This window comes from Lactuca saligna, chromosome 9, assembly GCF_052625555.1.
Source record: "Lactuca saligna cultivar CGN05327 chromosome 9, ASM5262555v1, whole genome shotgun sequence".
Taxonomy (NCBI): domain Eukaryota; kingdom Viridiplantae; phylum Streptophyta; class Magnoliopsida; order Asterales; family Asteraceae; genus Lactuca; species Lactuca saligna.
Window position 1 is genome coordinate 151,431,993 of NC_136425.1, and position 72,089 is coordinate 151,504,081.

At 34.1% G+C, this 72,089-nt stretch overlaps 3 protein-coding genes and 1 long non-coding RNA gene across 4 annotated transcripts; 2 read left to right on the top strand and 2 right to left on the bottom strand.

Annotated features, from left to right (window-relative positions):
- Nucleotides 1–38,824: 38,824 nt before the first annotated feature.
- Nucleotides 38,825–39,976, top strand: LOC145014772 (uncharacterized). Its single transcript, XR_013665610.1, has 3 exons — nucleotides 38,825–38,958; nucleotides 39,160–39,228; nucleotides 39,935–39,976. It is a non-coding gene; the product is annotated as an uncharacterized LOC145014772 (long non-coding RNA).
- A 2,550-nt stretch (nucleotides 39,977–42,526) lies between these two features.
- LOC145017257 (putative galacturonosyltransferase 12) lies at nucleotides 42,527–47,980 on the top strand. Its single transcript, XM_078975316.1, has 6 exons — nucleotides 42,527–42,914; nucleotides 44,585–44,631; nucleotides 45,538–45,702; nucleotides 45,794–46,384; nucleotides 47,036–47,338; nucleotides 47,595–47,980. The coding sequence occupies exons 1-6, from the start codon at nucleotides 42,698–42,700 to the stop codon at nucleotides 47,877–47,879; spliced, it is 1,608 nt and encodes a 535-aa protein (XP_078831442.1). The 5' UTR covers nucleotides 42,527–42,697; the 3' UTR covers nucleotides 47,880–47,980.
- LOC145017258 (plant/protein (DUF1995)) lies at nucleotides 47,945–49,117 on the bottom strand. Its single transcript, XM_078975317.1, has one exon. The coding sequence runs from the start codon at nucleotides 49,100–49,102 to the stop codon at nucleotides 48,083–48,085; it is 1,020 nt and encodes a 339-aa protein (XP_078831443.1). The 5' UTR covers nucleotides 49,103–49,117; the 3' UTR covers nucleotides 47,945–48,082.
- A 57-nt stretch (nucleotides 49,118–49,174) lies between these two features.
- On the bottom strand, nucleotides 49,175–53,675 carry LOC145017256 (kinesin-like protein KIN-14N). Its single transcript, XM_078975315.1, has 13 exons — nucleotides 53,343–53,675; nucleotides 53,126–53,270; nucleotides 52,928–53,037; nucleotides 52,738–52,857; nucleotides 52,444–52,647; nucleotides 51,277–51,708; nucleotides 51,065–51,203; nucleotides 50,775–50,884; nucleotides 50,527–50,688; nucleotides 50,252–50,445; nucleotides 49,974–50,055; nucleotides 49,675–49,884; nucleotides 49,175–49,600 (listed from the first exon to the last, which is right to left on the bottom strand). The coding sequence occupies exons 1-13, from the start codon at nucleotides 53,538–53,540 to the stop codon at nucleotides 49,421–49,423; spliced, it is 2,286 nt and encodes a 761-aa protein (XP_078831441.1). The 5' UTR covers nucleotides 53,541–53,675; the 3' UTR covers nucleotides 49,175–49,420.
- Nucleotides 53,676–72,089: the final 18,414 nt, after the last annotated feature.

Genomic DNA, 72,089 nt, shown 5'->3' on the forward strand with positions numbered 1-72,089 from the left:
CCCCTTTCACAAGAACCAGTGAAGGGTGATTTTGTCATTTTTCCAAGTAAGCATGATTCACAACTATCATTTGACTTTAGGTCAAATGATTCCAAAACTCCATCCTTTTTCGAGTTGGCCTATGAGTTTCTTGCTTATATGTCCAAGACGACAATGCCATAATGATGTTTTATCCAAGTTATTATCATTAGTAGAATCAATACACAACACATTATTTCCTAAATTATCTGCAACAGACACAGCTTCATACACACCATCACAAGGTAATGCTTTAAAATAAAACACATTATTAAAGAAAGCATTTATTCCACCAATTTCATTATCAAAAGAAAAGGTAAAACATTGTTTATACAAAGCTCGAAAGAAAATAACATTTCTTGCCATTTCTGGCGAATAACAACATTTATGCAAATCTAAAGTAAATCCACTACTAAGCAACAAAGTATAAACTCCAATCTTGGTGATAGGCATGGTTACAGAAATTGGGATTAATCAGCGATTAATCATGGATTAATTGTTTGACGTTCTCCAACCGTTGAGGATTAGGCCATTAATCGGAAATTTAGGATTAATCGGGTTTGGTGAGATTAATCGGCCTTGGCGGGATTAATCGGTCAACAAGAGTCAAAAAAGTCAAAAAAGTAAAAAAAAAAAAAAAAAAAAAAAAAAAAGTCAAGAAAAGTTCAAAAAATTTAAAAAAAAAATTCAAAAAACCAACTTTCTTTTTTTACTCCAAAATTTTCAAATTTTCAAATTTTCAAATATTATACCAAAATGTTCATATTTTCGTATTTTCAATTTTCCAAATTACAATTTTTCTTATTTTTTAATTTTGAAGTACTTAGTTTTCTTAAGATATATTAATATTTAATTAATTTTAATATTTTATTAATAATCTATGGTCCCCGATTAATCCTCGATTAATCCCCGTCAAGATCAATTAATCCCTTAACACCAGTCGACCGTTGAGCTACCGTCAAGCGATTTTTACAACCATGGTGACAAGTGAAACTTTCCTATTCTCCATGATCAACTTTATCTTTCCATGCTCCACATTCTCACTTCTTCTTAATCCCTGCAATTCATAACAAATATGAATACCGCAACCGGTATCAAGGACCCAAGAGTTAGAATAGAGTGAATTATTAGATGAGATAGTGTAAATACCTGCATGGTTGGGTTTAACTTTCCCATCCTTCAAATCTTGTTGGTACTTTGGACAGTTACACTTCCAGTGCGCCTTTTCGTGGCAGGAGAAGCATTCAGCCTCTTTGGGATCAGAAGAAGGTGTAACGAAACCTTTCTTGGTTCCGCTAGAAGAGGAGCCATCAAGGGTCTTACCCTTGGTACCCTTCGAAGGGTTCTTTCTCTTCTTCCATCTACCTTTCCCGATTTCCAGGACAGGTGCTGAGTTTGGAGTAGTAGTAGGAGTGGTCACAACCGACTTACCTTTAAGACCTGATTATGCGGTCTTTAGGAGTCCCTGAAGTTTGCTAAGTGTAACTTCCTCCTTATTCATGTGGTATGTCATGCGGAATTGATCATAACATGAAGGTAAGGAGTGCAAAATAATATTTATTGCTAACTCCTCAGGGAAGTTCATATTCAACTTCATCAATCGATCCACTTACCTTTGCATTTTCTGCATGTGGCTTGTGATGGGTTCACCATCTTTCATTTGGTTTGTGATCATAGAGGAGATGATTTCATATCGCTCTTGACGAGCACTCTGATGGTAGCAGTCCATCAAATCCTGGTGCATTTCAAAAGGATAGTAGTCCTCATAGGACTTTTGGAGTTCGGCTGTCATGGTGGCCATCATGATGCATGCCACTTTGGTAGCATCTCTATCATGAACCTCATATTCAGCAAGCTCCTCAGGAGTAGCAGTTAGCTCAGGCACCTTGAGCTCCTTGTTAAGAACATACTCCTTGTTCTCGTAACGAGTGACGATCCTGATGTTTCTGATCCAATCAGTAAAGTTGGATCCATCAAAGATGACTCTCCCACAAAGGTTCATGAGAGAGAAGGAGCCAGTAGGGTTTGAGCCAGGAGTAGCGTTGTTGGAAGACATCTGAAAGGAAGAAAGTAAGTTTAGTTTAGATATAGGGATAATCCTTAATAAAACACCAAAATGTAATATTAAGGCTAGGATCCAATCACAATATATTATAACCTAGAAGAGGAATGTCGTAATCCAAGTTATAACATATTTGAAAGGTAAGTGAATGACGATTCACCAATTTCCACCATTGAAAACGAAACATAAATTATTAGGTTTTATTTGGCTTATAGAAATTCCTAGATTCTTTGAGATTCATTGAACTTTTCAATGGCATGTTTCAATCTCGAGTGTGCCCTTCATGTTTTGTGACTGGGATACCGAGGATCACAAAACAAGGTGTGAAGTAACCATGCAAATTACTTGGTACCCTTAATGTTTTTCACTTAATCGTAGTGTCGGTAAACCACATGCGCTCCTTCCGACCTCATGAAAAACCTTAAGTCACCCTTTGCCTTCCTTGTTAAGTCCAAGTTAGTGTGCCGGTTAACCACACATGCTCCACCAACGACTTAAACAAGGTGCAAAGTGTAATTTCATGGATTAGCACCTTATTCATATTTTTCCTAAAGTAACTAAGATTGGGAATTTATAAAATATTTAGTTACTTTATAATAATCATTATACTTTTAATGAGAATTTTTAAGTCATTGTCCTACCCGTTCGGCTAACGACCCTCCACCAGTCAAGCAAGCGGTGGGTGAGAGTGGACACCCACTAAGTTGCCATTTCATAGGCAACAACCTTATACCCACCTTATAGACTGGCTTCGTGAATGAGGTGTACTAGCGGTAAGACGACTTTGATCTTATACATACATACATACATACATACATATATATATATATATATATATATATATATATATATATATATATATATATTAACTTATAATATTATAAGTATAAGGGTTGAATTTTAACTTTTTATTACTCTAAGGGTTGAAACTAAAGATTTAACAAAGACTTTACTTGTTCCAAAACTTGAGGGCAAGTTTTGTAAACTTTCAAAACTTTTCATTTCTTGTAACTTATGAGTTAATAGAGTATTAAAAATGAAGACTCTTCATTTTTATAACTCATTTGTTATTTTAATGGTTTTTAACAAAGTGACTTTTGGTTTTCCATAACTTGAGGACAAGTTATGGACTCCATTAAAACACATAATGATCATGAATTAATCTACCACATAGATTACAAACAATTCCTATGATCATCTAAACATCATAAGAACAAGAACATGAATATGAACACTTTCATGAATCAAAAATTACATTTAAAACTTGTAATTTTTTATAATTGTCATTGTAAATGGATTAGCATAAACATTACACCATCTAAAACATGTTTACAAAAACCAAAACAATTTAGGGTAATGTTTCTAGTCCATTTCCAGCAACTAAAATCGAAATTCTGAAAACTGAAGCTTCTACTCGTCGAGTGCAGGAACAAACTCGACGAGTATCTTGCATTTGGTCATGGACTCGGCGAGTTCATACGAGCAGAAAACAGAAAAAACGATTTTTTTTTTCAACAGTTTGCACAAATAATCAACAAACAAGCCTAGGCTCTGATACCACTGATGAGTTTTGCGCATTCTAACACTTCCTAAGTGTACATGCAACCCGAATAACCTTGGATCTATGTTTGTCTAATTATCATGCAAAGTTGATTTCCAAGGTTATGATCCTATCTAGCATACATGGGGAACAATTTTAACTTGAATAAAAGATAGAACTACGTACCTTGTTGTTGATTTTGATCCTTGAAACCTTATGAGCCTAGCACCCCAAGTGTGATACCTCAAATGCTTCACAAAACACCAAATGTTATGGAGTAAACTTGGAGAGAAAGTATAACACTCTAAAAATTCGCTCTAGCCCTCAAGTATGCATGCATAACCGATTTTGGGAGAAACATGAACTTTGTATAGTGTTGACACATCTAGGGTTACACCATGTAAACCCTAATGTGTCATGACTCTTCATTTCCATGACCCATGGGTTTGTAACTCCCATGGAGCCTCCATAGATCATCCAATGGGTTTAACCCAACTTGATTATCCATGGAGCCTCTTAGCCCACTATACAAGATATGCATGATTTACATAATCAACCCATATGTTTAATTAGTTATCTTTTGATCACTTAATTAATTCTAAATTAATTCATGATCAAACTAATTAAATAATATTATTAATATATTAGAACTTATAATATATTAATAACCACAAGTGTTATTTCTCTCATTTAGTCTATCCAATTGCATGCTGCCATGCAACCCAAATGGACCATGCCGGGTCGGGTCAAGTACATACAAGAAATAGTTATGGACTTAGATACCTTATCCAACAGGCAGATCTAGACACATTCATAGAAAATATCACTTTATCAGACATTGAATAGAAGAAGGACTCCTCATGGCAAAGAGGGTATCATCGGATGAGAACCCAACAGATCCACTCACGAAGGGACTGAGTAGGGTTAAGCATCTTCAGCATGCGAGGCGCATAGGGCTAAAGGATAATATTAGTTTTGGAAATTAGATACCTTTGAAATTTGTAAAGTGTAATTGACATTTGATGATAAATAAAAGATGTTGTTTATTTATAAGTATAAGTGTTGCTATCTTTTGTCAATCATTTACTATCATTTCAATTTGCATGTTTTGACTTCCAGAAAAATTATGTTATGGTATATCATATTATTCAAATTCTCCATAGTCAGTCATATGTTGGAAGTAGATATGAATCAAGACTGTCATAAAGTTGGCTTGTAGATGTCCAAGGTACTAGACATAGCAAGAGTTGATACAACACTCATGAGTGCTCACAAGTTATGGGTATTGGATTTAACCCACGCTCGCTTGTATCACTTCATGGAATTTATCTCGAGTGGTCGTGAGACGGTAATATCATATAATTCTTCAAACCTAGAGATATGAGTTGTTGACTATGAGGTGGTTATACGTTGATTGTACGAAAACGCATTGGTAACTCAATGTTATAAAACATGCCTTTATGTATGATTCTACAAGTAGTAGAAAAAGCAAATGAGTCGAAGTTTATTTGTTCCTTCTTGGATTAGAAGCGATATCTAGGGCCCTCGATGATTTTGTGTTTACCCATGTACCAGGCCCGGTCAAAACTAAATTGATGTGTTCAATTAAGTTCTATCTCAAACAAATCAGAAATCGGGAAACAAACTGCTAGACAGTATCTAAGACATGTTGCATGTGTTTGTCCGGCTGATATCTAGAACAGAGGACTATATGATCCCTTATCTAAAATGGCGCTTCATAGTTCAACAGATTTTAAGAGCTACGATTGCCAGTCAGTTCCTTAAGTCATAATTGAAACTATAGTTATTAGACTTATCCAGGTGGGAGACTGTTGGATAAGGTGTCTGATTCCATAACTATGTTTGAGATGTACTTGACCCGACCTGGCATGGTCCATTTGGGTTGCATTTTACCCGAACAATTTATATGGATAATCTTTGGAAAATAGTATAAGTTATGATTTATTAATATATTATAAGTTCTAATAGATTAATATGAAATCATATTATTTAATTAGTCTTGATCTAAAATTAATTTAGTGATCAAAAGTGTGACTAATTAAATATGGACTCTTGTATTTATATAGTGTGGGTTAATGCTTATTTATAATGGACTAGGCATGCATGGTAAGTCCATGGAGCTTTAACCCATGGATCTCATGGAAATGAAATGTCATGGGTATTAGGGTTTACATGGATGTAACCCAAATCCACTACACTATATAAAGGAGTCCTTGGCACTTGAAATGACACTAGTTGTGTGTGTGAGCAAAGGTGGCTGATTTCTACAAGTGTTCATACTCTCTCTAAAGGTTTCCAAGGTTTGTGGTGATTTGTGACTTCCATTTGAGGTGTCCACATTATTGGTGCTAGGCTCTCAAACTCCAAGCAATCAACCACTATTAACAAGAATGTAACTCTACTAGCTTTTTATGTTTCAAAGTTCCCCATGACATGCTAGTTAGGTTAAGAACCTTGGAAAAGAAAATTTGCATGTATCTTACTAAAACATAGATCCAATGTTTCTAGGGTTGCATGTACACCTTAGGACTGTTAGAATGCTCAAAACCCATCAGCTACATGCATATTTATAAATAATATTTTACATTGATTGTGTGATTAAAAAAGACTGGATACAAACCGACTAAGTTTTAGTATATTACAAAGTGTTATATTTATTACATAACTACCCATGATATTATAGTTTTATACATGCGTAAACCCAAGTACAAAAGTAATAGTATAAACTATTCTAAATCTTCCAACAGTATATGACTATACTAGATTCTCATTTCCTACAATTGCTAAACACTGAGAGGGGTAAGCGGTGACGCTTAGTGAGTTCAATAATAGATACAGTATAACGTTATGTTGTACATATACTTAAATATGGCAGAAGCAAAGGGAACAAGGAACAACAAAGGCATATTGACAAGCTTTCCATATCAATCAATGAGACATAATAATTTCAATACTTGATATACATCAATAAAGCTTCGGCTAGATTGGCACAGAAGACATATACTTTCTGATTAAACATTTTGGTAGATTTCAGGCTTTTAGCCGTTTTGATCCTTCTGCCAATGCCATAGAATAGAAGTCATTCTCTTATGAGACATGCTCTATATGGATAGAGGCTACATACCAGTACCACCGTGAATCTAATTTATTTCACTGATCATATGGTCAAAGGTATAAATTTACTACCATAATAGCGAAAATAATAACACAAGATGATAACATAGAAAAGCACATAGCACATATAACACATAACATACAATTGTTCCTATTTATTGAACTCACCGTGAAATAGTTGGGGATAAAGTATTAATTTGGGCAGCACTTCGACTTTAAATATGACTTTCTGTGACGAAACCGGGGATTTTGTTGAAAACCGGCCTTACTCGGGCAGAGTTTCGACTTGAAAATATAATTTTGGGAACTTCGGGGTGTCGGGACTTGCTTCGGGTGTCGGGGATGATACCGGGACTTCAGGGGGTGTTTGGGTAAATTTAGAGAGAGTATAAGGTGTGAAAAAGTGAAATTTGTAAACAAAATACGGCTGCCTTCGCATCCCTTTTATAGGGTCTGAAGCTGCTGACTACGTTAGGCGTACTGCGAGGCGGCTCTGTACGCTGAGCGTACCCCTCGTACGCGGGGCGTACCTGCGAGGTTTCATCTGATCGGAACCCGGGCTCGTACGTGGCTGGTTCGTGGCTTGCATACGAAGACCGGTGACATGGCTGATCCGAGACCCTGCAAGGCGTACACTAGGCGTACGAAGTGAAGTACGCTGAGCGTACACCTTTAGATAAGTCTTGAATTTTCATTTATTTTTATTTAAAAACTTCAAGATTTCATATCTTTTGCATACAAGTTTCGTTTTTTACCTTCTTTATATCCACACGTAGGTGATATTATACTCTACAACTTTTGTTTAGACTCCGTCGACTAATTTTGACTTCAATTTTAATATTATATTTTTAATGGGCCGGGACAGGAAAAGTCCGTTAAAAATTCATAACTTCTTCATCTAATGTCCGTTTTTGTCTGTCTTTTTACCGTTTTACTAATATTGACGAGACCTTTGATTCTTGTTTAGGTTGCTTCGGCTAAAAATCACTCGATCTTTATTTCGAGTTTTTAGTTGTCTACTGCTATACTGAATCTTAGAAAAATCATAACTTCCTCATACGAAGTCAGATTTTGACGCTCTTTTTATGAAAGTTTTCGGTTTAACGAATACTAACACTTTCACTTAGATCATAAAGGATACAAAGTAATTTATTGAAAACTCACTTTTTACGTCATACGGTGTCGTGTCGGTTCTGTCGCGAAACTTGAATAAGTCATAACTTCTTCGTTATAACTCAAATCTCGATGAGGTTTTCGCCTAAACGTTTCTAACGAGATTCTTTACAACTTTCAATAATATAATTTTACTTACTTTCAACTTTATATTTTCATTAATTTTTAATATTTGACTTTTGATTGAAATCTCATAAGCATTCCAATATTTTCTGAGTGATTCTAAACACAGTTTTACTTCATTTCTAGTAAAAAAAAACTATAAGTTAGAACTCAAGCTCAAAATCATATAATATTTCATAATATTATTTATTTTTAAAATTACATAACACGATAACCAAACGTGTATGTTACAAATATCGTCCCAGTCTCGGCCCCACCGGTTCCATCAGGTTCCGGTACCAGTTCCGGTGCCGGTCGGTTCCACAGTTTGTATACTTATCCCTACATATATTATATCAAATAAGTAAACAATGGTAACACATAACCAAATAGACCTTTCTTAGCTATTAGTGAGAATGTTTCCTTATAAACAATTTCTTGAGTCTCAGCGAAACAGCTTACCACCATACTAGATTTGAATGTATGTACATTCCTATCCATGTTAGTATTCACATTGAAGATCTAATTGCAACCCACTATCATAAGACTAGTTTTAGGATCAAACAAGTTCAAACTTGGTTATCCTTTATGGACAGAATTTCACTATCCTTAGACTCTTCTCATGGAAATCTATGGGCCTATAATTTCTTTCTGGTAGCTATTAGGCTTATCCAACTTGATCAATGTTTTATCACTGATCAACATATCACCTTCCACAGTTAGATGATACTCATAAAAATTAGGAGGTGCTTTAGCTCTACTATATCTTGAAAAGAGTTAAGGAAATGTCATTTAACTCAACTGGTATATCAACCTCAAGTTGAGAGCTAGTGCCAACTATAATTTCTTCATCGGTCATATGTCGAATTTCTTCAATTTCAGTATGCTCCCATTGACTTCTTGATATCTATATGTTCTTTGTCTAAAGGAACATTCTTTTTGAGCTACAAGCACCACAAATATCAAAAGTGAAACATCCCAAAAATAAGCTTCAAAAATTTCTTTTTAAATCATTGATAAAAAACACAGTCATCAAACTTCATATAAAAATCATAAGTCGCGTATCTTAAAATATCATAACATCTGTCAATATATATATATATATATATATATATATATATATATATATATATATATATATATATATATATATATATATATATATATATATATATATGAGTACAAACATCCCATGCTAAACAAATGGTGTGTGCACTGCAATCATCCCGAGCTCTTCCCCTTGCTACCGGAAGTACCTGAAACCAAAACTAAAAACATTAAGCACAAAACTTAGTATGTCTCCCCAAAATACAATATACCATACACATAATCACATGATAACATTACATTGGGCCTTGCCCACTACATCGGGCCCTGCCCGACATATGACAAGTCCAGCATCGGGCCCCGCCCGGCATCAGACCGAAATTTGGTATATATAAACATATCAACAATACATAGAACATAAACACATAACATAAACATATAAACATTCCGGGCCCCGCCCGACATCGGACCGAAATCCGGAAACATATAACATAACTTATAAGCATTCCTCGGGCTTACCCCGACATCGGACCGAAGCCCGAAACATAAACAAGCACATGCAAGAATCACAAAGACATCAAGCATACAAACATTCCTCGGGCTTTTCCAGGCATCGGATTGTAACCCGGAAAACATATAAACCTACATCGAGCCCCGCCCGACATTGGACCTTAGTCCGAAACATACTAACATACATAAATGGGCTCTTCCCGAACTATCAACATCAAAATAACACCCAATTAATAATCAGGTTCCAACATATAACCATAAGTCCATGCTTGGGGTAAAAGACTACTTTACCCCCCCCCCCCCCAACTTAGCTTGATTCAAGCGCAAGGCCCAATCCAAAGGCCCAACAATGAACCAAAGCCCAACATATGGCCCAATTTTCCAAATTGGGCCCAAACCTTTACATGATCTTACCAGAAGGCCCAACCATTTATTTTAGTCCAAACATTTGGCATTCCAATGGTCCAACATCTCATAATCATCAAGGCCCAGTTATGGCCCATCTGTGGCCTAATTTTCCAAATTGGGGCTAAACCCCTCACATAGGCCTTACCCTAAAGCCCATCCAAATATTCTAGTCCATATACTTTTTCTTGGATGGCCCATCAACTTGAAATCCTTCATCTTCACCTCTTTATCCACCAAGAAACACACTCAATGTGAGTTCATACCCCTCATTTTCATATTCGTCCAAGTCTTAAAGGGGGGGGGGGGGGGAATACAAGTAAACTTGTATAATTCTAGAAGTTGATATACATGCTTACTTTCATGTCGTGTAAAAATGTTATCTACATGAAATAATGTTATTACCTAATATTAAGAACGTTTATGTGTGGTATGTTGTTTAAAATGCAAATCTATGAAAAATGAGTATAAACATGTTATATCTTCTTAAGAAAAATTCATAAAAACAAATCTATAAAAACTAGGATTTTTTTATGAAGATAGTATGACTTTCTAGCAAAAATGGTTTTAACCAAGTTATTACAACATTTTTGTGAGATATAAATCAAAATATGTTATTTTGGGGCATATGTTATGAAACTAGTTATGAATACCAATGATTTGGTTTTACAAATAGAAAATCCTAAAAAGCTATCATTTCATGTAAAAATTAGGGTTTTCAAGCAAAAATGGTCATAACCAGGTTATGGTACCATTTTTGTGGGATTTGACCTAAAATATGTTGTTTTAAACATATAAGATTTGCTTGACTTCAACTTCACAAAAAGATAAAAATAAATTTTACAAAGTTTATAATTCAATATTTATCACATTTATAATAAACTATAATATGTATAGTTTATGGGTCATTAACATTATTATAACATTTTGGGACAAGACGAATAGTTATATAAAAGTATATAATTATTATACACTATATTAATACCATGGAAAAATGATATTTACACTTATAAGGGTTTTTATTAAAAAAAACGTAAACTTGTTGAAATAATTATGTGAGACAAAGTCTTCACCGTACCTACCAAAGTACATACTAAAGCCCTGAATTATAACTAGAATCTTGGTAAAAGAGCATTATACTTGTGTATAGATCTATACGGGACTGATAATCCCGCACCTAAGCTGCTAGCTATAATTAGACCGGCAGGTCTAGGGTGACAAATGTCTAACATTCGGACGCCTGAAGAGCGTCATGGCAACCCAACTTCGGTTTTAGCATAGATGTAATAACTCACATGGGAAATCAACGATACATTTAGTTTACGGGGTAACATGCGTTCAAATGGTTTTATATAAGAATAAAACTACATAATACTATTTTAATTACATAAATACTTAAACATTTTTGGTCTTAGGGTTTTAAGACTACAACTCATTTTAAGAAAATAATTGTGACAACCGTCAAATTTCGGTTAAGTCAAAGTCAACTAAAGTCAGCAGGTCAAACCGTTTGACTCGATTTTCCCATGAGTACTAAAATTCACACTATGAAACTTCTACATAACTTCTATTCTAATGAGAAATCATAAAACAAAAAGTGCGAACATCTATATCTCCTTAACCTAAAACTGTAGTACGTGGCGAGCCAAACCGATAAAACAATGATGCATACTCATCGGGAGTGTGTAAGATCCTTAAACAAGGCTTAACAGGGTTTACGAACCATGCATTGCGATGCCGGACACTCACAATTGTCACACATGGATCCTCTCTCAATCGTTTTCACTCTATCTCTCTCTATGTCAAATCTCTCCCAAATCTCTCCAAGTATGTGAAATCTCTCTCAAATATCTCTCTGTATTAGAAATCTCTCCAAGAATGTCGAATCTCTCCCAAATCCCTCTAAGTATGTGAAATCTCTCTCAAATATCTCTGTGTATGAGAAATCTCTCCAAGAATGTCAAATCTCTCCCAAATCTCTCCAAGTGTGAGAAATCTCTCCCAAATCTCTCTCAAAAGTTTCCCGTAACTTTTTGGAATCATTCGGGTCATTCCGACCCTTAATCGGGTCAAAAACGGCTTAAAACGGGGTAAAAACGAGAAAACGAGACATTAGGAACCGAAACCTCTCGAGAAGAGAGAAGCTTCTTAGGACCCGAAGGTCCTCTTAGGGACTGAGAGCAAGGAGGAGCCGAACCCTCCTGAGCCGAACTCGAACCTCGCCCAGGAGGAACCGAAACCGAACCCTGCTTAAGAGGAACCGAACCCGAACCTCGCCCAGGAGGAACCGAACCCGAGAGCAAGGAACCGAACCCGAGAGCAAGGAACCGAACCCGAACCAGGAGGAACCGAACCTTGCTTAAAAGGAAGAACCGAACCCGAAGGTACTGTTCACTACTGTTCATTCGGTTCATTTCGGGTCTAACTTCTCGCCTTTCATCGCCGGACCGAACCTTCGCCTTCGCCTTCGCCTCTCGCCTCCTCTCACCTCCTCACCCTTTCGCTTCCCTCTGTTCGTTTCCGGCTACAATATTCAGCATGGACCGAGTCTCGGCCTAGGGACCGAACCTCGGCCTAGGACCGAGAGGTCTCGCTGGGAACTCAATTTTTCCCGGTTTTCGCGTAGTTTTGCGTTTAAGGCCCGCTTTTAATTATTTTAACGCGGGATTTTCACCCAAAATCATATTTTAACATAATAAACCCTAAATATTCACAATTTAATCATATTTTCATAAAAATCTTTATTTAAATAATAAAAGCAAGTGGGTAAAGTACAAAGAGGTGGAGTGTTGACTTTGCTTTACCTTATGACACAAGCAACCACTCCCACACCCACTCTATGACCAACCACACCTCCCCACCTTACCTAGGTCACATCAATGTCATTTCCACTCAATTATCACTCTTTCCCACGTTTTTGAGAGCTGAATATTCATCCTCTCTCCTCACTTCTCTCATGTGCTCTCATTTCACAAGAAGATCAAAATCTTTCCTCTCTCACTTTCTCTCTCTAGAAATTCGAGATTCAAGGGTTGATCTTGAGTTTTTCCTCCACATTTGGTAAGCATAATCCATTCTCTTTATGATTATCTCACTTATTTCCACTCAAATCATGGATATCTTACACAAACTCCATTATATTTGTGTTAGAGCTTCGAATCTTCAAGTGATTCTTCAAATATTCTTGGGTTGAACACTTCACTTCTTCAACACTTATCTACTGAAATCACTCAAGGTGAGTTCATACCCCTACATTTTCATGTTTTCTCAAGTTTTCAGGGGGGGAATACAAGTTAAAACATCAAGAACATAACTAAATATTTCTAACAGCCTTCATCAGAAAAGTTCAACTCCATTCACGGACTGTTTTGGGCATCTTAAACATTTTTGTTTTCAAAACTGTACAAGGTGCAAATAGTTCAAGTTTGTAGCTTTAAAATGAATACTTGCACATCTCCATACGATTTTTCTACAATTTATGGTGATTTTTACAAAACTGCCTATCATTTCAAACAACAATCCGGACCAGTCTGTGATTATGGACTTTTTCACCCAAGTTGGAGGTCATTAAAAATCGTGATAAAAATTATGAGTAAACTATACACATTTTTTGAACTCTCAGAATTTACGGATCTAGTTTTCGACTTCGTATGATTTTTCTATGATTTTTCCAAAACAGGGCAGAATGGCTAAATTTAGCCAACAACATGTAAATATCATAACACTTTGTAATATGTTGAGCAAAGTGTATAATCATAAGTTCTAATTATTGAATGTGTTTCTTTGTTAGTTTATCATCATGAACTGAAACTAAGTCATTCATAATAAATATTATTCATTCATTTTAGAACACGTATATTAAACTGTAAAAAGTATAGTTTGATAAATTCATAACACTGATACATTTCCATAAAAGAGTTCATACATATTACATACATTTTAGATAAACTATAATAGGTATAGTTTATGATACATCACTCAACGCACTCGTACAAAAAGGGTACATTCATACAAGAAAGATTTATATTCACACACATTTCACGTAAATTTGATAACCTATAGTTTGATAAATTCATAACACTAATACATTTCCATAAAAGAGTTCATACATATTACATACATTTTAGATAAACTATAATAGGTATAGTTTATGATACATAACTCAACGCACTCGTACAAAAAGGGTACATTCATACAAGAAAGATTTATATTCACACACATTTCACGTAAATTTGATAACCTATAGTTTGATAAATTCATAACACTAATACATTTCCATAAAAGAGTTCATACATATTACATACATTTTAGATAAACTATAATAGGTATAGTTTATGATACATCACTCAACGCACTCGTACAAAAAGGGTACATTCATACAGGAAAGATTTATATTCACACACATTTCACGTAAACTTGTTAACCTATATTGTGAGACTCTCTCTCTCTCCCCGTACGTCCGAGTGCGGGATATAATTCCTGGTAGTTATAATCAGAATCTCCTTGAGGGAGAACGTGATACTTGTATATAGATCTATATTGGGTTTGACACCCCACACCTTGCTGCTAGCTACAGTTGGACCTGCAGGTCTACGGGTGACAAATGTCATTTTATTTTTCGCGACACTGAGAACGTCGTGGCAGGTTCACATAGTCATAGTATGATTATAGCGACTCACATAGGGATATAACAATCCATAAGTTTACGGGATTTTATTTTTAAAACCTAAATGAGTTTTATGTCGATTTAAAATCACCTTTTTATCTCTATGAGTACAGATATTACTGTACACTTTTGGTTTTGGTAGTTACGACTACACATCATTTGAAACCACATTTATACTTTTAAGTATGGTCAATACTTGTTATTTCTCGGTCCTCTAATTTAGGACTACATATATATAAAGTATTAATGAACATGAGAACATACAGAAATTTCATTTAATTCAAACGCGTCCATGTCCATTTAAGTGCATAACATTTTCTATTAATAAGAAAGGTTACTTATACATTTTGGTCTTCAGTCATAAGACTACATTACGCAGATTTTAAAGAAAATATCGGATTTTTTGGATACATATTCTAACGCTTTTACAAGGAAAACGATTTACTTTTCCAACGAAATCTCTTATGAACTCACCAACCTTTGTGTTGACACTTTTCAAAACTACTTGTATTCTCAGGAATTCAGTGAAAACAGGAAATCAACAACGTTTTGAGGATGGGACGATAAATCGTCAAACAGTTCATTTTGTATTATAATGTAATTGATGTGAATCATGTAAACATGTGCTTTGATGTAACGTTTTCAATTATATTTGTGTTGGTTGTATTTACTTTGAGCACTATTATACTCATTGTTGTGATACTCTACATGAAGTCCTCCACCCCAGGACGTTTCCGCCATCCTTGTTTTGGGGGTGTGACAATAATAGATTTTTTGGGAACAAATACTATCATTTTTACACGGAAAGAATTACAAATTTTTATCCATACAAAACTCTTATGAACTCAATAACCTAATTGTTGACACTTTTCAAAACTACTTATATTCTCAGGAAATCGTTAAACAGGTAGTCACAAGGCTTTTGAGGATGAGACGTTATGGTATCGTACTATTCATTTTTATCATCCTAATGTAATTGGTTTTGAAACATACAATACTTGGAAACAATGTAACATTCTCAATTATATTTATGATGGTTGTGTTTGCTTTGATCACTATTGTACATTATTTTGTGATAATGTTCATGAAGTCATCCAGGCCCAAATGTTTCTGCCATCCTAGTTTGGGTGTGTGACATATCCCTGGAAAGCTCTCCACGAGATCTACAACTTTCCTTTAGACACCAATAGCTAACTATTAATTTATTTTTCGTCCATAACTTTATATAATTAAATGATCTTCTAGAATCATATCTCTCTCCTACAAATTCTGTTTTTGGTATTCTTTTCTCTCAAAATTTATATTTTAAAGAGTACTATAATTTTCATTTTGATGACTTTAGCTAAAGGTCAACTATTTTCTTCATAGCTTTATACGTCACACATTCCTTATGCGCGGCTGAACTTTATATCTTATAAAAATTATATATAATTCATACATAGTCATATTTCTATGAAAGTTATATTTTTGGTATCTAGATGACGTGTACTTTCGATATATATATATATATATATATATATATATATATGTGTGTGTGTGTGTGTGTGTGTGTGTGTGTGTGCGCGCGTGTGTATTTTAGTACACTCAATTTTACGATTTACGGATGATTCGGTTAATTTTTTCTATTTTTCTTCCTACAAAACTTACATTATATAGTCTGTAGCGCGCATGACTATAATTTATCTTGTTCAAGGATTTTAATTTTAATAATTATTACTTATTATGTGCAGTCTGAATATGCGATTATGAAATATGTCTAACGTGCCAATTGGGTACGCCCGACCAAGGACCAAAATTGCAAATATTTTATACTTTAAGCCATAATTAAAGGTACCTGGGAACACGAATATTACAGAGATAAAAGTTAGCATAAGTTTTAGTTGTATAGTTTAAATCGGACATGTTTTTATCTACAATGAATGTTTAAGGTCTAAAATATCACAAAAATGACTTAACCTCTCTCTATCTCTTACATAAATGTTAATCGATAGTACAAAAAATAGAGATAGAATAGTATCAAATCTTAAAATACAATTTGTAGATAATATTAGACCCTATTAACTACTACAAGTTAACTATGATCAAGCTATAAAGTAGTAATGAATTTTTGAGATGATAGATTGAAAATTGTGGGTTACCTTGAATGAGAGTAGTCTTTAGTTGAAAAGAGAATTAGATTTCATCTATAAACATCATCCTACAACCATATTAATTTTTATTAGCCTCAAACGATCTAGTAATAAGAAACTAAAACAATATATGCAGATGTTACCCTCAAACTCAAAATCGTGGGTTACCTTTAATGAGAGTGATCTCCTACCCTAAGAGGTCCACATCATTATAATTGGAACATCCCAAAAATCATGACGAAAAATTTCATTTTAATTATTAAACAAAACCATAGTTTTCAAAATCATCTCATCAAAGCATAAGTCATAGTATCTCAAAACATCATGAACGTTATATCAATCAAAAACATATGTTAAATATACCAGAGTAAACATCCCGGACTAAAGAATCATGGTGTCTGCAATGTAGTCATCCTGAGCTCTTCCCTTTGCTACCGGAAGTACCTGAAACCAAAACTGAAAACTGTAAGCACGAAGCTTAGTGAGTCTCCCCAAACTACCACATACCATACACATAATCACATAATCACATATAGACATATCGTGGGCACGACCCCTTCATCGGGCCCCGCCCGACATCAAACAAAGTCCGGCATCGGCCCCCACCCGACATCGTGCAAAGCTCAGTATACAAATAAACATATCAAAAAATACACATAACATAAACATATAAACATTCCTCGGGCCCTTCCCGGCATCAGACTGAAATCTGGAAGCATACAAACATTCCTTGGGCATTTCCCGATATTGGACCGTAATTCGGAACATACAGATACAGACACATGCAAGAATCATGTAGAAATCAAGCATACAAACATTCCTTGGGCACCTCCCAACATCGGATCGAAATCCGAAAAACATATAAACCTACATCGGGCACTGCCCAGCATCAGATCTTAGTCCGGAACATACAAACATAATATACGAGTCAGCATTGGTTCCTTCGACCTGTTCATACAAAAGGAAACTCACCTCGCAAAGCTAAATGTAAAATCTCAAGGTAAGAAATCTCTAGCGGTTACTCTGATGACTCCCCGAGCTATCAGTACAAAATAACACTCAGTCAAAAACCTAATAATCCTTCTTAGGGTAAAATGACCATTTTACCCCTGATCTAATCCAGCCATGACCTAGGCCCAAATCCATAACATTAAAGGCCCAATTCTAGATAGCCTTTCCAAACCCACTAGTGGCCCACCAATGGCCCAATTTTGAAAATTAGGCCCAACTCCTCAAATGGGCCTTTTCTTAAGCCCAAAAATATTCTTAGCCCAAAATAATTGATTTTTGATGGCCTACTATGGCCCAAAATAGCAAAGTCCAAGGAATGGCCTAAACCGAGGCCCAAATGACGCATATCCCAAATCCAGTGAGTATGTCGGGTGTACTCCTATGTACGCTAAGCGTACAGGTTGCATGGCTTTTACATTGTACGTACGGGAATGTACGCCCAACGTACTACCCTGTGAAGCCATAATCTCCAAAAAGGGCTTAACCCCTTAAGACCTTAAGCTCCAAAGAGATATCTGAGTCCAATAAATTGTCTTAACCCATAAAGTCGATTACTTGGTGGCTTGCAAACCCCCAAATGGACCCAAACTTGAATATGGCAACCTACTTCCATAAAAATGACTAACACTCATGCATAGCCACATCAAGACCTTCAAGATGGTAACTTTTCTGTCTTTGGAACTCAAATAGCACTAAGGGTGGCAAACCTAAGCCTAAAAACGGATTTGGAACCATAAAGTTCCATTCTTGGGACCAAAAAGGTCCAAAACCCCATTACAAAAGATCTAAGTTTTCATGAGGCAAGTTTTGAGCTTTTTACCTCAAATGAGTGCTAAATGATGATGATGTCTCAGATCCTTCAGCTGAAGCTACACAAGTTCTTCTTCATCAACTTCCTCTTTCTCCTTACAAGCTCCAAGCTACTAAAATGGACTTCACAAGATAAAGATCACACAAAGATGAACAAGGTTAGGTTTCTAGGGTTTCTGAGTTAAGGAGGCTGGGGTTTGGGACATAATGATGTGTGTGTGTGTATATATATATATATATATATATATATATATATATATATATATATATGGCCTAAACCCTAAAAATTAGGGTTTTGAGTCAGCTTGTGTACGCTGCGTGTACCCTTGGTAAGTTGCACGTACTTGCTTTATCCCTCCGTATCCAATGCTCCCTTTACGCCCCGCGTACGCTAAGCTTACGCCCAGTGTACGACTTCAGTTAGCCCAACACAATAAAGGCCAAACTCAATGATCCGACATTAATCTCATAGTCCAATAATTAATTACAAGATTACACAATTTAGCATTACCTCAAGTCACGAATGTTACAATAATTGTCCTCATGATAGATATAAAAAAATCCCACACCTAGAATTCATCAAACAAACCAGGAGACTTGTGAATAGAATAATCATAAGAGTTAGACAAGATTAAATTATAATGATTATATGAAGCATAAATTGAAATCGTAAATATAAAAAAAAAATAAAAAAAAAAACAAGGAAAAAAACCCACAAATTGATGAAGATTGAAATAGGCGTTTCAGGTCCTCTACCTGAATCAATGAACCAAGATAGGGGTCCGACAACGAAAAAGAAGAAATCGAACATGAAATCTAACAAAATCATATTAAAGAATAAGATAGATAGAGAGGGGAGAGAGAGAGAGAGAGAGAGAGAGAGAGAGAGAGGACCTGAGGACCTAGTGGTGGTGTCAGTGAATCTTAGGCGTTTTTTGTAGGTTCATTCCCAAGTTTTATTTTAAAAGACTTTTTAATCATTGAGTAATCTAGTACCATAATGGTTCCAATAAAGTGAAGGTTGATAAATAAAAACCCATCTAGAAAAAAACAACTCAAACCCCCTTCCCCATACCGCAGTAAGCCTTGGTGGAGAGTAAAAGTAGTGACAATTGCGTTCTTGGCAAAGAGGAAAAAGCAATGGTGGTGCGTGAGTGTTAGTGGAGGTCATCGGTTAGGGAAAAGAGGTGGAAGAGAGTGGTGGTGATGGTTTTGTTAACAGATGATGGAGATCGCATTCATTTTTGGAGAGAAAATATAAGAGAAAGCGTATGGTCATCATTTATGGAATTTAAGGAAATGGGGGCCTAGATTATTGGAATTTAAGGTTCCATGTAACTATAACTCAGATTATGTTATGAATCGGTCATCATTAAATATGATTGAATGAGTCTCCTAATATGAACTAATCTCTTGTACTTTTACCAAAATTTTGGGGAATTCTCATTTGAATGGGTCTTTCGATTTCGTTGACTTTCTTGGTTTTTGGATAGAATATGCTGACTATATAAGATTCCAATGCATAAATTCATTATACATATATCACAATAAGTTTTGTACGATTTAAAATTCAACATTTGACTAAATATACTTTATATATATATATATATATATATATATATATATATATATATATATATATATATATATATATATATATATATATATATATATATATATATATAGTTAAGATCATATATAAACTATAATTATTGTGTAAATGTATGACCAAATATGGTCCAGTCATTTTACAATTGCATTATTAAAATTTGATTAATTAAATTAATTACTATAAATATTAATTACCTATAATTTTGGAAACATAATCAATTCAAAATACACAATTTTAAGGATTAATCTCCAACCACCCGCTATGTGTCTCTATTTCTCTTTAACCTACACAACGATCATCCGAATTCCATTCGGTCTCCATCGATTACCTCTCCAACTTGTCCATATGATTTCATTTCTCAATCCAATGTGATTCAACGTTACGGTGGATTTTTCGATTCATGTGTTGTGGATTCATCCCTAATAGTGGAAATCGGTGATAGTTGTTGATCAATTGTACCAAAGATTTTGCGGCGAAGGCATTTTTTCTGAAGGCATTCTTAAAAATCTATAAAGGTAATCTTTATTGTGTGATTACATGAAAGACCCACACTTTCATACTAAAGACAATTGTTACTCTAAGTTATTTCAAAACATGCTACATGCATATTCATAGATAATTATTTACATTGATAATTTTGTTTACAAATGACTGAATACAAACTGAATATTACAAAATGTTATATATATTACATAACTACCCATGATACTATAGTTTTATACATACAGGAGTACAAAATACAATAGTTTCAAACTATTCAAAATCTTCTATTAGTATATAACTATACTGGATGCTTATTTCCTACAATTGTTAAACATTGAGAGGGTAAGCGATGACGCTTAGTGACTTCAATAATAGATACAATATAACGTTATGTCATTTATATACTTCAATATGGCAGAAGCAAAGAGGAACAAGGAAAAAACAAATGCATATATGAATCATGTGACAAGTGTTCCATATCAATCAATGATTTGATTCAAAGATATACAATCAATGAGACATAACAATTTCCATACTTGATATACATCAATAAAGCTTCGGCCCAAATGGCACAAAAGACATACACTTTCTGATTAAACATTTTGCTATATTTTGGGCTTCCAGCCATGTCTAACCTTCTGCCAATGCTATAGAATAGAATTCATTCTCTTACGAGACATGGTCTACATGGCCAAAGTCTACATACCGGTACCACCGTGAATCTAAGTCCTTTCACTGATCACATGGCCAATGGTACAACTTTGCTATCATAAATAACGGAAATTATAATGGAAAAGCACATAGCACATATAACATATAACATACAATTGTTCCAATATATTGAACTCACCGTGCATTAATCGGGGGTTAAGATAGTAATTTGTTCAGCACTTTGTTACTATAATTAGCTTTCTTCGATGAAAACCGGAAGCTTTCTTAAAAACCGAGCCCTGCATGGGTTGAGCTTCAAACTGAAAAGATAAATTTATCGCGTTCCTCGGGCACTTTGGGGCGTATTTAGAGTGTTGGGATTGATCCTAGGGCTTCGGGGGATTGAAATTGGCTAAAAATAGGATTTAGAGTGAAAAAGTGTGCAAAATTCCAACAAAAGTCGGGAGGGTTCGCACCTCCCTTATATAGTATGCGAGACCGAGGATCGATGGCCGAAAAGAGGACAGGCAGCAGCAGATGCGAGACCCGGCATCGGATGCGAGGCGAGGGCAGGTGGCGGTCTCGGATTGGGTCGCACCTTCGGGTGCGAGGGGTTGCGACACGCATCAACACGCGTCTACTGCTGCTTCAGATGAGTCATCGACATTGGACATGGGGCAGCTCCACGGGCGAGGTGACGTGGCCGAGCTTGAGCCATGCGAAATTCCTCGGTTTTAGCATTTTTCTCGAATTTTGTGTCCCAAACTTCTAAAATTCATAACTTTTGTATACAAGCTCTGTTTTTAACGTTCTTTATATGCACGCGTAGGCGGGAATATACTCTACAACTTTCATTTAGACTCTGTTGGCTAATTTTTGACTTTATTTTTAATATTATTATTTTTAACAAACCGGGATAGGGAAATCCGATAAAAATTCATTGCTTCTTCATCCGATGTTCGTTTTCGTCTGTCTTTTTACCGTTGTACTACTATTGACGAGACCTTCGATTCTCATTTAGGTTGTGTCGGCTAAAAATCACTCGATCTTTATTTCGAGTTTTTAGCTGTCTACTCCTATTCCGAAACTTAGAAAAATCATAACTTACTCATACGAAGTCAGATTTAGACGTTCTTTTTATGAAAATTCTCGGTTTAACAAATACTACAACTTTCATTTAGATCACCAAGGCTAAAAAGTAGTTTATCAAAAACTCACTTTTTACGTCATTCGGCGTCGTGCCAGTTTTGTTGCGGATCTTCGATTGGTCATAACTTCTTCGTTATAACTCGGATTTCGATGAGGTTTTCGCATAAATGTTTCTAACGAGATTCTTTACAAATTTCAATAATAAAATTCCTCCTATTTCAAAATTTATATTCTCGTTAAATTTCAATATTTGTCTTTTGTTCGGAATCTCGTAAGACTTCCAAAACATTCTGAACAATTCTAAACATAGTTTTACTTTAATTCTAGTAAAAACTATCCGTTAGAACTCAATACTCAATATCACATAATATTTCATAATATTATTCACTTTTAAAATTGCATAACATGATAACTGAACGTGAATGTTACAAATACCTCCTCCTTTTGAGGATTTCGTCCCCGAAATCACAACGATTTAGACAAATGAGGATATTTCGCTCTTATGTTGTTCTTATTTTATTTATCCAATTTCACCTCGGATAAGAGGAGCGTTTCATCATATATGCTTAAACCTTTACGCATATAAACTATATGAAACACGTCATGAATATCTATCAAATCTTCAGGCAATTCCAAGCGGTATACTTGCTTACCAATTGTTCTTTATTCCCAAATTGCATAATTCCTTTCGATGGAGATACCTTCAGTATTACAAAATCACCCACTCGGAATTCTACGGGTCGTCTCCTTTTTCTGCTTAGGACTTCTGTCAATCCTAGGTCGCTTTCATTCTTTCTCGTACAATTTGAATTTTATCAGTGGTATCTTGAATCATTTCAGGGACACTAAGGATTTTTTGTCCTATATCACGCCAACATAATGGAGTATGACATTTGTGCCCATATAGTGCTTCATACACCTTCAATATATTTTCTACTATTTGGATTGTTCTCTTCTTCTGACCATCTGTCTGGGAATGATAAGTTGTGCTGAGAGTAACACGAGATCTCAATTCACCTTGCATACTTTCCCATGAATGAAAAGTGAAGCTACTATCACGATCGGAAGTAATCTTTAGCGGCACACCATGTCTCGCAATAGTTTCATCCAAGTATATCGTATGCGTATTTCTCTATTGGTTTTGTTTTCACGCATGGCAAGAAAATGTGCACTCTTAGTCAATCGGTCGACTATTACCCAAATGCTATCATTATGTATAGCAATCTTTGGCAATTGTAGCAGCACTAGACATAAAGCTAGTTTAGAATTTTATTTTCCTATCTGAGGGAAGTCCAAGCAAATCATCGGGGAAAACATCATTTACAGTTTTCTTCTCCTCTTTTGAGATATCAACTGTATAGAACAGATAAATAGAATTCTCCCTTCGATTTATTACGAGTTTTTAGAAAAAAATATTATCTTTAAGATTTTTAAGTCTTTGTTCACCGTAGACATAAATAGGATCCTTCCCTTCGATAGGGATACGTACCATCTTTTCGTAACACCAGAGTTATGTGTGGTTCTTTAACAACCAATCCATGCCGAGAATAATATCAAAGTTTGGGAAAGAATATAGAAATCAGGTTAGCAAGAAAACTATAACCTTCAGTTTCTATGACAAAATCTCTATGTACTTTACCAGCAAGTAATGATACACTTCCTATGGTATCTATGTGAAATGGTTGTGCGAGTGCATAGCAAGAAATTTGAAAATAATGCGCAAATTCATGAGACATTAAAGAATCTAAGGCATAAGAATCTAGAGTTGACGAGAAATGAACTAGTCACAACACTTGTGTCCTTGTGTGCTTCCTCTATGGTAATCTAATTTATACGACCTTTAGCTTTTGGTTTTCCAAAAAAATTTCAAACTCTTCAAACTTCTTAATTGATGGCAGTGTTCATACCTGCACTCGTTCTTCATTGTGTATCGGACTTTTGGTTCTAATCTATGAGTTAAACTCAATTCTCATTGCAGACTTTTGCTCCTTCTTAAATTCGATTTATAGACTCAATCCAAGATAAGGTCTTTACTTTTGCTACAATAACAACTCGAATGGTCATATTCTAATGACCTCTGATTTCATAACACAGAAGATAGACAATGAACCATACTCTTGTTTTTTTTAGTCAAACACTATCATAGAAGAAACCTTCCTTTTATGTTCTCATGTGATATAATATCTTAATAACTAGTATCATTTCTAGCTAATAGTTGATTAATCCCTTAATGAAGGTTGTTATACTTTTATCAACTACCTCGACCATCTCCTTCTTCAATATTCCGACTGAAGTTTCGTCCCTACACAAAACATGGTTCTCTGAACCAATCAACTCACTTCATAGATTTATATTAATCAGACTTTATTCTTTATAACCACTAAGGTCTGAACGAAAATCATCTTCTTAGTCATCACCGAAACGAAGGTAATGAAATACTCGAACAAAAATGGAATCAATTTCTAGCTTCTTGGTAACCTTGTGACTTTCCCTGATGTAAGTGTCATTCATGTGGTTGCAGTAGTATAGGCCTCTACTACTATTCACACCTACTCATACTTGTCCCAATTATTGTCTCGCAGTTCCCAAGTCACCATTCAAAATTTTTCACAAAGCAACTTTTCACACCTGAGTGTGTTCAAACAAGTACATACAACAATTTCTCTTAGACTCAACTCGGGATTTCATTTTTCTATCAAACATATCTTGGATTTCTTATATTCACCTTCTAGAATTCTTTTTACGCATATGCTCGATCTAGCATATCCTAATACTTTTTCGAGGTTGATAGGAATTTCACTTCAAAATTCATCATATAAATTCTTTCTCGGGTACTGTCTACTCTGCAAGACACACTATACCAGAATTTACCCTAGTAGTGTGGAGACAAACGGTCTACAACTATCTGCATCATCTTTTAACTCATACAAGTCACCATGCACATTTATTCATTTCATTATCCTTTCATGACATCGTCATTCCTTTATATGGGAAAAAATTTCTCTCATGTGTGTATCTTTTAAGTCTACTTCATAGGAGTCTCCTAGGAAGTCCTCATTATAGCCGCATCTCATCAAGCTCTAGTAGTTTCAACTTGGTTCTCTGTTATTCCTAACTACAACATCTTTTCTCATACAATACTATAGGTGTATCCCTTCTTTAACTAAGCATTCTACCTTATGTAGGCAAGTAAGTTACTTAGCCTTTTACCACTAAATGACTTAAATCATCATCCTAATCATGTATGTTAAAGTCTACTTAACACATAATGGAACTTTCATAAGGATGTGATAGAAGTAAATTGCCACTCAGTATTATTAAATACTAATTCTCAGCATCCTGCATAGGGTTACATATCAACTCTTATCATACTACTCGAACTGCATACTACATCATAATGTTAGGCAAGGTCTTGGCCTATTGAGTCTGAAAACTTTGTTAGACTTTCCTTTGATCTTCATTGAATTGTTCTAAATCTTGAACAACATCAGTCTCGATATCATCGACGTATTTATCACCATCTTCAGTTCTTCTAACTCTGTAAGCAATCACTACTTTAGTTTGGTCAGCGGTGGAACAACTTCATGGATTACACCAAGACATTCATCTTATCCAAATGTACTTTTAACCCACAACATTCCTCCAAAGGTGTTATTATTTTATCAAACATAGTTTGAATGTACAATACCATTCTACAAGTATTAATACACTATTTACGGCATCACTTGATAGATTTTATTTTATGATATCCTTTGACTATTTATCGATGTTAACTATCGTAAGTCGCCTTTTCGAAAGTTTCATGTCAATTCTAGTATGGAAACTCTTAGAATCTGGAATACATAAAATTTCCTCTTCTAAACCATGGTCGGTAATAGACCTTAAACTTTCTCAAGTGATAGCAATATAAGTAAGCAACCTAAGGCATGCTATATTCATTTATCATTTAGCACATATCAGAATATAAGGCATATCTCCTCTAAGATTCTAGTGCTTGTGTCCATTTAGGTATTCAACCTAAAATATACTAGATACACGTCGTATCATCATCCCTTAGCAATCCATGTTAAGTCTAGAAATTCTCAAAATTCCTAGTTCACTCAAACTAATTCTCTGAATTTTTTTTGAAGTAACTCAATATTTTAGAATACTAGGGTTTATCACTACCTAATACCCCACTTAAATCATTCTTATGGTTTGTATCCATATACCCCTAATGAATCCGTTTATATATTTAACTTCTGACGGTTTAAGTCTAAATACCAATCTGTGGTATTTAGTTCACTTAAACTACTACTCTGATACCATGATTGAAAGACCCACACTTTCATAATAAAGACAATTGCTACTCTAAGTTATTCCAAAACATACTACACGCATATTCACAGATAATACTTATATTGATAATTTGTTTACAAACGACTGGATACAAACCGACTATTACAAAATGTTTTATATATATATATATATATATATATATATATATATATATATATATATATATTCCATATGTACCCAGGATACTATAGTTTTATACATACGGGAGTACAAAATAAAATAGTTTCAAACTATTCAAAATCTTCTATCAGTATATAACTATACTGGATGCATATCTCCTGCAATTCTTAGACATTGAGAGGGTAAGAGGTGACGCTTAGTGAGTTCAATAATATATACAATATAACGTTATGCCATATATATAGTTTAATATGGCAGAAGCAAATAGGAACAAGGAACAACAAAGGCATATGTGAATCGTGTGACAAGCTTTCCATATCAATCAATGATTTGATTCAAAGATATACAATCAATGAGACATAACAATTTCCATACTTGATATACATCAATAAAGCATCGACCCAAATGGCACAAAAGACATACACTTTCTGATTAAACATTTTGGTAGATTTCAGGCTTTCAGCCCTGTCTAACCTTTTGCTAATGCCATAGAATAGAAGTCATTCTCTTACAGGTACCACTGTGAATCTAAGTCCTTTCACTGATCACATGGCCAAAGGTACAACTTTGCTATCATAAATAGCGGAAATAATAACAACAGAAAAGCACATAGCACATATAACACATAACATACAATTGTTCCTATATATTGAACTCATCGTTAATTAATCGGGGGTTAAAATAGTAATTTGTGCAGCATTTTGTTACTATCATTAGCTTTCTTTGATGAAAACTGGGAGCTTTCTTGAAAACTAGGCCTTACGAGGGTTAAGCTTCATACTGAAAAGATAAATTTATCGGGTTCCTCTGGCACCTTGGGGCGTATTTCGAGTGTTGGGAATGATCCCGAGGCTTCGGGGGATTGAAATTGGCTTAAATAGTATTTAGAGTGAAAAAGTATGCAAAATTCCAACAAAACCGGGAGGGTTCGCACCGTCCCTTATATAGTATGTGAGACTGAGGATCGACGGTCGAGAAGAGGACACGCGGCATCAGATGCAAGACCCGGCATCGGATGCGAGGCGAAGGCAGGTAGCGGTCTCGGATTGGGTCGCGCCATCGGGTGCGAGGGGTTGCGACACGTGTCGACTGCTGCTTCGGATGAGTCATCGACATTGGACACGGGGCAGCTCCGCGGGCGAGGTTACATGGCCGAACTTGAGCCATGCGCAATTCCTCGGTTTTAGCATTTTTCTCCAATTTTGTGTCCCAAACTTATAAAATCCATAACTTTCGTATACGAGCTCTATTTTTACGTTCTTTATATGCACGCATTGGGTGAATATACTCTACAACTTTCGTTTAGAATCCGTTGGCTAATTTTTTACTTTAGTTTTAATATTATGATTTTTAACAGATCGGGACAGAAAAATCCGTTAAAAATTCATAGCTTCTTCATCCGATGTTCATTTTCGTCTGTCTTTTTACTGTTGTACTACTATTGACGTGACCTTCGATTCTCGTTTAGGTTGCGTCGGCTAAAAATCACTCGATCTTTATTTCGAGTTTTTAGTTGTTTACTGGTATTCCGAAACTTAGAAAAATCATAACTTCCTCATACGAAGTCAGATTTGGACGTTCTTTTTATGAAAATTCTCGGTTTAACAAATACTACAACTTTCATTTAGATCACCAAGACTAAAAAGTAGTTTATCAAAAACTCACTTTTACGTCATTCGGCGTCATGTCGGTTTTGTTGCGGATCTTCGATTGGTCATAACTTCTTCGTTATAACTCAGAATTCGATGAGTTTTTCATCTAAATGTTTCTAACGAGATTCTTTATAACTTTCAATAATAAAATTCTTCCTATTTCAAAATTTATATTCTCGTTAAATTTCAATATTTGTCTTTTGTTCAGAATATCTTAAGATTTCCAAAACATTCTGAATGATTCTAAACATAGTTTTACTTTAATTCTAGTAAAAACTATTCGTTAGAAATCAATACTTAATATCACATAATATTTCATAATATTATTCACTTTTAAAATTACATAACACGATAATTGAACGTGTATGTTACATTACATAACATTTGTTTAATTGAAAATTTGTTTCTATTATTATTATTTAATATTTGTTATATGCGATTTCCTTTGAGTTGATTATGTAGTTAATGATAATGATTCCACTTTTTGATTTTTTGGTTTTATATTTTGTAATCAATTTACTACTTCCATTCTTGAAGCATGAAGCATGATCCACATCCAACCTATTCATGAATTATTAACTGACTTGTCTTTTGTCTTTCTTATTTAATTTAGACTATTTCATGTTTGCTATAATTTTTCTTGAATTCCTCCAAAAAAAAACATTAGTACCAATTCATCTTGCTGAATTACCGACATGAAATTATCTCCGAACCACATATCTATTGATATAGAATTAATAAGTGAAGGATGCACTCAATTAAGAAATCCAAAAAAATAAATGAATAACTAGTTGATGTTACATGTTGGGTTGTCTGTGTGTAAGTGGTCATCTTCTCATTTAAAGTATTAGGAAAATGGTGTATCCATTGACAAGGATGTTAATGATCAAACTTTTCACTGTTAAATATTCAAACTAAGATCATGTGGTGTGGTCCTTGAGTAAATATCCTATGAAATCCATTTTTTATATCTTATTAGTTCGTGTGGTTTTTAGTTTAACAAAATATTTCTTGTATTTGTATCCAAATGTAATTATTGGGCTGGAAACACATATACTATTTCTATTCCATTCCATTTTGGTTTTGTTATTGGAAATTGGAATAGTGTGTATTTGATTTAAAAAGTAGAACAAATACATACACGAACTTTTTGCTTTTATGGGTGGGATGTTTTCAAGGCTTTTGGGTTGAATTTGAATGAAGATACCATCAAGAAATGGGTTTCTAGAATATGAAAGCCTTTGAGATATTTACAAACAAAGAAGATAGATCATCGAAATCTAATCCCCCTATCAAAAGACTACAAAAATTATTATTCTTTCTTATACATTTTTACTCGTTATCATTCTCAACCATTCTTTTTCATTCTTTTGACTTGTTTTTGAAGTTCATAAACATGGGATAAAACTTGTTATTCGCATAACAGTCATTCTCACATAATTCAATTTCTATGATATTTATTCTCACAGAATGTTATGATCAAGGACTTGAAGGCAAAATAGATAAATGACTCATGAAGAGGGAGTAGATTGATCAACAACCTGGGAGCATGATGATTAACAATCTTAAGGTTGGATGATGGGTTTTCAATAAAGGGCACTAGATAATCTTCTCATCCTACTTCTCTTAATGAACAAGGAAGCAGTCCACATCCTCTAGTTCCTTATCCACCTTTTGGGAAGCAAGAGATACCTATAACACATTCATTGTGGTTGTTAGCTCCTCATTGAGCCATAAAGTTTATGCGACTGTATATTATTTTCATTCTCATGAGAATGTTAGATTTTTAGTTGTAAACTATCTACATCCTTAATGACAATTTTTTATATTTAAATTTTAGGCTCTTCTTTTATTTTTTGGCTTATTCTTCAAGAATGTTCATTTATTATTTTAAGAATGATGAATTATTCTTCAAAAATGTTAGTTATGTATTTTAAATTAAGCATTATTCTTCGAGAATTTTAAACTATTCTTCAAGAATGTTAAAATATTCAAGAATTTTAAACTATTCTTCAAGAATGTTAAAATATTCTTCAAGAATGTTTTTTTATGTTTATCTCCAGAATATCTTATTCTACAAGAGTGTCATATGAGAATATCATTCTTAATCATTCTTATTATCACGTTTAACTTTAAAAAAAATCAATTCTTAACCATTTTCATGATATATATATATATATATATATATATATATATATATATATATATATATATATATATATATATATATATATATAAAAGAAGCTTTATTTTTTATAAAATTTATTGTTGTTATATCAACTATGAGAATTCTTAAAAGATTGCGATTGTTAAACATAAGAATGGCATACAAAATCAAATTGTATAAGTAGTGAAAAAAAACCCAATTCTTAAAGAATGAAATGTATTATGTTCTTTTACTATTACATAAAAAATATGGCATTATGTAAATTTATATTTAATATCCCATAAAAATCTCAAATTCCATATATATATATATATATATATATATATATATATATATATATATATATATATATATATATATATATATATATATATATATATATATATATATATATATATATATATATATAAAACGTACCATTGTTACCATTATGCATTTAAAGTTAATAAAATGCAACTATATTGTACATGCTAGCATATGTTAATAATATGTACTTTCATTTTTTTAATCTAATGGATAAAAGTTATATATTCACACACAATATATATATATATATATATATATATATATATATATATATATATATATAGAGAGAGAGAGAGAGAGAGAGAGAGATTAAATCGTGACAACCCGAAAGGTTGAAAACGCGAGAACACATTACAACCATCCAATTACTTAGATCTACGACTAATATGTAAAGGGTCAATTCTCTCATATTCAAAATTAAATATCTCAACATTTAAATATGAGAATATGTTTAAAATTATAGAAGTAATTCAAAAGGCTTAATTTTCTTAAAAGTATGTTTATTCAAATACGTTAGTACTGATAAATGATAACACAATTGTAACCACCATCACCTTTACGCCAGGCCAAAGACGACCCTTTCCAACTTCTTAACCAGCCACACTCTCATATCATAAGCAACCAATATTGCCTTAACGGGAAAAACCATCGCAGATGACCACCATCCTTGGAATAAAGAAAATATGCACATATACACCAAAAGGAAGGCAAATCATCTGTTCTTGAGCTTTTTATAACAAATAATGAATCGAGAAATGGAGAATAGGGACCTTGAATAATTGTTCAATCGAGAAATAGCTAGGGAAGGGGCAATTCATCAATTTGGTGGGTGATCTACACAGCCGATCACGGCTATCATCATCTAACTCTTCTATTCAGTTATAAAACAATCAAATTGTCTTGAAAACTATTATCTAAATTTTTTTTATTCATTTCAGATTACAACCGTATTTATTTATGATTGGTATTTTCTTCCTATATGATTACAACTATTCTAGTTAAATAATAAGCTTGAAAAATATATTGTGATTTACTCTTTTATGAATAAAAACATGTGAATCAAGTAAAACAAGGAAAAAAATGTTTTTTTATTTTAAAAAAAATGGAAAACAATTACTTTATATTCCATTAATAAATAAATAAATAAATTCGATTACTCCTCTTTTTAGATAATTACATTTATTATGGCTAGACTTTAGAAAATTATGATTTCATTTTAATATGTTGCACGTTAGTGAAAATATAAAATTACTAATTTAACTTTATAAAGTGATTAGACTAAAAATATACTCGCATTCTCAGTTTTTTTTTTCTCAATATAACCTCTTTCTTTTTCTCTCTCTCTCTCTCTCTCTCTCTATATATATATATATATATATATATATATATATATATATATATATATATATATATATATATATATATAGAGAGAGAGAGAGAGAGAGAAAGAGGTTATATTGAGAACAAAAAAAATGAGAATGCGAGTATATTTTTAGTCTAATCACTTTATAGAGAGAGAGAGAGAGGGAGAGCTAAGTTCAAATATTTCTAGCAAGTAGTGTGTGCCTAAATGCACCAATAAGAATTCAAGAAACAATAAATCATTAATTAAATTAAAAAAGGGTATTATGGTAAACTTAGTATATCTAATTATGGTAAAAAATCATTCAATTAATCTCTCCTTAATTACTTAAACCCTAGAAAACCAACATCCCTATATCAGTCGTCGCTCACAAAATTATTTCGCATCCCCACCGCCGTTTCTTCGATTTCGCCATTGTGCAACACCGAGCATCGATATGTATGAAGATTTAGGCCTTATTTTCGCATTCACTTCTTCTTTAACACACAGGTCCCTAGCGAATCTCTCTACTTCTTTTAACGCTAAACCTCTCATGGCGTTTTCTGATCGTCCCGGAAACAGCCAAGGAAATACTAAACAACTCAGCGTTTGTTGATCGTCCGGTGAAAGAGTCGGCGTATGAGCTGTTGTTTCACCGTGCCATGGGTTTCGCTCCCTACGGTGACTACTGGTGTAACCTTCGAATAATCTCGGCGACCCATTTGTTTAGCCCTAAGAGGGTTGCTGGGTTTGGGTCTTTTAGGCAAAAAATCGGGTTAAGGTGTAACGCCCGCAGATCCGGGCTAGTCAATTTAGAGGCAATAGGGGTCAAAAATGACTTTTCGACAAAAGATTATTTAGAATGAATAGTCTTAACCAAGTTTTAGAATATGTCACAAGGTTTCCGTACATATAAAGAACGCCGAAATCCGAGTTATAACGAAGAAGTTATGGCTCGCCGAAGTTTTACGGCAAAACCGGCACGGCACCGGAAGACGTAAATAGTGAATTTACGATAGAAGACTTTTTATCCTTAGCAATCTAAACAAAATTCGTAGAATATGTTAAACTAAGAGCGTCGATAAAAAGAACGCCCAAATCTGACTTCGTATGAGGAAGTTATGATTTTTCTAAGATTCGGCTTAGCAGTGTACAACCCGAAACTCGAATTTTAGTTCGAGCGGTTTTTGGCTTACGTGAAATAAATGAAAGTTGAAGATCTCATTAATAGGAACTCAACGGTAAAAAGACAGACGAAAACGGAGTCCGTATGAAGGAGTTACGAATTCTTCGCGGTCATTTAACAGTCTAAACGCCTCGTACTGTTAAATTTAAGATCGGTCGAGAATTAGCCGACGGAGTCAAAATGAAAGTTGTAGATATTATTTTTACCTACGCGTGGATATAAAGAACGTAAAAAACGGAGGTCGTATGTGAAAGTTACGGATTTTAGAAGTCGGAAGTGTGTTGTGCGAAAATGGGTGATGTGGCACAATCTTGGCCATTGCTTTCTCCCCAAGTCTTGCCACTAGATGGTGACATGTGGCACCAAGTTCAGCCATTTTCACCCTATAAATACCACCTCTCCCACCCTCATTTTCTTCACACCTTTCCCATTCTTTCTTCTCTTTACTCTCTCTCTAGAACCTCTCTCTAGCCCCGAAATCCCCCGAAAAGCCTAGGGAACCTCCCTAGCACGAGGCGGAAGCCCCGGAGTGCTCGACGGCTCCGAGAAGAAGAGCTTTTCGGCTCGGAAACGCTGCTCCAAGCAAATCCTGGTTTTCTATAAAACTCGCTGTAAGTGAGCTACGCCTACGCTATTTTTAATATAGTTTTTTATTTAATTATATTAACGTTATTAAGAACATATAATAAATACTTGGGCTATTATTATGGGTTATATAAGTATTTTTTAACGCTTATATAATAGTAATAATAGCTAGACTATTAATTAGTCTCGGCGAATAATAGACTAAAATCTATTGGTGATAATACTAGGTTTCGTCAAAGGAAATTATTTTAAAGTAAACGAAGCGCTGTCCGAGTACCGAGTCACCACCTTCTCAGGTGAGTGCATAGTCCCTTTCATGAACATGATTTTAATACAAGTATTGATTGAAGTATTAATTATATTTTTATGTGCGAGTTAATTGATGTTGCTTGAAATTCCTGTTAAAGAACATACCTGATTATATTTGATAATTTAGGATAAAGAGTAGACCTAAATTAAATATGAGGAATATTGGGTAGTATATTATTACGAGTACAAGTGAGTTAAACTCAGAGAATAGAAGTTAGTATATGTCACTTATCCGGGAGTATGGATTAGACATAGTCATTGTCCCTAGTCCGAGAATATGGATTAGGCATAATCATTCGTCGTTAATCCGAGAGTATGGATTAGCTATTGTCCCTAGTCCGAGAGTATGGATTAGGCATAATCATTCATCTTTAATCCGAGAGTATGGATTAGTCATTCGTCCCTAGTCCGAGAGTATGGATTTGGTAAATTCGTTCATTTCTGATCCGAGAGTATGGAGGAGGTAAAACGACTAATCTTAGGTCCGAGAGTATGGATAGCCTCGTTGCGAGGATCGACGGGGTGGGATAAGAGTTGTTTATATATATATATATATATATATATATATATATATATATATATATATATATATATATATATATATATATATATATATATATATATATATATATGTATGGTGAAATTGTATATTTTGTGAATTTTAAACTATATATATGGTATAACATTGTGGGATTGAAATCCCTATGTGCTCACCAGGTTTCCCAACCTGACCCACTCAGTTTATTTATATCACAGGTGTTGATATGAAGTGACATTACACTGAGAGATTTAAAGAGATGTAGACCACTAGTGTGAATAATTGTAAGTTCTGTTTATGCTTATGTTCCTGTATTAACGATGACATCCCAAATGTTTTAAAATGAAATAAATACGTTTCTTCGAAAATGTTTTAATAACGTATTTACCATGTTTTTCTGGGAACAAATTCCGCAACCTTTTTATAAAATGAAGTACTCTGATTTTTATAAAGCATAAACAAAATCGGTCTTTTCTGGCCGTGATTTTGGGGATGTCACAGTTGGTATCAGAGCATTAGTTTAAGCGAACTAGGAATATGGATTTATTTCTAGACTTAAACTTAGAATGCTAAGCGATGATTGTGAGGTGTGAGCACTAGATTATTTTAGGAATTGTGCCTAAAATGTTTTTATGTGCTAAATACTTGTGCCTGATATGCTGTTAGTTGTTCGGATCTATGGTCTGTTGCCGACCGGATCTGGAAACCTTATGTGTTTAGGATTCTAAACGTACGACTACGATATTAGAACTAGCATATAAACGTTTCGGAGTGATAAGGATGATTTAACCGTCAATCCTAAGTAAAGATCTAGATTCACCTTATTCGGTGTATAGATCAAGATGGCAAGAACCCGTAGCGGAAACGTGAATGCAAATGGGAACAGAAACCAACCCCCAGTGATTGAGCAAATACCGGTGATGGAAGCCGCCGTTGAGCCAGTCACAATGGCTGGAGTGCAAGCGATGATCCAAGCGATGTTGGATCGTCAAATGGAGGAAACTAGACGTTTGCTCTAGCAAAATCGTGAGGAAGCCACTATTCAGATCGAACAGCCCGAGTTGAACGAAGGGCAGACTGAGGAAGGAAACTACAGTGGGACTGTTGGTTAAGTCAACCCACCAATAGTTCGACAAAACAACCAAGATGACGAGGTCGAGAGGAATGGATGCAAGTACAAGGATTTTTTGACTTGCAAGCCATCGACTTTCACTGGAAAGGAGGATCCGATCGGGGTCATGGATTGGATCTCGGAGATGGAGTTAGCCTTCATGACATGTGGTTGTAGAGGGAAGCTACAGACCACATTTGCAGTGCGTCAGTTTCGAGGAGGCGCTGTACGTTGGTGGAATACCTTGGGGAAGACTCTGAGCCCTAATGAGCCTCTGCAACTGACATGGGTAGAATTTCTGGTGCAATTCAAACGAAAGTACTGCTCAGCTCAAAACCTGCTTGAGCTAGAGAACCAGTTTCTAACCCTGAAGAAAGGAAGCATGTCAATCGATGAATACACCAACAACTTCACAGAGAAGATGGAGTTCGCCTTGCGTCTTATTCCGGATGAGCTGACGAAAATCGACAAGTACGCAAAGGGACTTCCATGGGAGTACGCGGTGCCAGTGCGTCAAGCACCTACTCTAGAGGCAGCTATCTGGGCTGCCAAGTCTGTCGAAGATATGATCAAGGGAAGAGCCTCCAGCAAGATGGAGGTTGGCGAGAAGAGAAAGTTTGAAGGATCTTCAAGGTCCAGCGAGAAGAGAAAATTCTCGAAGTTTGAAGAAGGAACGCAATGGTGTGACAAGTGTAGAAAGAAGCACATCGGGAAATGCTCTAAATATACGACACGCTTTAAATGTGGGAAGACTGGTCATTACGCCAGCGAATGCACAACCAAGAGAGAAGTCTGCTTTAAGTGTGGAGAAGAAGGACACTTCAAACAAGACTGCCCAAAGAGAGAAGGGGCTACAAAGCCAAATGTGCCACCAAAGCCAAAGGCGAGAGCATTTCAAATGATCCTTGACGAAGCAGATGACAATGCAAGGATTCAAGAGTGAAGGCTTGACATCCGAGGATCGAGTTATGGAGTAATCGTGTAGATAGTACCTCACGATGTAGCCCGTTAGAGGCATAGTCTAGGGTGAACTTGAACACCTATGTAATAGTTTCAAGAAATAATATAAAACCTTTGTTTTGTTATCTGATGTGTTAAGTTGTTGTATGGTTTTCTTGTATGGTGACTTGGAAAAACTGCGGGACAATACTTGGGACGAGTATGAGTAGGTGTGAATGGTAGTAGAGGCCTATACTACCGGAAGCACAGGACTCACACTTGGATCAGGGAAAGTCACAAGGTTACCAAGAAGCCAGTAATTGATTTCGTTTTATTCAAGTATGTCGTTACCATTGTTTCGGTAATGACTAAGAAGATTGTTGTTATCCCGACCCTAGTGGTCATATCACCTTGAGTCTGACTACGATGAGTAGGTTACGTGGTTCAGAGAACCAAGTTTGATATAGCGTCTGACTTAAACCAAACGCTTAAAAATCAAAGCAATTCATAGAAGTATCGCGCTCGTTGGTAGCTAGAAATGCTACATGTTAAAGTATGATTATATCACATTAGAACATGAAGGAAGGCTTAGTCTGTTTTAGAATTTAAGAGACCTGAGTCTAAACGTACATCACATGATGATAGGTCATAATTTGGAGTCTAATATGAGGTAGAGATCAGGTGCACGATCAAGTACTGCTTACAGTCAATAAGTCTAAGAGATAGACTTGAAGGAATAAAGAAGTTATAATTATTACCTAGGATGAAGAGATGACGTATGGAGTCATTATACAATCCTTGTTTCGTTGATGATTCCGGGACGTAATCATCCTAAGGGGGAGATAATTGTAACGCCCGCAGATCCGGGCTAGTCAATTTAGAGGCAATAGGGGTCAAAAATGACTTTTCGACAAAATATTATTTAGAATGAATAGTCTTAACCAAGTTTTAGAATATGTCACAAGGTTTCCGTACATATAAAGAACGCCGAAATCCGAGTTATAACGAAGAAGTTATGGCTCGCCGAAGTTTTACGGCAAAACCGGCACGGCACCGGAAGACGTAAATAGTGAATTTACGATAGAAGACTTTTTATCCTTAGCAATCTAAACAAAAGTCGTAGAATATGTTAAACTAAGAGCGTCGATAAAAAGAACGCCCAAATCTGACTTCGTATGAGGAAGTTATGATTTTTCTAAGATTCGGCTTAGCAGTGTACAACCCGAAACTCGAATTTTAGTTCGAGCGGTTTTTGGCTTACGTGAAATAAATGAAAGTTGAAGATCTCATTAATATGAACTCAACGGTAAAAAGACAGACGAAAACGGAGTCCGTATGAAGGAGTTACGAATTCTTCGCGGTCATTTAACAGTCTAAACACCTCGTACTGTTAAATTTAAGATCGGTCGAGAATTAGCCGACGGAGTCAAAATGAAAGTTGTAGATATTATTTTTACCTACGCGTGGATATAAAGAACGTAAAAAACGGAGGTCGTATGTGAAAGTTACGGATTTTAGAAGTCGGAAGTGTGTTGTGCGAAAATGGGTGATGTGGCACAATCTTGGCCATTGCTTTCTCCCCAAGTCTTGCCACTAGATGGTGACATGTGGCACCAAGTTCAGCCATTTTCACCCTATAAATACCACCTCTCCCACCCTCATTTTCTTCACACCTTTCCCATTCTTTCTTCTCTTTACTCTCTCTCTAGAACCTCTCTCTAGCCCCGAAATCCCCCGAAAAGCCTAGGGAACCTCCCTAGCACGAGGCGGAAGCCCCGGAGTGCTCGACGGCTCCGAGAAGAAGAGCTTTTCGGCTCGGAAACGCTGCTCCAAGCAAATCCTGGTTTTCTATAAAACTCGCTGTAAGTGAGCTACGCCTACGCTATTTTTAATATAGTTTTTTATTTAATTATATTAACGTTATTAAGAACATATAATAAATACTTGGGCTATTATTATGGGTTATATAAGTATTTTTTAACGCTTATATAATAGTAATAATAGCTAGACTATTAATTAGTCTCGGCGAATAATAGACTAAAATCTATTGGTGATAATACTAGGTTTCGTCGAAGGAAATTATTTTAAAGTAAACGAAGTGCTGTCCGAGTACCGAGTCACCACCTTCTCAGGTGAGTGCATAGTCCCTTTCATGAACATGATTTTAATACAAGTATTGATTGAAGTATTAATTATATTTTTATGTGCGAGTTAATTGATGTTGCTTGAAATTCCTGTTAAAGAACATACCTGATTATATTTGATAATTTAGGATAAAGAGTAGACCTAAATTAAATATGAGGAATATTGGGTAGTATATTATTACGAGTACAAGTGAGTTAAACTCAGAGAATAGAAGTTAGTATATGTCACTTATCCGGGAGTATGGATTAGACATAGTCATTGTCCCTAGTCCGAGAATATGGATTAGGCATAATCATTCGTCGTTAATCCGAGAGTATGGATTAGCTATTGTCCCTAGTCCGAGAGTATGGATTAGGCATAATCATTCATCTTTAATCCGAGAGTATGGATTTGGTAAATTCGTTCATTTCTGATCCGAGAGTATGGAGGAGGTAAAACGACTAATCTTAGGTCCGAGAGTATGGATAGCCTCGTTGCGAGGATCGACGGGGTGGGATAAGAGTTGTTATATATATATATATATATATATATATATATATATATATATATATATATATATATATATATATGTATGGTGAAATTGTATATTTTGTGAATTTTAAACTATATATATGGTATAACATTGTGGGATTGAAATCCCTATGTGCTCACCAGGTTTCCCAACCTGACCCACTCAGTTTATTTATATCACAGGTGTTGATATGAAGTGACATTACACTGAGAGATTTAAAGAGATGTAGACCACTAGTGTGAATAATTGTAAGTTCTGTTTATGCTTATGTTCCTGTATTAACGATGACATCCCAAATGTTTTAAAATGAAATAAATACGTTTCTTCGAAAATGTTTTAATAACGTATTTACCATGTTTTTCTGGGAACAAATTCCGCAACCTTTTTATAAAATGAAGTACTCTGATTTTTATAAAGCATAAACAAAATCGGTCTTTTCTGGCCGTGATTTTGGGGATGTCACATAAGGTGGTTTGATGATAAAATTGGGGCGGAAGAGGAAACGTCAGAGTGACTGCAAACAAACGTATCACGAACACCTAAGATACAAGTCATCATCCGCTCACGGGCTTTCCACAAACCAACAAGCAAAATCCATTGTTTGCCGCAAACTGATTTACGGTAATTTCCGATTATCTCTGAATATCGATTCCTCTTTAAAAGATCAGGTCTTTGAAGCCAATATTTGGGTTTCTTTCGGGGTTAATAAAACCCTTGATAGGTTAGAATTCCTCGCCGAATTTCTCGACAAACGGTATCACCAATATTTGGATTTCTTCTATTGTTTCCCTAACAAGGGTCAATTTGTTCGTGTTTTAAGTGCACTAATTTTATTTTAATTATGCGAAGGTAAGTTGAAGGCGAATCCAAGACTATTTGATTTTATTTTAATGATAGATGGTTCTTGATTTTCCATTTGTTCTTGATATTTGATTGTTCTAAACTTGTCTTTGATGATAAGGGTTACGCTGACATTCTGTCAGAATTTGCATGAAGAGGGTTATGTTGGGGATTTTTTTTCATATCAGAATGCAAACACATGTTCATTCTATGAGAATATAAATATTACATAAAACATGTTATGCTAGTAATGTTGTGAGAATACATTTATACATACTTTAGAATGTTTAGATATCTGTTATTCATTTGATTGTTAATGAATTGAGAGGATAAAAATTTGTTAATTTTTTTTATTCATGTCTTCCTATTATGGTTTTGGTTAACTATTTATATGTTGATAATAAATTCTGCTAGAATTTTACTGTTTTATTTTGATAAAATTTTAATATTTATACGTTTATAATGTATTCTAACAGAATTTTACTGTTGCATTCTAACATAATTTGTGATAGAAATGGTTTGAAGAATGGCTTGAAGAATTGATGGGAAAGGTTTGAAGAATGAATTAAAGAATGATCACACTCAATGTTTAAGATTGTTGTTATTTTTTAAAAATGTTGTTATTCTTTCAGCATGTTGTTATTATTCAAAGAATCACAATTAATTATTTGGTATATTATTAGTTCAAGAATCTATTTTGTGTATTTTTTTCAGAATGTATTTAGTAGGTTATGATTGACATTATGTTATTCTGACAGAATATGTTAGAATGTAGTTATTTTTCAAACTCGGATTCCATAACTTTGTTATTATTCAATAATATTCTAATAAAATAAAATTCTAAAAGAGCATGATTCTAACTAAAAAAATATTCTAACATAATAAATCCGTTATGTTTACAAATTATGTTAGAATTAAAATTGAATTAATTAAAAAAATCATATTTTTAAAATTAGGAAAATTAATTATCCATAAATATCCTAAAATTTCCTTTTATAATTGTAGTTAATTGTCCAAAATACTCTTTTGCTAAAATTTGTGTGATTATATGGTACATGTTATCTCATTGTAATATCATACACTCTCAAATCATGTCTATTGATAAATTCCATCCTTTGGTCCAGATTTGTGCATTATGCCACACAAGAATTAGTAAAAACAAAATAACCTAAGCATATATATATATATATATATATATATATATATATATATATATATATATATATATATATATATATATATATATATATATATATATATATATATAGTGGCGGAGCCACCCTTTGTGAAGTGGGGTGTATGGCCCCACTTGGAGTGACTAAACCTTTTATATACATCTAATTTCTTTGCAACTATAGTTATTAAATATATGATTGACCCCACTTTACAAAAAGACAGACACCACTTGCAACAAGAAATAACAAATTCATTCATTTTTAGCTTAATCTAGCGTCGGTGTACTCAAATACGCTAAGAAAACAAGTCAGATACAACCGGGAAGTCACCGGAAAACACTCTGATTCGCTGCAAACGGCTAATAATAGTCACAAAACTGCTCAAACTCGCATGAAAGTGTCGAAAACCACTACAGTTGCCGATAACTACTTGAAACTACTTAAAGTCGTCGGAAAACGCTCCCACTAACGGACCCCAATTGACCTTCGGTTTGGATCTGCCACTATATATATATATATATATATATATATATATATATATATATATATATATATATATATATATATATATATATATATATATATATATATATATATAGAAGTTAGGGTGTTGGCATCTTGAAAGTGAAAGAGTGATGAAACAAACACACCTCATTCTTAGTCTAATGTCGTATTCCTCCAAAATCAAAGTAAAAAATAACATTAAAACATACATATGACATGCATCCATAATATATTAATAACCTAAACCTCAAGCAAGTTTAGGTAGGAGATGGCAAACCCTCAACAGATTTCCCCCTTCGCACCTTGTACTTTGCCAATTTATTCCCTCTCCATCTCTCCACAATACTAATCACCCTCACTTTTTATAGCTATTTACATACATATACATATATACTCTTAACTCCATTCATAGATATATTGCTGTTGATGAAAATGCAACTCCATATATCTCCAAGTCTTAGACATGTCACGGTGTTGCCTGGAAAAGGAGTGAGGGAGTTCATAAAAGTGAAGGTTGGATCAAGAAGGTTGTCTTATCGAATGGTGTTTTACTCACTTTTGTTCTTTACATTCCTTCTTCGGTTTGTGTTCGTGTTGACTGCTGTCGATACCATTGATGGTCAAACCAGATGCTCCTCCATCGGTACGTTTTTTTATTATTTTATGCTTCAACTTTTGTGTAGCATGTCGTTTAAAAAAATATCTATTTTTGTATTTGTGTTTTTCAGTTCTCAAATGATAATCAAACTCTGTGTCTTCTGTTTGGATCATTAAACGTTTTTGGAGATGCTTAGATGGCTCTATAACATGATGAGAAATAGATCTTTATTCGCCGTTATTGTTGATTCATTTATTTTAGAGACAATAATTACAAACAAATAGATATATGATTAATTTATTTTAGAAGCAAGAATTACAAACAAATAGATACTCATCTCTTAAGTGTACTTTTTAATTTTGAAAGTATTCTTAATCTATATATTAATTAAAAGTAAACTTATTTTGAAGTCCACCAATATCGAATTGATAGACCAACAAATATGACAGTAAAAGATCGGTCAAATATCACCAATCAACAATGCAGACCAAACACTCCATTTTTCTAAAAAGAAATCATATATCAACGACTTTTATAAATTTGCGAATTATATTTTTCGTATTTTTTCATTCATGTTTTGATAATAAAACCACAAAAAGCAAGACTGTTGTTTATGATTACGAGCAAATATTATTATTCTTTTCGATATTTGAAATGTTTTTAAATATTTTTTAAAAATATTAATATAAGTTTATGATATGAAGCCTTAAACTATTAATAGATAATCTTTGATATTTGGATAACCATATTTTGTTTCTCATTATCTTGTTATTTAGTTGTTAAATAATTATTTTGTATGATCATCATACAAATTGCAGTAGAACTTATTATCACAAAGAAAAATCAATTAGTTCCACAAAAATTAAAATATATCAAATACAATTAATCAATTATTACTACTCGAAACAGCATAAACGCCTCGAAATATTATTTCCTCACGTTTTATTTCAATTAATGATAAGATTTTGAGTATATAATATCGTATAAGCACTTTCAAAACACGGGTCTTAATACTATGGAGGTCATATTACATAAAAACCAGAAAACATTATATGATCAAAATATATTTTTACCTAAAAGGTCTTTAACTTTATTCATAAATACCATTGATATTTTTTCCATTTAAATCATTATCATTGACCCATGTTAATCGATTATCATGTTTAAATTGTTTGCATGGCAATATCAATGCATGGTTTATGGTTTTTATTCAAAAACAATAAACAAATTAATAACCCTAGATAAAATATATTATAATATGGTGATCAAAGTTGTCAACATTAAGATCTTATAGAATTCTATTTTATTAGATCATGATCGTAATTTTAAAACACAAGATTTATATTTTTATCTATCAATTAACAATATATAGTTAAAACATAAAAATATATTATCTAATACATCATTTAACGATAAACAATTCAAAAGGGGTATATGCCTAGTAATTCGAGGAAAAATATCGTTTTTTTTATAAAAAATAGTAATAATCTAACAAACTTACAATCCATTCGGTATCAATTAAACCAATAAATGACCTAAGTAAAATTAAGATCATCTTAGTGGGTTCGATCGTACGATCCTATAATCATGATTAAGATTTGAACAACCTTAATGGTGATATTTTTGTAATTTATCATGCTTTGTACGAAAAAGCTCAATGTAACTTAATTTTATGATAAAATAAGTATATAAACATTTTCATGTTCTAATGACAGGTTGTCTACGAAAGAAACTAGGACCACGTAAAAATCTTCAATCAAGTGTAAATTTTCTAAGCCCTAATCTTTTACATACACATATGATTTTCTGAATGCGTAGCTATTTTGTATGTGTAATGATCCACTTGTTGGTTCAAACATTTGTTTATATCCGTGATGGAGCTAGATGGGGGTTGGGGTACAACTGTATCCCTAAAATAAATTTTATATATTGAACTTTACATATTATTTTTCTATATGTAAGTAAGCTTAACTACGTTGCACCCCTAGCTAAAAATATTAAGGATGCGTTTGGTTGTAACCTGTTTTCATTTTCTTAGAAAATGTTTTCAGAAAATAAGGTTAAGTTTTCGCTTTCAATTTTCAATGAAAATTTTAGAAAACACGTTTGGTTGAAACCGAGGGAGTTTTCATTTTCCATCTTAAACATTTGGAAAACTGTAAAAATCACTTTTCTAATTTACATACAATTTGGAAAATTGAAAATTTTCATTTTCTTGGAAAATTTTCATTTTCTTGGAAAATTTTGGAAAACTGAACAAACCAAACGCGTTTTCAAAATTTCCGGTTTTTTTTTTTTTTGGAAAATTTTTCTAGAAAACTATAAAAATTTTTACAACCAAACGCACCATAAATCTTATTGTCTACTTTTTTTCCCCTTCTAATGAATCCAAACGATTACTGCCGAGAGTTTAGAGACAAGAGTAAGATTGGTATTCCATCATCCATTCGAAAACTTTTATTAAAAAATACAATTTCAAGAGGCTTCATGTTTTATCCATATTTTGATTGTTCAAATATTATTTTAAATTTTGATTATGTTGCACCTCGTATTAAAATTTCTGGCTCCACCGCTGTGTCATATACGTCAAATTGTTTCTCGAAGTGAAATAAATTTTCATAGTTCAATTCATCCTTTTAACATAAAGTTATTTCTGCTTTTCTTCAAGGTCCCAGAAGTAATATACCAAATCTTGGAGGACTCCTCTAGTAAATACGACATAACCGCAGGGTCTGAAGCTGACATTCCTCAAACTTTAGAAGATTTTGTTTCGAGTTTGAAAGGCAACAATAGACCAGACGCAAAAACCTTCGCCATTAAGCTCAAATCCATGGTGATTAACTGGTTATCGTTATTCGTTAATGGTTTCCTACACACACTAAAACACACACTAACACATTTTCAATTCCGACTTCAATTTTCAGGTGACCCTTCTTGAACAAAGAACTCGAAAAGCCAAAATCCAAGAATACTTATACCGCCATGTCGCCTCCAGCAGCATCCCAAAACAACTCCACTGTCTCGCACTCCGGTTAGCCACCGAGCACGCTACCAACGCCGCCGCCCGCCGCCAGATCCCGTCGCCGGAGCTCGTGCCGGCACTCGTCGACAACTCATACTTCCACTTCGTTCTCGCGTCCGACAACATCCTCGCCGCCTCTGTGGTGGCCACCTCGCTCGTTTACAACTCCCTCCGCCCTGAAACGGTGGTGGTTCATATAATTACAGATCGGAAGACTTACTCTCCGATGCAGGCGTGGTTCTCGTTGCATCCATTAACGCCGGCTGTTATAGAGGTTAAGGCGTTGCATCATTTTGATTGGTTTGCGAAGGGGAAAGTGCCGGTTTTGGAAGCTATGGAGAAAGATCAGATGGCTAGGGCTCAGTTTAGAGGTGGGTCGTCCGCCATTGTTGCTAATAAGACCGAGAAACCTTATGTTATTGCTGCAAAGTTGCAGGCGATGAGTCCCAAGTATAACTCGCTCATGAACCATGTTCGAATTTATTTGCCAGAGGTAAAGTTTTAAACACCATCTCATAATTTGTTTATTTCTTGAATTGTTTCATGAAAAGCTTTTCAAACCCCATAAAACTTCAATTTTGGTCCTAAAAGTTAAATTTTTTTTACTTATTTGGTCCTAAAAGGTTTTTTCTTGTAATTTTAGTCTTTATTTAAGATTTTTATCACATCTTTTATCCCTGTTCCAAGTCAAATAAATATTATATATATTTTCAATCCCAAATTTGTAAAAAGTAACCAAAAATAGTCATCTAACTTATAGCAAGGACTAAAAACGTTACAATAATCTCAAACAAATATCAAAATTGCAAGATAAAACTTTTTATAACAAAAATGGCAAAAAAAATAGTTATACTCAAGGACAAAAATGTAATTTGCTCTAGTTCGAACTTAGATTGAGCTCATTAGTCCCTTATGTTAGCCATTAAATTAAAGTCACATAAGAGTTTTAACTTCAATTTGGATTGGGCCTTTATGTTGCCCTTTACGGACAATTATGTACTTGATTTTCCTCTCATATGGTACTTTTGGCTCATATGGGTCAATTAAGGCGTTTTTGGAAGGATAACTTTTTTTGATGAAATATTTGAATGGCTTATATTAACCATATAAATATAAATATGATTGTGGATGTTGGTTTTTGCAGATGTTTCCTAGTTTAAACAAGGTAGTCTTTCTAGACGATGACCTTGTGGTTCAAACGGATCTTTCACCTCTTTGGGACATTGATATGAATGGAAAAGTAAATGGAGCCGTTGAAACGTGTAGGGGAGAGGACAAATTTGTAATGTCAAAACGGTTAAAAAACTACTTGAATTTTTCTCATTCATTGATATCAAATAACTTTGATGCAAATGAATGTGCTTGGGCCTATGGCATGAACATATTTGACCTTGAAGCTTGGAGAAATACCAACATAAGTAACAATTACCATTATTGGCTTGAGGAGGTAACCCATATTCAAACAAATAAAGAAACCTACTTCCATTGATTTGTTTATCGCAACATCTTACTTTCATTTCTTCCTATTACAGCATTATACTTTGAAAAATCTATATGATTATAGCAATGTCTTCCATATACAAAACAATTTTCACCAAGTAGATTTTTTTAAAAAAATTATGTTTTTCAAAGCATAATGTCTCAATAAATGTTAAATTGAATACACCTCAAGAAATCTAACAAATTGTTTTCTTCTCATGTAGAATTTGAAATCGGATCTAAGTTTGTGGCAACTAGGAACATTACCTCCGGGTTTGATAGCATTTCATGGATATGTCCATATTATTGACCCGTTTTGGCATATGTTAGGCCTTGGGTACCAAGAGAATACAAGCATACCAGATGCTCAAAAGGCTGCAGTCATCCATTTCAATGGTCGAGCTAAACCATGGTTAGATATAGCTTTTCCAGAGCTAAGGGCATTATGGTCAAAGTATGTCAACTTTTCAGATAAATTCATCAAGTCATGCAACATTAGAGCGTCTTAGAACATGTACATGAATGATTATATGCGAATATTTTATGTATAGATGAAACCATAAGAGTTTTTTATTTCAATTTTTTTCGAATTCGGTGATTTGAGATATAAGTAGCATTCTCATCCACTTTACACATTTTTTTTTTCCTTTATCAAAAGTAATCAAATAAGGATTTTTTTTTTTTCTTAAAAAAACAACCCTTTAGTTTAGACTTACTTTTTTCCAGTTACATTTGAAACCAATCCTTTCAAGAACTTTGCAGACTTTGTAATAGGAGAGTTAATAGCCATCAAATTATAAAGAACATTCTCAACTTCATTAATGGAAGGTCTTGTTTTGAATCTTGAAACTACTTTCAATTCTCCTTCTTCTTCTTCAACAAGCACACTCCACTTCTCACCACTCAAAACCCCATCTCTCACACACTTAAACACCACACCATTTCTCTTACTCAATAGCCCTCTAACCTCCAATCCCATAAACGAATAAATCACTTCAAAAGATCCCAAAAAGTCAACAAAATCACCAAGAATGCTTTCCTCATCTTCATAACTCCATCTAGGGTTGAATATCACCACTGGCTTTGGGTACAGACTGTTAGTGATTGTTTCCATCACTTCCATTTGTGAAGCTTCTGGTGTCAAAAATACTGCCACGTCAGCAGAGCTCAAAACTCTGTTTCCCCCATCTTTTAGTGAAGAAATGTCGACATGCTCAACTGACCCAAACGCGACTCTATTTGCAGCTTCTGTTAGGAAAGAATTGGGCCATAGTATTAGAATCTTCACTTTAGAGCCCTTTCTCTTAATGGGCATTTCATCGAACACTTGGAGTGCAAGCTGTGATAAGGAATCGGGAGAGTCATCATTGACTGGGATTTCGACACGAAATCTGGGCTGCTTTAGTTTCTTGAGTTTACCGGCTGTAAGTTTTAGGTTGTTGAGAGGTTTCTCTAAGGTCGACGAAAGACATGTTTTTGCTTGACGTATAGCTTCCTCTTTGGATTTGGGTGGAGAAGAGAGATTACACTGAATGGATAACAAAAGAGGAATCTTTTTCGGTTTTATGATTTGGGAATTTGATGAAGCAATCGAAAATTTGAAATGGGGTTGAATTGAATGATATTTGAAAGGACTCAAATGAAAATTTGGGAGATTAGTTGTCATCTTTGTTCTTTCTGAAAGCAGAAAAAAGTCTGTAGATTTGAGCAAAAGATCAGATATATAAGCCATAAACGTGGGACAATAACAGCCACACAAAAATTGGAAAATAAATCACCGGAATCTTTCCAAGATCATGCAATATAAAACTGTCATCTTTTCACTTTGTATGCATTAACGATAGTAAATCAAGAATAAACACAAACATATAGAAACATCTTTGCAAATGGAACTACTAAAATACATGTCCAAAAATCTATTCAATCAAATTCCGTTCATTCAAGCTAACTACTTTTCTTCAATCTTCTGATATACACATCGATTGCAAACAAACTTGTTAGGGTTTCGAAAATTCAATTAGGTTTGATAATTACGATTTTTGCCTCGTCATTAGCCATAGCTGAGGCGACCATCCACCTGCCGGAAAGAGGTTTGCCGGCGAGGTGTTCCAATCTCACAAGCATTGACTCTAGCGGCAAACCGGAGAGAGCAAAGTGACTCATTGGCTGAGCTAGCTGCCGGAGAAACATTCACCACCATCAAAGTCTTCGAATCCCCACCTAAGCAAGGCTGAACAACAAGTTCCGATCAATTTCAGCCATGAAACCCAAAACCAATATAAACAAAACCAGAATTCATTATACCTGGAGGAGATACGTAAGCTTGGAGTTCCTAAAAGGCACATGTTCTTCCTTCTTTGCTAATGCAAATATAACAGTACTTAAACACGACAAACTTTTGTTGATGTATTGAGTTTCTGTTAATCGAACCCCAGTTGATTCACTTTTGGAAAGACGTTCACTTCCCGCAAGATCGATTAGGTTAAGAACACCTTTCACTTGTTGCCCCGTGTTCTACAATGCAAAACAAGATTTCATCGATCATTAACCAATTAGCTAATACAATACCAGATGGAATTTTGAAAACCCGAAACTACCCTTACCTCATTAACACCTGATATCCTCAAAGTGAACACAAAATGACTTCTCGACGATTGTTCATTCATTTGAGTCTTACCCACGGACCTAATCAAGAAACACATGTACACCTCACAAAATAAGAAAAACAAGCCGAGGGTAAAATAGTCATTTTCATAAATTTAGCAAGTTCTTGTCTCATCAGTAGGACAAAAAGGTACTTTTTTTTTTTTTTTTGGTCTTTTTTGATATCAATCAGTACAACTTGTTATGTTACGTCTTGTTAGAGAAATCATAAAAATACCTGGCTTGTGCAGCACGGTTTAACAAAAATGAAACTTCTCGACTGCTACGGACATCCACAATGGTCAAATCAGAGACATGTGTATTGCCATTTGGATCATGTTTAATTGCATACTTGCCCGACTCATTTGAACAATTTCGGTTTGTTGACAATAAATCACGTATAGTGTCATTGTATATTTCCAACATCGAAACCTATAAACCCCATTTTTTAAATAATAATAATAATAATAATAAATCGTCTAAGCAAGAAAAACAAGGAAATTGATTCCAAACCTGCATTTCATACTTCCACTCTTGATTTTGAAGTGTTTCTCGGGACTCGAATATTTGTTCCAAAGATCGCGGTATTAATCCTTTTTCATCATGGTTTCCCGGTGTACCCATCATTGTATGAGTTTTTCCTGACCCCGTTTGGCCATAAGCAAAGATACAAACCTTAAATAGCAATGTACTTTTTAATTTATTTGTTATTATAATTAACATGTATTACACACACACACTAAAAAGCAATGTTGTTTCACCTTATAACCATCGAGTGCACTTTGCACAAGCTGCGAGACCTCCTCGAACACCTCTTCTTGTGTCGATTCGGGCACAAATACGTTGTCAAAACTAAAAGAATGCTTTTTCCCTTTTTTTTAACAAGAAACATAGAAAATTATAATACGAAGAGTTAAACATAAGGGTTAGATGCAAGAAATTGCAATGTACTTTCATTTTAATCTTCATTAAAAAGCATACTACTTTGCTAATTCTTGCATTGAATTGTAAATGTGCAATCAAATTTGAAAGATAAGAGTCTTTAAAGTACCATTTTGCAATAACTCAACGCCTCGGCCAAGACCTTCGGTTGTTGTAGGAAAAGAAACCGTCTTTGTTTCATTGTCACCATCATCATCACACAACAAAGGTCTCACCCTACAAAAAACTCGTATGTTTCCTTTCAATTCCTGTTTCAAAATTAAAAAACTCGTTAACCATTATATAAATAAATTTATGAATTAAATAGAAATTGGAACTCACTAAAATTGTGTTATGCAATTTTTTACGCAAGAGTTCTCCTTCATAATGTTTCGATTCTGCCTCAGCTAAACGAAGTTGTAAGTCGGAGTTAATTTTCTTTTGTTCTTCATAACCTGTTCTTATCTCAAATGCCGATACATCAGACATCTCTAGTTTACTTTCTGTTGCAGTAAGTTTTTGTTGCAATTTCTTTATTTGATCACTTTGTGAGGAACAAATGGCTTGTGAAGATAATAAACTTGATGTAAGGTTTTCTATTTCATCCGATGATTTCCCACTCCATTCTTTATATTTTGAAACTTCTTTCGATAAATCTTCTACTTTTGACAACTGGCGATCACGATCATCTCTCACTTGTTGTAAATCCATTCTTAGGTGCCCTACTTCACTTGCCAATTCGTCTTTTTGCTTCAATGTTTCGTTGGTATTTTCCTGAAAATTAAAACATAGATTGAGAATATGTTTGATAAAGATTGTGTTTGTTATATGGGACTTATCGTACAAAACTAAACAAGTTTTCTAGGATTATTTTTTATGATGATGATAAGGAGGACATTTATGACATAAGAGATTAAAAAAAGGTCTCTTTAAGTGGGACAAAAAATTGTGTTTTTCATGAACATAAATAACAATTTTTTGTCTCGCCTTTTTGGGTGGGACAATTTTTTTTGTTTTTGTCCTCGATTTTCAATCCAATGCACAATCGGACAAAAGTAACAATTTTTTGACCCAACTTATTTCATTTTTTTTTTTTTTGTGAAAAAAAAAATGTGTTGTTTGTGAGTGGGACAACAATATCAATTTTTTTGTTACACCAACTTAATTAAAAAAAATCCAACTCTCTCCCCCTTCACCATTTTGGATGACAAAAAAAGTGTTGTTTTTGTTCTGATTTTAATCTATTGTCTTATACGGAAAAAAGTAGTAATTTTTTGTCTCACTATTTTTAGGTGAGAAAAAATGTTACTTTTTTCTCATATCTTTCCAAAAGAAAGGTGTATAGTAATTTTCTATCCCACCTTATATCAACTTTTTGGTTGGGGCGAAAATTTTGTTTTATTAATTTTTTGTTTCTAATACCAAACTGTATTGTCATGTCATGCATAATAAATAGGGTTTAAGATACGAAAAACTAATTCAGAAAAATCAACTATAGAAAACACCGACTTTTGTAGCATTCAACTGATCTTGCAAAGAAGTGCAATGGCCTCTTAAGTTGCTAACATTCTCCAACATTGCAACCTTCTCCTTCTCAACATTCTTGAGGATTTCATTCGTTTGATTAAGCTCAGATTGAAGCTTACTATTGTATTGTTGTAAGCTCGTGTTATATTCTTGCAGCCTCTTATACATATCATTGAGTGATAATATCTAAAAACCAAAAAATAAATAAAAAATCAACATCATCTATATAATAAGATAATAAAATAATCCAATCTCATTAAAGATCATCTATATTACCTTTTGATTAGCACTTTTACTTTCTCTTTGAGCTCTTTCGAGTTCTTCCTTGATTGAAGTTTGTAATCTCTCCGCACTCAATCTAGCTTCTTTCTCCTTTGTTAATGTTTCCATTGCCGCCTAATATTAATTTTTTTAACAATATTAAATAATTTTTTTTAAATATTAATTTTCAAGATCCAAATAATACCGATTTATCTGATTCTTCTTTTGCGAATTTCTCTTGTAGCGCTGTGTAATTCCTTCTTAACTCCATGATTACCGAATTCAGTTCTTCTTCCTTTTCGCTCATTAGCAATTCTTCAACCAATGAAACATAAAAAATTAGTTTAAATTATAAAAAAGATGTTCTTGAAAGTATGATTATTATTATTATTATTATTTATACCCATATCGTTGCATCTATTTATTGCAGATTCCAGCATCTTCCCATTCTTTTCTTGCTCTAACAAAAGATTCTCTTCAAGTTCTTGAAACCATTTGATACATATTCTGAGTCGTTTTATATACTCCATCATCGAATCACATTTCTCCTAAAAACGCCACAAAATCAATTCCAAATTCGACATAAGTTGAAGAAGAAAAAGAACAATTAAAAAACTAACCTTTAGACTAAACTTATTCTTTGTTCTGATTTTCTCATGCAACAATGATTCAACGTCTTCCCTAGTGAATTCAATCGCTCCACAATCCGAACCCGCATTGCTTGTTGGCCCGACCCGGATAACAGGATCTTGACCGCCATTAACAACGGAAAAAATCTGCCGTGGTGGCATTCTACCACCATTCGCCGCCCCAACCATTTTATAAACCTTTTATTTTTAGTGTTCTTGAACACAAAGAAAGTGTAATTAAACCCCAGAAAATTGGTTGAGGGAAAACAAATTGTGAGAATCGAATTGATGAATAAGGGGTTTGATTAGGTGGTGGAAAGAAAAGGATTGATGTTCATGTTACTTGAAAGGAAAGATTATGGGTTTTGTGAGAGGTAGTGGGGTGGGTCCATGAATTGAAATAAAAGCTACCAAAGATTGGTATTAAATTGATTGCTTCGAGTTGCAGGGAAATCTGTGATGGAGACGATGGAACTGTGATGGTGTTAACGGGTGTTTTTTTTTTAAATTTGAAATTTAATAATGTTGGATATGAAAAGATCAAAGAGAAATTACGATTTTATTTGTAGGTTTATGTTTTTGGACTCTTGATTTGTTGAATAAAAGGCCGGACGGTGGCCTTGACTGATTCTTCTCCAAATGGAGCAGGCTACTAATAAAGAATCACTATATTCTACATATCTTTTAGAAAAAAAAAAAAAAAATATATATATATATATATATATATATATATATATATATATATATATATATATATATATATATATATATATATATATATATAACAATTCACAATTCAAGAATCAAATCGTTAGTTAAAAGTTAAAAGTTAAAGAAACAAATTATGTAAAGTTTAAAGTTGAAGACTTTCATTCGCTAAATATTTTATGAAATTGTAAAATTAAGGTCTAAGAGGGTTTAAACGGTAGTACTTGTTGGTTATGGGGATCTTAGGGTGTTTGGATTAGATTTTTAACTTATTGTTTATAGCTTATTTGTGGTGGGAATAAGCAATAAGCATGGGATGGATGCTTATTAAAATTAGCTTATCTAGCCTAATAAACTGAATTTTATCCAAACACTTAAATTAGCTTATTATGGGAATAAGTAATAAGCACCTCTTTCTTTCCTATCCAAACACCCCCTTAGATTAGAACAATAACCGGAAAAGTTGTTATATTACGACCGAACCTTAATAAAAATGAATGATTATAATAGGAAAAACTGATTTACTATAACTAACTGAACCTCAATAAAAAAAAGGGAAAATTTCGCATATGTCCTTACAAACATTAAGAATTACGTTTATATCCTTTCAAAATTCATAATTACATATATATCCTTGTTAACCTAGTAAGCTCACGTTTATATCCAATTTTATAATATAAAGAGATATAAATTAATTTAATATCAACAAATATATTTAAAAATAAAAAATACATATAGATTTACCAAAATACCCTTTACACATTATATCTAAAATTAAATCGTATTCCTTTTATTGCTAGAAATTGTTAATTAGGTTTTGAGGGGAAAATAGAATCCTCAATCGTCGTGATCGATCAGCCAACCAAGCACCTTTCTCCATCGCCAAAAATCGAGTTCTATCTCTCCCTCCCATCTTCCGGTCTCCATCACCTTCTTCCCTCTTAGTTGTTGTTCTTTTCTTCTACTCTTCTATTATTCCCTAATTTCTACCAAATTTGTTTCACAATCGAAGCTTTTTGATTTGTCGGGTGTAATCGAATCGGCTTTTTGATCATTGGGTACAACCTGTCAAAGATTTTTCAAATAATCAAAGTATTTGATCTTTGTGGATTTCGTTTCGAGTTTGATGGAGTCAAGGTGGTTATAATGGCAGCTTCGAAATCTGCTGCACGAACGTACTACTGGAGGGAGTATTTTAAGAGCTCAAATGGAGATATATTTGAAACCATTGAGAAAGCCAATCAATTCAACTTGTTTTTGAACAAATCGAGTTCGTGGATTTGTGATTTATGCTCATTGTTTGTCGTTTTTCTTTGCTAGTCTGAATCGGTGTTGTAAGGCCATAGTTATCGAGAGACTGCCCTCTGGAGTATTTTTTTGACCCATTTGAGCTACAACATCTTACTCAACTTGATTGTAAGTTACAGCGATACCCTTCAAGTAATCCGTGTAACATATTTACCTCAAAAAGTTCTGATGCTTTGGGTACACTGATTTAGAGTTGTCAATGTTAATTCTTGTGCTTCATTGAACAAATTAATGGAAAATTGAGAGAAATTACCACTCCTTATTGATTTATTAGCTCTAATATTTCTGTGAATGAAATCCTATGCGATGAAGAAGCACAAAATGCAAGTGGAATGATGAAGAACGACAAACTACAAGTCGACCTATTGGAGGGTTTTTTCTGTTTCACGTGGTGGACTTTTCCCACATTTAATTAGGTTTAATCCTAATTAATTAGGTTTAATCATAATTAAATGCATTTAGTTCTAATCTTTAATAATGTTTAAAGGGTATTTTGGTAAATCTATATGTATTTTTGATTTTAAATATATTTGTTGATATTAAAGTAATTTATATCTCTTTAATTTATAAAATTTGATATAAATGTGAGTTTACTAGGTTAATAAGGATATATATGTAATTATGAATTTTGAAAGGATATAAACGTAATTCTTAATGTTTGTAAGGATATATATGAAATTTGCCCTAAAAATAAATGATTATAACCAGAAAAATTGACTCATTATAAGTTATAACCAAACCGATAAAAAAATGATTTTGATTGAAATAATTGATCCATTATAATCGAACCTTAATAAAAACGAATGATAATTATAAGCTAAATATTATAAGTGAACTTTAATAAAAAAAATGAATGATTATAGACAAAATTACAAAAATGATCCTTATGGTTTGTCAAAAGTCATAAAGTCAGTCTCTGCTAATTTTTTTATAATGAAAATGGTCCTTGTGGTTTGCAAAACTTGCACTGATGGCCATTTTTACTAACTCCGTTAGTATTCAGCCGTTAGGAACTAAATTTGTAAGGGTATTTTTGTCTTTTCAAGTATAAAGGGACTGAATTCGTAACATTTAGTAAACCATAGGGATGATTTTTGAAATTTGTTTGAAAAAAACAATTAAATGACTAGGAAAGGGATCGAACTCAAGACCTCGAGCCTCTTAAAGTACAAAAGCCTTCACCGTTTGAGATGCATGCTCATTTGGTTCTTTGTTCCCTAAAACTAACTTATATAATAGATAAAATTGCAAAAATGGTCCCTGTGGTATGCAAAATTTTGGGATTTTAATCCAAACCCCGAGTTTTTTGGATTCATGGTGCTTTTGGAGTGGTTTGTATGTGGAATTGATCCCCGGACTTAACTTCCATTAACTTGTTGCTGTTAACCCTCTCATGTACCTCTCACATGAGGGTATATTTGTCTTTTTACTTCTCAGGGACCATTTTTGCACTGAAAAAAATACATCATTATTATTAAAAAAAAATTAATACCTATTTATTTATTTTAATAATTAAAAAATAAAAGAACTTTCTCTTTCTCTCTCTCTCTCTCTCTCTCTCTCTCTCTCTCTCTCTCTCTTTCAAGAAAAAGTCAAAAAACCCACTCCAATCCATCTTCTTCTTCCTAACCCATCTTCTTCTTTTATACGTTTTCTACCTCAACTATTATGCAATAAAACCTGTAAATTATTGATGAAGAACTATAAGCTATGCTGGAGTAAAAAACGATGAATAAATGGGAGTTGGGAGCTTACTTGTACGAAGGAGATTTTCGTGTATTCATCGACCCCTAATAGGTTTTCTAATTTCTTGCACCTGTGAGCCCATTCCATTGTCTCCGTGATGTTTATTGAATAATATTTTGAATTGGAACGGATAAACCATTGATTAATCCCTGATGCACACGATTTAGTCTTGACGATGCATATGCTGAGTGTGACATCCCCAAAATCACGGCCAGAAAAGACCGGTTTTGTTTATACTTTATTTCAAAATCAGAATAATCTTTTAATAAAAGAGTTGCGGAATTTGTCACAAAACAATATTATGATAAAGATTTATCAAAAGCATTTCCTTATAAATGTATTTAATTAAAAAAACTCGGGATGTCATGTTCGATACATTACATAAGTATAAACAATACAACATAGGCCTTACTACATTATTTCATATCTACAGGCCTATATCTGTAATCCCTCGTCCAAAACATCACATATATGCTCATGCGCCACTACCTGTAATACAAGAAACTAAGTGGGTCAGGCTTGGGAGTCTGGCGAGCACATAGGGTTTTCAACCCACAATAAATAAGTTTATTAACTTTATCAAACCAAATAAACCCGATTACCCATTCCCGTTATCCTAACTTTACGTCCCTAAGACATCTAACACAAGGGACATAGTCTAAGGACGATCATCGGGATGAACACTACTGCTAAGGGGATTCCTCAGCAATAAATGTCCTTAAGGCAACCATGTGGGGGATGGAGTACATCTGGTGAGCACACAGTTCGAATAAACATCTACAGGTTGCGAGCCTGCTAGTGTTCCATTGGACTATCTAGAATAGTCCGTGGTCGTCATCTATACTCCGCTAGATGACTGGATCATCCATAACATCTATAACGAGGCCTCTCTTTATTTTATTTTGTCACACAACAACTAATACATCTACCCATGTTTTACCCCAACATTTTCGTAGATATAAAATACATATACAGTTTAAATCATTGAAAACATGTATAAAATTGTTCATCCAGCATAGATAGCAAGTATACAGATAATATGCACACACAGCACGTAATTTATATAAAATACTTCATATCTATGTGTATGATGAAAGTAACTATGCACTCACCTTAAAGGTGGTGACTCGGCACTCAGATAGCGCTTCGATACTCTCAAAACAATTTTCCTTCGATAAAACCTAGTACCAATACCACTATGGTTTAGTCTAACGATAACCGTGACAAATTAATTAGTCTGACTATTATTATTATTATATAAGCGTTAATAACACTCAATATAACTCATAATAATAGCCCAAATAATTATTTTAAGGATCTAATAACATTGTTATAATTATTTGAAAGCTATATTAAAAATTATGTAAGCGTAGTACACTTACAGCGAATTTTATCGAAAACCGGAACTTAATTGGAGCAGTGTTTCGAAACCGAAATACTCCTTTTTCTCGGGGACTTTGGGGGTCTCGGGGCTTCCCTCGGGGGGGGGGGGGGGGGGGTTGGGGTTGGGGTTGTGGAGAGAGAAATTAGTGAGAGAAAAAAGAGGTTTTGGAGTGAAGAAGAATGGCAGCCTCGGCCTTCTATTTATAGCCCAGACTTCGGACTTACGTTGGGCGTACCGAAGCCTTACGCTGGGCGTAAGTTCGGATAAGGGTGACAGCTTCGCACCAGCTGGCTTGCAACATCGGAAGAGGTAAGGCGAGGGTACGCAGGGCGTACTAACTCCGGACGCGGAGCGTATGCGAGGACCATGTGTCGGCCATCCGAAGCGAGCCGTGATCAGCAAGCGAGGGTCAGGATTAAGCCACGTCATCAATCCAGGCATCAACTTCGCAATTTCACTTTCTAACTTTAAAATTTTGTAACTTTTGCATACGACTCCGTTTTTGATGTTCTTTATATGCACGTGAATGTGGGAACGTACTCTACAACTTTCGTTTAGACTTCGTTGGATAATTTTGACTTGATTTTAAATTTTATATTATTAACAGACCGGGACAGGATTGGTCCGTTAAATCCTCATAACTTCTTCATCCGACATCCATTTTTGCCCATATTTTTCTCGTTACGTTACTTTTAACGAGATCTTTGATTCTCGTTTAGGTCGCGTAAGCCAAAAACCACTCAAACTAAAATTCGAGTTTCAGGTTGTGCATTACTAAGCCGAATCTTAGAAAAATCATAACTTCTTCATACGAAGTCAGATTTGGGCATTATTTTTATGGATTTTCTTGGTTTAACATATTCTACGACTTTCGTTTAGATCACTAAGGCCAAAAATTCCTCCATCGTAAATTCACTATTTACGTCTCCCGGTGCCATGTCAGTTTTTCCATAAAACTTCGACGGCCATAACTTCTTCGTTATAACTCGGATTTCGGCGTTCTTTATATCCCCGGAATCCTTGTTTCGACCACTACGACTTTATGTAGAAATATCGGACTTATTTCACACTTTAATTTTGATGCTTATTTTTATTCTTTATTAAATATATATTTATAATAAAGTAATAAGCACACAAATACACATAATTCACATAGAATTAAAATATTTAATCTTTATTACATCAAAAAGTGTTACATCGTCTAAAAATGCTTAACCCCGAAACCCGGGCGTTACACTGAGCCATGGAAGCCTTACCCTTGAAAAAGGTAAGGGGGTTTGAAGAACACCCCGAAAAATTTCAGACTCATCTCGTTCATGTTTTACTTGGGTAAAGTCGTAATCTTGCAACTTTACTGGGGACCGAATTTCTTTAGGCGGTTTTTATGAGGATAAAACACACTGTAAAAATACAACATGTTCATCATCTTCCCCATCTCACGCACACAGCTGAATCGATTAGGTTCATTTTTAGATACAGGATCTCCCCAACAACATTCATTGTTCATTTCAAATTATCATATCATCCCCAATTTCTGATCTCCACAAGTAGATATCTTAGATATCTAAAAAACTCTTTCTTTTGTCTTTTTCTTTGTATCACAATTGACATTCGTATGTTCAAATTTCCCTCATTCAATAATTGGTGAGTGTAGTCATTGTTAGATCATGTAGTCAATGTGTTCGATGAAATGCTTATGTGGTTTCTTGCAGTTGCATGAGGATCTACAAACAATAAAACATCAAGATGTATGGTCGGAAGGCTTATCAACTCGTTAAATAATTCACAAACAACGAATCTAGGCAGCTCGCCACGATGAGAGATCAAAAAAATGACGAACATGGGTTATTGATCCAAAGCTCTTGGGTATTGGAAATGTTATTCTTTGGAGCATTTTGTCGAACACCTTGTATGTATGACTGATATATATATATATTTTTTCTAACATGTTTGTTAAACACACAGAGAGAGAGAGAGAGAGAGAGAGAGAGAGAGAGAGAGAGAGAGAGAGAGAGAGAGAGAGAGAGAGAGAGAGAGAGAGAGAGATAGAGAGATCTTTTATTTTTTAATTATTAAAATAAATAAATAGGTATTAATTTTTTTTTAATAAAAATGATATATTTTTTTCAGTGCAAAAATGGTCCCTTAGAAGTAAAAAGACAAATATACTCTCATGTGAGAGACACATGAGAGGGTTAACAACAACAAAAGACACATGAGAGGGTTAACAACAACAAGTTAACGGAAGTTAAGTCCGGAGACCAATTCCACATACAAACCACTCCAAAAGGACCATGAATCCAAAAAACTCGGGGTTTGGAATAAAACCCCAAAAATTTGCATACAAAGGGACCATTTTTGCGGTTTTGTACTAAAATGTATAAATTTCTTTACGTCGCTAGTATTAAAACCATTTTTTCGGTTATATGTATTAAAAAAATGTTATTACGCTGTATTGGAAGGCCAAAATCGACCGAATATGTTTCGGTTTTGTCCAATTGGTTTTTTGAAAATTGTTTTTTTTTAATACGTACTTGGTTATATGTATTTTAAAAAACATAAAAAACATATTCGGTTATATATCTTATTTAAAACATGTATTTCATCTTAATCATAAGTTCTAAATCGTATGGTTAAAATAAAGATAGAAAGACATAGTGATATATATATATATATATATATATATATATATATATATATATATATATATATATATATATATATATCTTCAATTATTAACACTACTTTTTGATATAAAAAAACCGTATAAATTGTTTAAATACATAATAAAATCATTGTTAAGTTGTTTTTAATACATATAACCGTTTTAGAAATAGCCACCTAAAAGAATTTATACATTTTTTATGTCATGAGTAGTGTTAATTATTATTATTTCAAAGGCATAAAAAATATACATTTTACAAAAAACATATTTTTAAAAAACAAAAAATGTATATATTTTACGTAAAATAAATATATAAAAATAAATACAAATTGTTTGTAAAAAAAATTATATAATAATGCTAAACTAATATACATTTTGTTTTATTTAAAAAAAAATAGGAATTTTTTTGTAATTTATATATTTTTTATATTTTAACGATTTGTTATTATATAAGTTAGGTTTATAAATGAAAAATCTAAAAGAACATGCAGCTTAAGTGGTGAAGGCTTTGTACATTAAGGGGCTCTAGGTCTTGAGTTCAAGCCCTCACCCATGCCATTTAATTTTCTTTTTTAAACAAATTTTAAAAATGATCATTGTGGTTTACTAAATGTTGCGAATTCTGTCCATTTATACTTGAAAAGACGAAAATACATTTACAGATTTAGTCTGTCACGGTTGAATACTAACGGAGTTAGTAAAAATAGCCATCAGTGCATTTTTTGCAAACCACTAGGACCATTTGCATTAGAAAAAAATTAAGAAGGATTGACTTTGTGACTTTTAGCAAACCATAAGGGCTATTTTTGTAATTTTTTCATGATTATAATTGGAAAAACCGAACCTTACAAAACTGTTACAATCAATAATTTCCCATGAAGCTTTCTTGTATTCCATACAAAATATATACATACTGATTACAATAATGGGTTACAATAAGTGGATTACATACAATGGGACACTTAGGATAAAATGCTAACAAGTTAAACATAATAAGTAAATATACACGAAACATATATACGTTGACAGCCCCCCCGGTCTGGATGGGAGATCTCGAGCAGACGTTCAAACTAGATATGAAGTTGCGAAACAAAGGAGTTGGTAGCCCTTTTGTGAAAATGTCAACATATTGAAACGAGGATGGGACATGAAGAACGCGAACCTGTCCCATGGCAACCTTATCCTGCACAAAGTGAATGTCAATCTCGATGTGTTTAGTACGTTAATGTTGAACCGGGTTGGAAGATAACTAAAAAACGCTTACACTGTCACAATATAATAGAGTAGCAAAGAGTGGTAGGTAAAGCAGCTCACATAGAAGATTGCGTAGCCAACTCGTCTCAGCAACGACATTAGCAACACCTCGATACTCAGGTTCGGAACTAGACCGAGAAATAGTGTCCTATCGTTTAGAAGACCAGGATAGCAAATTCGGGCCAAGAAAAACACAATAGCCTGATTTCGAGCGTCTAGTAGAGGGACAACCGGCCCAATCAGCATTAGAATAAGCTACAAGACCTAACGAAGGAGAAAAGTATAACTGTAAACCATGATCCATAATCCCTCGAACAAACCAAAGAATGCGTTTGAGAGCCGAGAAGTGGGGCTCTCGTGGGTCATGCATAAACAAACAAACGTGTTGAACAACATATGTGATATCGGGGTGTGTAAAGGTTAAGTATTGCAAAGCTCCTACCAAGCTGCGATAAAGAGTACGGTCGAGTACAAGAGGACCTGTGCCATCAAATTTGGCAGAAGTGTCTGCTGGTGTGCGAGCAGGTTTGCAGTTAAGCATGTTTGCTTGTTCTAGAATCTCATTGGCATATTTTTGTTGAGAAAGAAACTTGTCGTGACTATCGCGAGTAACCGAAATACCTAAGAAATAGTTTAAAAAAACAAATCTATCATAGAGAACTCGGATCGAAGAATCTTTATAATCTGTTGAAAAAGAACTGTGGATGAGGCAGTCAAGACAATGTCATCAACATAAAACAGTATATAAGCAATTTGAGCACCCTACTGATAGATGAAAAGAGACGAGTCTGATTTGTTCTTAATGAACCCAAGTCTACATATCTATCTATATCTATATCATTATCATCATTATATATTTATAAATGAATCATTTTTCCTTTCACCACATTCATTTGAAACTAGCATGATACATTTTACTCAAACCATATTCATTTGAAACCTCTTATTTGAATAAATACCACTCAAAAGTCTTTTAATAATGATTTACCATTCAAAGGTTTTATAACTTATATAATATGTTTAATAAACAATTAATGGATAGTCTACTATAAAAGGTCAATCTCTTTGAGTAGACACACAAATACCAATCACGTGTAAAATTCACAAAGAAAACAAGTCTAAAGGCTTTTGTGTTGGTTTGAAGGATTTGGACCATTTTTCGAGTCATGTTATCATGTTAATGTTTTTAATTTGTAAGTTCGTTGTATACTAATTCTTTTTTTCTTCTTGGTTTAAGTATTCTTTTAAGACAATCATTGTATGTTGTGGTTGAAATTTTAATTTAATTAGATTAGATTCATGTTATCGATCATATGTTATGGAATGTGATATAGATAATATTTAATTCAAGCAATAATTAATTAACAATCATAGATATGTCATATTATTCATATTATCCATGTAAGTCTCTTTTAAAATGCAAATTGTCCATCTTATCACTTTGTATTTTAGTATATGTTTAACATTTAAAGTATAATAATAAGTGTTTTTTTAAAAGTTTTATTTCACTTATTAATAATAATAAGTGGTTTTAAAATTAACGAACAATATTTATAAATAATAAAATCAAATTATAAAAATCATGGATATATCATATTATCCATACAAGTATCTTTTGAAATGCAAATATTCATTCTTATCACTTTATTATTTAGTATATGATTCATATTTGAATAATAATATTAAGTTTCTTAAAAGTCTTATTTAACTTATTAAGAATAATAAGTGGTTTAAAATTAATGAACAATATTTTTAAATGATAATAATATCAAATTATAAATTACATAACGTTAACTACAAATAAATTGTATTTTAAGTTAACATCATTAATGAAATTATAAAATAATTGCATAAGTAAAAAATTTAAATTAATCAATCATAATAATTGTTAAAAATAATATTAAATAGATAATTATTTTTAATTATGTTAATGAGGAATGTGGGTTGATATCAATTATATATATATATATATATATATATATATATATATATATATATATATATATATATATATATATATATATATATTAGTGTAAAAATATTATGTTAAAATTAATGTGTCAATAATATAACCATTACAAACATATATTTTTCAATATTCTAACAATATATTCTCAACCTGCGTCACGCAACGCGTGAGAATTCGTCTAGTATACTTATAAAAGAGTCATTTTTACTTGCACCACATGCATTTGAAATCTCCATGACTTTTCAATTTCTTATAGCTCAAACCACATTCATTTGAAACCTCCATCTTTTAACTAATACAACTCAAAAGTCTTCTTAATAATGATTTAACATTCAAAGGTTTATAACTTATATTATGTTTAGTAAGCGCTTAATGAAACGTTTACTATAAAAATCAATCTTTTTGGTAGACATGCATACAAATCACATACAAACTTCAGAAAGAAAACAAGCTTAAAGGTTTTTGTGTTGGTTTGAGGACTTATGATCACTTTTCGAGATATATTATTATACTTTTAATTTGTAAGTTTGTTACATACTAATTATTTTTATATTTTTTTTGGTTTCGGATTCTTTTAATACAATTGTTGCATGTTGTACTTTAATCATTAATATATATTAGATTAGTTACATATTATCGATCATATGTTATATACCGTGATGTGGATAATATTTAATTAGATATATTAAATATGATTGTTTGTTTTGTTCTGCTTAAAAAATGTAATTAATTCAAAGTCGTGAATATTTTAAATTTTCCATGTTAATATGAAAGATATATTTTTCTTTTTTACCACATGTATTTGAAACTCCTATTATTTTTTAATTTCTTTCTAATAATGATTATAAATTTATTAATAATGTTAAATAGATGCAAAACTTAAATTGTAATCCTAAAATTAACTAAACTTGAATATTAAATTAACATATTTTCCTTCTACTTAGTTTTGATATGTTATTTCTTAAATTGTCAGTTTAAAGTCATAACTTTTGAATAATTTGTATAAAATATTTAAATTATTCATTTAAATATAGTGTTAAAGTATTAACTTAAATGGAAATTTCAATTAAACTTAAAGAAAATCTAACGACTATTTTATAAATAGTTATAAATTATAAATTATAGTGTTAAACGTGAAACCCAAGTTGTAATCCCAAATCAATTAAAATATTTCCTAAAACGATTGTTGTAAACATTAATAATTTTTAAAGAAGTAGCTTACAAATAACTTACAACGATAATAGTTAAAAGTAATATCGTTACCTTTAAAAACAAAAACAATGTTTGAGGCTGTAAATAACTACAGTAATAAAAACAAAAAGTTAATCAAATATAGTTTTTAAAATTTATTTTTTAAACTAATTACTCATAACAACAACTATAAATAACATTAATTCATATACTATATTTAATTTTATTTATGAATAACATGCTGGTAAAGGCTATTGAGACGATAAAGATTATATAGTTTTAATAGATTTATATATGATCATATAATTCAAAATAATCAATATTTTATACCTAATTAGTATAAGAGTTATTATATCAAAGTTAACTACACCATTTTTATATTTTAACAACATATATTTTAAATTTATAATTGTATTCCGCACAACGCACAGATATTCACCTAGTTTTTAGTAATAAACTGTGTGAATCTATGATACCACGCCCGAGGAGCCTGTTTGAGGCCAGAAAGAGACCTCTGAAGGAGACATACATGATCAGGAAGAGATGGATCACGAAAACCCGGTGGCTGATTTATATATACTGTTTCTTGAATATAGCCATGAAGAAAGGCATTCTTCACATCTAACTGATGAACCGACCAATGATGTGAATTAGAAAGGCTAAGAATAGTCGTGATAATAGATAGTTTGACAACGAGACTAAATGTCTCATCACAGTCAATGTCTGGCCGTTGGCTGCGGCCGTTTGCAACAAGTCTTGTTTTATATCGTGCTAGAGAACCATCCGCATTAAGTTTCTTTTTGAACAACCAAATACAGTTAACAATATTAGCATCGGATGGTCGAGGTACAAGTACCCAAGTTCCATTAGATATAAGTGCATTATATTCTTCTTTCATTGCATTTAGCCAATTAGGATCTCGAAACGCTTGAGATTAATTACAAGGAAAGGGAGAGATAGGTAAGACATCAATATGAAGATTGAGCCTTTGTATTGGTTTAGAGATCCCGCATTGAGCACAGGTTAGCATGGGATGAGTGTTTATAGGAGCGGAAGTGGTGACAGGAGATTGAGAATTGGATGTGGATGGTAAAGAAGGATTGGGATGGGATGTAGGGATGATATTAGTGCTAGTTGGAGAGGAGACGTGGACTGGTGAAGAAACATCGACATGAGAGTTAACGTCGACAGTAGGAGCATCACCAGAGAATGAATAGAAGGGGTGAAGAGGGTTGGTTGGGTCGTTGTAAGAATTATGAGACTCCTCGTGATCCAAGAAATGGTAATCAGGAGGTTTGGTGTCATAGAGCCAAAATGAAAAACATATTCATCAAATGTGACATGATGAGAAATAATAATTTGTTTTGTATGAAGGTTAAGACACCTGGAACCTTTGTGGTGAGATAGATAGCCAAGGAAAACGCAAGGCATAGTTAGAGGTTCAAGTTTATGAGTGTTGTTTGTTTAAGGATAATAAAGACACCCGGACACACGAAGGTTATTATAGGAGGGAGTTTCGCAAAAAACAAGCTGTGATATGGTGTATCATTTTGAAGAGTGGATGACGGGAGAATATTGAGGAGGTGAGTTGCCATATGAAGAGCTTCCACCTAATATGTAGGTGGAAGATGATCTTGAAAAAGAAGAGTTCAGATGGTGTTATTTATGGAGAGAATCATTCTCTCAAATTTATTGTTTTAAGGAGATGCATAAGGACATGAAAAACGCATGTGTATGCCATAATTGTCACATAATTCATGAAATTGTTGATTGTTAAATTCTTTGCAGTATTACATTGAAACATTTGAATATCAGGATGAAATTGACTTTTGATATATGCACGAAAGTGAAGAAATTCGAAAAACACTTCAGATTTCATACGTAAAGGGTACACATATAGAAAATGAGAGAATTGATCAAGAAAAATGACATAATATTTAATACCATTATGACTTATGATAGGAGAAGTCCAAACATCCGAATGTATAATTTGAAAAGGAAACATAGCATGAGTTTTAGATAAAGTAAAAGCTAAACGAGTATGCTTCCCAAGCTAACAAGCATGACATAATAACTTAGAATCTCTTTTATTACAAGAAATGGAATTATTTGAAAGTAAATGTTGAAAAACAATTTGGCTTGGATGTCCAAGTCTTTGATGCCATATAGAAGAGCTGACACTAAGGAAATCTTGAGGTGTTGAAGAAGTAATTGGGTAGAGATCACTGGTGCTATCACACCAAAGGAGGGTTTGTTTGGTCAGGAAGTCCTTTACTAGAAAAAACCAAAAGCATGAAACTCGATAGAACATTTATTATCACGAGTAAATTTATGCACAAAAAAGGTTTTTAATAATTTGAGGAGTAATAAGTACATTGTGTAAATGAAGAGTACGAAAAGGGTTAAGATAGAGAGTGGATTGACAAACATTGGTGACCGGAATTCGAGATCCATTATCGACTATCACAAAAAAATACACTTATTACTAAAGGAGTTGAGTATACTTGGATTATTGTGAAGGTGCATGGTGGCCCTAGTATCCATATACCATTTTGAGTTTCCCGAATCATGAAGACTCATAGAGGGATACCGAAAAATTGCATTGTGCGAGGATGCATCGTCGGCTGAGCTATTGAATACATGTATTGAGGGGATTAGACTGCATTGTTGTTGGGCCAGGTAGAGTTATTAGGAGCTAAATTGGGCCAATATTGTTGTGGGTTGCGATTAATGATATTATAAGGCCATTAGGCTATTGCAGGAGGCAACAGAAGTAAGCCACGTTGAAGTAGGTAGTTCATCTTCCAAGGAGACACTCCTCCCCAACGGCCAGTGAAAGGAGAAGGTTCGTTGCCGCCAGACCTGCCATGACCGCCGCCTCTGCCATTGCGACCCCCTCTGCCACCACGGTGGTTCCATCGGTTTGAGTGTTGCCACGAGATGAGTTAGATTTTCGGCTGTGATGTGCAACATTCAAGATTGTTGGAGAAGAATGTTTTTTGGAATGGGAAGCCTGTATATTGCGGATGTGTTCTTTATTGATTGAGCGTTCTTCAAGTGTCAGAATTGACCGAATCTCGAGAAAAGAGGGGAATGGTTTTTGGTGTTGGATTGTGGTAAAAATGTGAGAGTACTTTTGAGATAGACCATTCAAATCATAGATGACTAAGTTTTTTTTGGGATAGGGATACCAATATTTGTAAGAAGATCAAAGATAGATTTAATTCGGGTGTAGTAGTTGATAATAGATGAGTCTCCAATGGTGATGTTACGAAGCTTATCATCAAGTTCAATTGGCTTTGATTCTTTGTTATGATGTAATAGGTTTTCAATAGCTTTCCAAATCTGGGCTGCAGTGACATTAGACATGATAATAGACTAAAGTATGAATTGAGTGAGAGTGCCATACAACCATTGTAACATCCAAAAATTTTACGCCAAATTAAAAATTTTCAATCATAAATAAAACGAAATAGTATTTGTTTACAAAAATGTTTTCAAATCATTACTCATCAGATTTTCCCAATATCTAGATCAAAAGGATGAGGAGCAGTACGGTCGCGTCTTCGCCTTACCATGATCTCCTGAAGTACATGAAACAATAAACTGAAACTGTAAGCCCAAGAGCTTAGTGAGCTACCCCGAAAATACCAATACCACGTTGATAATACCATATCAGTAACAGACAATCAATAACATGCATACTGGGCCATCGGCCTGACTGGACCACCCTACTGGGCCTTCAGTCTATCTAATCTTATCTCGAGCCTTCAGCATGACTGGACCACCACATGGGCCTACAGTTTCCCCGTACCGCTCATAGCGTATGTTGGCCTTCAGCACAAAGCAGGACTGCCTCAACCCAACTGACAATCAAACAACCATGTGCGCATAACTATCATATACTGGCATATACAAACATCAAACATATATACATCTTGTTGATCATCAATCATGGAAATCTCTCGTTACTAGAGTACCGACCTATCAGGTCACTAACATACGAATCCCTACGGATCATAAGAGCATAATATACTGTCTATCCTGATTCCAATCTAACAGATCATAGCCACATGTAGCACATCATAACAATAACAACTTAAGGGTCGGCCTTGGTGCCGTAGACCCTATGGATATAGTGAGGATAACTCACATTGCCGATGTCGACTTGGTAGACGAACTCCAACTCTCGGATCACTGTCAAAAGCTCCACCACCTATTACCATAATATAATTATACCCATAAGTTCCCAACCTGTAAAGGTATCCCAAGAACCAACTAATCAAACCCTGGTCCAATTCAAAGTCCTCAGTCAAGGTCAACAGTCCTTGTTGACCCTACTCGTCGAGTCCCCTCGGCTACTCGTCGAGTTCCTTGAAGTACTTGTCCACTTGCTGAGTTCCTTTGGTTTACGATCGAACTCTAAGGCCACTCGTCCAGTTTTCCTTCTTGCAACTCGACAGTTACACACGAATATGAAATTTGGGGAAAGCTTAAACGACTCGCTGAGTTGTTCATACACTCTTCGAGTCCTAAGGAAATCTTCATCGGACTCGCCGAATTGTTCATCCAACTCGTCGAGTCCAGGCTTATCTTCATATGACTCGCCGAGTCGCCCTTGTGAGTCGCCGAGTTCCTTCAGTCCATAAGCCATACAGAGTCTTTTTAAGCCATGTAGTAGCTCCAAATTATAGATCCAAGCTTCTAAGGCATGCATTTCACGTAAAGTTTCAAACTTTACGTGCATGCATGGCTACAAAGGCCCTAAATGTCAAATCCAAGCTTATAATGGGGTTTCATACTCAAGGAAGGTCTCATACATGGCCAAGTTCATAGCTTTCTGACTTTAGAACCCAAGAAAGGTCCAGATCTGAAGTTACAACTTCAACACTAGCTCATAACCCACATTATTATCTCAACATGCCATAAAAGCCCTAATTCTCAACCAAATGAGGTCTAGGAGGAAAATGAAGTAAATATGGCGACTTGATACCTTCAAGTGATGCCTAATGAGGTAGATTTCTGATTCCTACACCTTCCTTGCTCCTAATATCTTGTCGTCCAAGCTCTTCATTTCCAAAAACTCCTCTCTAAAGCTCAAGACACACAAGGATGAACACTACACGAATTAGGGTTTCTTAATGGACTGCAATGAGGATAAAGGGGATAATGCCTCTTTAAATAGGGTACAACACCTCGAGATTTAGGGTTTCATTTTCCAGCTCCTACTCGTTGAGTCCCTTTATGGACTCGGCATGTAGGAAACTAAATACGCGATCCCACCTTGCTGCTACTCGATGAGTAGGGAAACAAACTCGTTGAGTAGGTCTCAAAACCAAATAACTTTCATTTAACTCATACCTGAGAATCGGGTGGTTACAATCCCCCCCCCCACATGAATTAGACTTCGCCCTCGAAGTCTGCTGGAGCAAACAATGACGGGTAATGCTCGCGCATCTCCACCTCTAGCTCCCATGTCCACTCGGATCCCCTCCTATGTTCCTACTACACCTTTACCAAAGGTATTTCTTTTTTCTGCAAGATATTCTTCTTCCACTCCAAGATGGCCACATGCCTCCCCATGTAATTTAGGCGCTCATCGACCTGAATATCATCCAGTGATACTATCGTGTCCTGGTCCATAACGCACTTTCGCAATTGTGAAACATGGAACTTGCTATGAATTCGGTTGAGCTCCTTCGGTAGCTCTAGCATATAAGCCACTTTGCCAACCCTGGCAATGATCCTGAATGGCCCAATATAACGGAGACCCAATTTTCCCCTCTTCCTGAAATGGATCACACCCTTCCAAGGCGAGACCTTCAGAAGTAACATGTCACCACCTGAAACTCCAAATCTGATCGGCGTCTATCAGTGTAACTCTTTTGCTGACTCTGAGTGGTATGCAACCGCTGTTTGAATTGTTGGATCTTTTCGGTAGTATGCAAGACTACCTTCGTCCGGCCCATTATTCTGTGTCCAACCTCACCCCAATAGACTGGGGTTCTACATCTCCTACCATACAATAGCTCAAAAGGCGGGGCGCCGATACTAGAATGATAGTTGTTGTTGTAGGCAAACTCTGCAAGCGATAGGTGGGAATCCCAACTCCTACCGAAATCAATGACGTACGCCCTCAACATATCCTCGAGGGTCTGAATGGTTCGCTCATCGGTCTGCGGATGGAATGTTGTACTAAAGTGCAACCGCGTTCCCAGTTCCTCATGGAACTTGTACCAAAAACGGAAAGTAAACCTGACATCCCGATCGGAAAAGATGGAGATCGGAATTCCATGGCGAGAGATAATCTCGCTGACATACATGTCGACCAATTTCTCAGTCGACGAACTCTCCCGTATGGCGATGAAATGGGAACTCTTGGTCAACCAATCCATGATGACCCATATGGCATCGAACCCCTTCGCCGTCCTCGACAACTTCGTAATGAAGTCCATCGATATCTGCTCCAATTTCCACATGGTAATCTCCAGAGGCAGCAGCTTACCATGTGAC

Coding starts and splice junctions, on each gene's coding strand:
- LOC145017258 (XM_078975317.1), bottom strand. CDS start 49,102: ATGGCTTATATATCTGATCTTTTGCTCAAATCTACAGACTTTTTTCTG.
- LOC145017256 (XM_078975315.1), bottom strand. CDS start 53,540: ATGGTTGGGGCGGCGAATGGTGGTAGAATGCCACCACGGCAGATTTTT. Junction 50,689..50,774: donor GTGCACTCGATGGTTATAAG/GTGAAACAACAT, acceptor TTGCTATTTAAG/GTTTGTATCTTTGCTTATGG. Junction 50,446..50,526: donor AGTGGAAGTATGAAATGCAG/GTTTGGAATCAA, acceptor TGGGGTTTATAG/GTTTCGATGTTGGAAATATA.
- LOC145017257 (XM_078975316.1), top strand. CDS start 42,698: ATGAAAATGCAACTCCATATATCTCCAAGTCTTAGACATGTCACGGTG. Junction 46,385..47,035: donor TTCGAATTTATTTGCCAGAG/GTAAAGTTTTAA, acceptor TGGTTTTTGCAG/ATGTTTCCTAGTTTAAACAA. Junction 47,339..47,594: donor ACCATTATTGGCTTGAGGAG/GTAACCCATATT, acceptor CTTCTCATGTAG/AATTTGAAATCGGATCTAAG.